The following is a 60,948-nucleotide window of genomic DNA, read 5'->3' as shown; positions in this document are numbered from 1 at the left end:
AATCACATACTTAGTAAATCAAATTTATTCCTTACCGTTAGACGTTTCAATTGGAAAATTATTCTTCACTGTTGTTTAGAAGGCTCTTTAATCCTATATTTGCTATACTTAAAATCATAGCATTAAGATTGAATATCTTTACTCAACAATATTCTTATATAAATAACATTATGAAAATACTGTTCAACCATAAAAATTAGTTTAATTTCAGTTTATTACATAATTTTCTCGTAATATTTTTTATTAGAAGACAAAAAAGTATGTGCTATATTTTATTTTCGGTTAGAACTTGATCAAATGTAAAATAAATAATCCATGTATCTTATAAAAAAAAGTATTGAATTTAGGTTGACATTCATTTTTCACTTAATTTAATTATTCAGATATAATGTTTAAAATGTATTCATGGAGATTGAACTAGTTGAGATATTTTGAAATTAATTTTAAATATACGGATCACAATTCAAACATATAATACTATTATCAATGTTTTACTAATTATATTAGAAAAAACATATTTTAGGAAAGGTTAATATTATCAACTGGGCTTAATCTTACAGTTCTTTATCTGAAACAATATAAATGTAAGTTACAATGGTATAACCATCCATATACATATTTAACTGGAATTATACCTACTTAATATACAAGTAAAGACGGACAATTTCAGAAAGATATTCATAATATTTAATGTTTCATGCCTTAGTGATACAAAAAAAAAATATATATAATATAAAGAGTTTTCGAATTGTTTTCGTCAGTTTCATATTTTTCACTATAATATTGTATGATTTATGATATAACGATATTATTTTATTATTGCAATAATTTATCAAAATATAAACTATCTTTGATTTGGAATTTTCATATTACATAAAAATATCATCTACAGTTTGTAGTAAATGGTTTGTGCGGGTCATAAATGTTTACATAATATACATTCAAACATAATAATAAATTTAAGTCTAAAAACTAACAATACAACTATTTTGACGAATATTTAATAACTTTCAATTTGCATTAAGTATTCTCATTTCTCATGAAATTGTACTTCAATACTATTTTCTTTAAATGTCTTCACAGCCAATAAAAAAGAAATAGGACTTGTAAGGGCAAACATTTGCGAGACAACTGACGATAAGTTACGTAGAGGAAATTTTCTGAAAATATTGATATTGTGCTTTGAAGCGCAATGTAAATATATTATACATGCGTACAAAAGAATTGGTTCGACTTCTTTTATCAGACGTAAAAATGAAAATAAGAATAATTGAAAAACGCTGTTCATCTGCACAAATAATAAAAATAATGAATCTCTGTGTTTTAATTTTTATCATCTTTTTGAAATAAACCTTCATTTTCTACACTTTAATGATATAATTGAAACCTCTTCGATAGACACTTTTGTTGTTATCTGATCGAACTTTACTCTGCTATTTTAGTAATAATTTCCAGGTTAAAATTATATTTTTTAAGTTTTTAATAGAATTATTTTTAAACAACATTGACGAATGAAAATTGTTTGGAAACAGAACTTTTATAACTTACAGGCGTATCACGTTTAAAAAAAAAACATTTATAAACATACGAAAGCCAATTTAGACAAAATTATTAAAATTCTTATGAGAATCGAATACGAGTACGAGTGCTAAAAAAGTGAAATGCAACCTTGACCTAATTAATTGTTTAATGGTTTAGTGGCTGATGGTTTTCTTGTGTTTTGTACAATTTTCGGCCGTTACTATCGGATCATTAGTACAGGGAATCACGATATTTAAGATACCGAACAAAAATATTTACATACAGACTTCGATCAGGACTGTTATGTGTGATAAGACTTTCGGGGGAAAATCACATTATATTTTCCGGTGATTCATAAGGGTTTCTGAAAAACTATTGTTATTACACAATGTTATTACAAACAACAACAACGAAACGTGAACACCGTTTTACAGGGTTGACAAATATCAATAAATATGTATAATTGTTATTATAGTTTATTCATAATTTAAATTATTCTAACGATTACAAAATACACTTATTACACTGTACACGAGTTGGTATTAAGTTAACATGGCGTGCGTATCGACTCTCCGAACCGGTAACTCTACGAATGTATGTTTTCCAATAATGCGAAAACAACAGTAAAGCAACTGGCTTGTCGCTGCCGCGACGCCAATTTTTTCAACTACATATTAATTAACGTGGATTAATTAATATTAATTGTTCGATCGCGACTTGACTACAAATATGTGTATATAAATAAATAAAAAAAAAAATAACATACAGGTATATAAATGTAATAAAAAAATAAAACGTAAAACGATAAAAATAGAACATTCAGGGGTTATAAAAGAATACGTTAAAATAGAAATAGGAGAATAAAAAGCCGGTACCGACGATCGATATTTGTGACAGCATGCGACACAGTACACAGGCGTTTGAACGTTATAATACGTGCAACATCGTCCGGAGTCGAAATTATTGGCTAACGATTATTGGAAACGTATTAAGATAAAACCCTATTCGATCAGCAGTAGACGTGAAAACAATAGTAATTAACAATGAAACGGTTTCACGCGAAATACGATTTTTTTTTTTCTAGGAAAGGAATCCGTGTTTAGGAAATTGCAGTACAGCGATATATATAAGTAAGTACATATTTTTGAACAAGAAACATTTGGAAAAGTCGTTCCCGTTTTTTTTTTTTTTTTTTTAAAAAACACCGACATTTTTTTCACGTCGAGGGTCACGGAGGGGCACGGGTCTTCGCGCGCGTTCGTCTCTGAACACGAATCGATAACGCCGCTACACGTCCATGTCGAATCGAGAGCTCAACTGTCAAAACGTGGTGACTCGGCGCAGCTTCAGGCTGAGGTTCGACCGCCGCTTAGGCTTGTTCTTCTGCTGCAACAGGCTGTCCGTCGACTGGTAATCGTCAAGCGGGTAGTCGACGAACCCGCTCTCCGGCCGGAACAGTGGCAGCGCATCTGAGTCGGGCTGCAGCTCGAACCATCGGGAAAGCTTGGAACCGGGGCTCAGCTGCGCGACCGGTTGAAAATGCAAACAGACACACAACTATTAGTAATAGATCGTACAGCGATATCGTCGTTTATGTTGGGGCATCGTGGAGGGACGGTTAGGGGTGGGTGTTCAGACGTGTTGTGTGTGGGTGAGTGGGGTGGGGATATTAGAGGGTTGAAAAGTTTAAGTCGAGTCAAAAATTTATCGAGATAATATTTATCGATTAGTTACTTTTCCCGTGATATTATAGGATACTTTTGGGTCTTAATTTATATATATATATATACATATGAGTATGTTATAGCTTCGCTGTTATATTTTTCGTTATTCCTGTTTTCAAAATTAAAAATATACATTTGTACGAAATATTGTTTGAAATAAAAATAAATAATAATTGTTCACGTTTTAACTGGACTTGTATTTCTCTGGATCACCTTAACGAGTTAAAACTTAATGATTTAACCTTGCTGATAAACACTTATACTCGTATGATGATGTGGTATGATTCGTGCGACCTACCAGTACTCGTCTATCAACTGCTATAACGTTTACATTTATCGCAACAAAAAAAAAAAAAAATGATGTTCCCTCCTGACAGTATCGCGCGTCCATTTATCGGTGTACAGAAAAGGACGAGCATAATCACACTATTAAGGAATTTATATTACGACGGGGAAGGAGAGGATGAAATTATAATGTACGTAGAGACGTTAATGGATTAATCGATTGGGAATTTACTGAATCGATCGTTAAGGTTGAATATCGAATCCGAAAGTACTTAATTGCACTCTCGATTTAAAATTAAAAATTTAACGTTTACCCAATGGTTTATGTATTATGGTTACGAGTTTATTTTATCCGAACGAGAAAAATAAAAACGTTAAACTTTTACCAGAAGAACAACGTTGTAAAACATAGATAATGTTATCATGTTTACGGATTAGGCAATATATGAGTATAATGTCAATATTTATAACGCATATAACGTATTTTAACTGAAATAGAACTAAAATAAACTATACGGACAAACAAAGGAACGAGAATGGGATGTATACGGGTTGATCGAATAAAAAAAAAACAACGATATAAATATTCAATTTATTTATAAAATAATGTAACCCTACATTTCTTAGGATAATTAATATTCACAGTCATGTACATGGTTTTACAAAATAAGAACAATACAATTTCGTTAAGATTAAAATAGTATTAATAAAATAGTCAGTCTGTCGTAGAGTGTATTACTGTATTTGATAAGCCGTTAACTTTAACAAATATCCATAATATAAAAGCTCGAAGACTGTCGACGGATAAAGTAATTATTTGTTATAAATTTTATAATTTGGAAAACTTCGTAGTTGTCAAACTCGGTGCACTGCATTCCAAGCGTTATTTTCAATTCCCCGTACTATACAGTATTATGTATTTTATAAAACAGGAAAGAATGCCGTATATACGATTTTTATATTAAATGTATATTATATAACCGTCTCAAATTGGTATTTGTTGGGCTCTCACGAATAAAAATTATTATGGAAATAGACTCGATTAAAATTTAAGATTACTATAATTGTAATCAAATTGAAATATGAGAATTGTTAGCCTGTTTGGAGTTTTTTTTTTTAATTTTTCCCTACATAAAACGTGTAAAAAACGTAAAATATTTCTAAATACACATTATTATTTGGCAACTATAAATGGTCCCCAATAAATCGTAACCACTTTATTGGAATCCTGAACTTTGTAGTAATATTATTTTGTTGGTGTCTACATTTCACGTACCCATATCGCTTCGAAAACGTAATATAGACAAGATCTCAACGTTTTATAGTCTCACTATACGTAATCACAGATAATGTTCTCATATTTCGATTCGATAACGTTGTCGAGAAATCTCAAAAAGTTTCAAAATTAAAATTTCTATACATTACTTTGTCCCAACACGAACAAAAATAAAACCTAATAATAGATATTTGTTACTGCTTTTCTTTTTTTTATCAAAATATTTATACATTTATGTATATTAATATGTTCTCGGCTCCATCGCACTGAATCGATTTGTTCGAGGAGACAGTATACAATATATGGTCGTGCAGACGAAACGGGAGCGAAAAAAAAAAACATAAAAAAACCATGATTTTTTCGTCAAAGTTGCAGACACCGTGTACCGTGAACCGTGTACGTGAACGAGCAGCAGCAGTAACCGAGCTATGGGGAAACTGTTTTGGTGCGTGGCGCATAATACGAGGTACGCCATCGTAAACGGATGGATTGGATTCGATTGTTATTCGTCAACGATCTGGGATAGAGGGATGAGCCTAGGACCGTTGTGTCAGTAGGACGGAGGACATTTGGCGATTACCGACGGAGTGACGAAACGCCTTTCTAGGTATTTACGCCCGTGGAGAATATTGACTGAATGAGCGCGATATTGTGTTCTATGCACAAGATACACGTTTGTTACAAAATCTTGAGAACACGGTAATAGTTTTACTCTATCGATTTCGTTGGGTATTTTATTTTATTTTTTTTCCTCTCCGCTCTTTCAAATCTATTAATTTTTAACGGCACACCCTTTGTGATGACCACTGTCCGTGACTCGGTAACCGCTAGGTTAGGACTAAGCAGGACGACGTTATCGGACGAACGGCAGGCGAGTCGACGCGGGTTGGCCGGACTCGCGTGCATGTCACTTGGTAGTGTGTCGCGCCCAAGTGGTCCGATGCACTTGACTCATCAGGTTACTCTTGTTGGGCACCTTCTCGCTGGTCGACCTGGTTATTGGCCCGTTGCCCACCACGGCCGTAGTCTTTTTGCCGCCGCCGCCGCCGGCACTGCCGGCTCTACTCGACACCTTCAGCAGCGATTTCTGCTTGCCGGGCGGCGGCGGCGACAGCACCGGTGGCGTGGGCTCCGGCGGCGGCAGCGGTTCCTCGGCCGTCCTGTCCACCACCACGGTCACCTGGTGGTCGTCCGACAGCGGTTTGATGATGCCGTCGTTGGTCACGCTGTCGCCGGACGTCGACCGGTTGGTGACGGGCGACGCGGAATACGACGACGACGGCTGCGATACCCGGCAGTTGATGGCCGTCGGCGACACGGAAGGCTGCTGCTGGTGCACCGTCGGCGATGGAGCGAACAGATGTGGTTGGTACTGCTGCGGCGGCTGCCTTGTTTGGTATTGGCCGGCGGGCGTGTTGGCGATGGTGCCGGTCAGCGACTGGAGCCGTTGGAGCAGTTGCGCTTGGAACTGCTGGTCGGCCGTTTGCGCGGGCTGGTTGAAACTGAAGTCGAAATTCATGGGCATGTGGTACGCAGCCGCCCTGTGACGTGGCGAAGGCGGTGGCAAGTCCGGCATGTATGAGGCCGGCGCCGAAGACGGCGTGGGAAGATCGCACATCATAGAGTGCTGTGTAAACCGATATAAAAAAATAAAATAAAATAAATAGTATCTAATATAATCTCGCTTCGGTGACGCGTGTAAATAATTTTTTTTCTACGATTAACTAAAAATACATAATACATAGATGTACAGTGTAATAGCGATTAAATGCGTTACAATACAAAACTCAACGTACCCGTAGGTGTCCAGGATATCCTGGGTAGGTCAATTTATGGTAAATCGGTTAAACACATCAAACAATGGATGATCGTTAGATTAAAAAAAAACATTGAACCATGTCAACGAAAAAAAAACACACGTTGCACATTTTATAGACACGTTTAAAACTATTTAACTACACAGTTGATTAATGTTGATTAGTTTAAAGATGCACCTAATAACTGCATGTGTTTGTATTATCTTATCAGCACAAATCATACACACATCGAAATTAGTAGTTTCTAACTGCGAAAAATACAACAACAAAAAAAAGGGATAAAGCGAGTTCAACATGGAACGGCACTTACCGGAGGAAGTGAATGATGTTGCAGTTCACTCCTGATCCTTTCCTGGTCGTGCAACAACGAAACCAACGAAGCAATGTGATCCAGTAGTTCTTTATTGTGCACTAAAAGCTGGTGTGTCCTTGCCTGCGGAAAAATACACACACAAAGAAATTTATATAAGGGTTTTAATATTGAATCGTAGAGTCGACCACGTTGGCCACGTCTAGTCGATTTAATTATAGCACACGGTGCACGCATTCATAATGCATTATTAGCCGGTCTCGACGAGAACGCAACGGAACTACACAATTAATGTAATATATTTTCAACTCCTTCGACAGCTACTAACGGTTTTCCACGCGTGAATAGCTATATTTCCACAAGCGCATATTTACGATCATCGTTCATCTCGGAAAATAATATATATATAATCTGACACAGATGTCCGCTGTAAAATATATCAAACGTGTGCACCAGTGAAATTGACCAGGCCAATCAAAACGATAAATGCTGTTAATATTTGTCATATTTGTGCTTATTTTTTTTTTTTTACGCGTGTTGTGTTTAATATTACAATAGTATGCATACGAAATGTATACCATCTCCGGACACAGCATATTGTTTATAACGTAAGGCATGATTTGTTTTGACTTTGGCACGGGTTCAGAGAATAAAGAAATTTCGCAAAATTTATTGCGACCGCTTGAAACAAGTGCCAAAATATCAGCGATACGTTCAACAACTATTTATGGTGCGAAGACATCGTGTTTCGGTAGACATCTATAAACAACAGTGTACGTGATGAGTACCTGAGCTTCCATTCTGGCCGTGGATTCAGCCGCCAACTGATCCCTGAGCATATGAACTTGAGCTACTGCAGCCTGGGTCTGATGCGTTTGTTGATCTAGCTGTTGGCGCAATAATTGCATTTCGTGTTGTACGCTCAAAGATGACAACAGGACCCCATCGCCTTTTGATGTTTCAGTCATCGGGGAGCTGTATACTTCACTGCCGTTCTGCAAGATTTCGGGTGGGGGGCAAAAAAAAAAACAATAATCATAAGCTACCGAAAGTGTATTGAACGGGGGCGTGTATACCATTGGCGAAGAACGTCTGTGGTTGACTGATGAAACCGGTGGAGGTGGAATGATATCTAGTCGTAAAGGTCGTTGTATGTCGCCGGGGCCTCCGTCTTTTCTGGCTCCGTCCAACGATGAGACAGAATCGTTTCCGACGGATGTTTCCAGTCTACCTTGATTTTCAAATGTGTCTGAAAACAATAAAAATAATTATTTCATAACGAAAATTCTTTCGTTAAAACTTTTCATCTACACTATACGTAAAAAACAATTATTTAATATTCGTATAGGCACACATGGTGCATTTTGCGAAGACATTTTTGTTTATTTGTGTACGATATATGGACTAATTAAAAATCTCCGGTTAATCGGAAGTCGATTAGTTTTTAAATCTTATCCCGACAGTCTATACCTTAAGAATTTTTAAATTGATAAAACTATCGAAAATAATGTATATCGCCAATATATGTATGATTAATTCGACTACAGCAGTAAAAATTAAAAAAAAAAAAAATAACAACAACCTTTTCCATTCCACGGCTTGTCGAACACGCGGTAAAGCAGTAGTAATATTTAGTCTGGACGGCATAAATTTAAAACATTGCACAACCGAAGTAGATTTTGTCACAACGGTGACGTCGAGTCATATGTGCGGGGCACGAAGCCAATTAGTTTGACGTCAAATAGCGAGGGACTAGAATAGAACATTTCACTGCCCACGCATCGTTTGGATGGTGGGAAAAAGACAGAAAAAAATGAAATCCGCGTACAGCTGGCACAGGGCTAAAGGAGAGAAGAAGATGAAAAAGAAAAAAAAACACATTTATACGCGTTCGTGTAGTAAATCTCGAGTGGTACACAGAGCTAACCCTATATATTGCTGTTGTGCGGACGCTCGTTGTGTGGCCGACGAACGTGCGCCGGTGACGGGATAATTCTCATCTATGCAAACGTCTTTTCCGGTTTTTTAGTTGGCTCAGCCAGCGAAACAACGGCATTATGGTTCAAACGCAACCACTACATGTGGGGTAGAATTGGTGCAATTAGTGCTCGACTTGAGGAGGGACGCAGGAGGATGGAATACCTCTTCTAATTTTTAGAAATTTCAGCGTCCACCTTCTATTATTACATTATAATTATAACACTTAACAAGTTTTGGCGACGCGATTTTTTTTTTTAGCCCCTTTTTTTTTGCCAATTCGAGCACTGGGTACAATGAGGGCGCGTCGTGGCCGATAAGGAAACAGTCGCAATAACGCACTGCATTACAGGAGAAAAAATAAACCAGTTTTTAAAAACCAAATCCGTCCGATAACGTTCATTGAAGTTTTTAAGAACGATTCCATTCCGCGTGCTCAGTGAAGTATATTTCTGAACACGTTTCCGACATAACGATAAGTTATCTATGGTGCTTATCGCCCGACCACACCTGCACGCGCACGAGCCGTTTCCTGTGGGTTCACTGTCGACAATGATAAAATAACGTTAACGAAAAAAAAAAATAGTGAAAAATCCGTTCGAATGGCCGACGATAAAATGCACGCTGTATTTATTATTATGACGTTTAACGAAAAAAATATGGATATCCGCGCACGGACAACGGCAAACGCTTTTGTAAGACACCCCGGAACGGAATTTAAAGTAGTCAACGAGCGTAGGACGGTAAGAACCAACGCGAGATTCACGCTCTACTGTACCACACAATGGATACGTGAAAACTATTAATATTTTTACGCGGTTGCGATTTGCAGGGCCGTAGCAAGGGAGTGGCGAGAGGTGCCTACGCCCCGGGCGAAATTCCTGGGAGAGCGCAAAAATTAAAATCTTGCATTTAATGTTAAAAACTACAACGGTCAATGTTGTATATTTTGTTTAAAAAATCTTTAACATCCTTCATATTAATTAAAGCGATCATTTAAAATAATATTTTTATAATGCATGTATAATACATAAGGGCGCATTTAGAGGTTTCGCCCCGGGTGCAATGTTTGGTTGCTACGGCACTGGTGATTTGCAAGAAGAGAAAAATGCAACAACGCACTGATGTGTAGCGTACACAATAACGGGTATGAATATTGATTCTTATGCGGTCAGTGGCAGGTTGAAAGGTTCAAATAAGCCGGCAAACCCATAAGATGGTACGAAACGTATCAATCGCGTAAACTTAATCCTATCTAACAACATTCCTACTACTTCGGTTACTATCGATAATTACTATGCTTCAATAATTAAAAGTAATTATTACTTTGTGATTAAAACAATGGCAAACGATATTACAGTCAGCAGCACGGATTTGTGGTCTTAGTAGCTAAAATATTTAAAACATCAACAATATGTAATTTAACAGGACTTCGGTGCACGATTAAGGAAAGCCTTGTTGACATTTTACGACAAAACGACCGTTTGATCGAGTGCTCTATGAACTAAGATGCCCACCAAACACAGTCGGACCGTGATCCAAAACTGTGGTGGTCGGGGTTAAAGGCCACGTTATTACACACCGAGCTGAAGTACTAAATTTTGGACCGGGGTGGCCTAGGTCCGGTGAATTCAGTGGGTAGGCTCAACGGGCGTACGTAACAAATGCGTTCGCAAATAATACACATACAAGTTCGAAATCGTGTTTTGCACCGTCGAGCCACGTCTTCCAAAAAGATCGTCTCCAATTGACCAAACCACACGCGGTCGCAATCAAATACCACCATACGGTACCACACGTTACCGAGATATGAAAATGCAGTTTCACGAAATCGATTTCGTCCAACCATCGAAACGTTACCGATTTCGATAATAAGTAAAACGGCTCAAAACAGATGCACAGCGAGCAAGACGTGGAAGTTCGTGGTACGCAAGAGGGAGGGGGGAGTATCGCACGTGGCCGAAAAACCACACGGTGCGGCGAAACACTCGTGCCGGTGAACTCGGCCTCGATGCGCGCTCGGGGCGAGGAGGAGCGTCCGCACGTGACGGTGCCGGTGTCGGGACGGACGGGCGTGCAGTTCGTTATTCGGAATTCCCGAGTGAGGCCCGCGGTCACGGGCGACGATGGTGCACGTTTCCTGTGCGCACACGATGACGTTCGCGACCGTCCGGAAGAGCGAACAAAGACGGACACGCGTGGTATTGCGCGTTCGCGTTGCACCGTGCGTGCACGACCCCGACCGGTTCCGGTTTTCCTTCGTGAGAAGTGGGTGGAGGACAACCGTCCGGCACGCCAGGCCCCTGCGGTACATACGTGCACGATGCACTGCCGCGATGGGACGGAACGATGACCGCGCCCGCGGTACTGGTGCGTCCTGTACGTGTTCGTCGACCGGTGGGAGGTTGATGCGACGAACCGTTAAAAACTCGTTTTGCACTCAACGCTGCAACGGTACAGGCGCGTAGGACGTGCTAGCGCGTGCCGACGCTTTCAAAGGAGCAACACGTGCTTTCAACGGAGCGCAGAACTGCGGCACATCGGTTCAGTGATTCAGATCTGCCGTCTTGGCCGTGTACTCACGAAACCAAACGGAAATAGGTCTCGGCCGCGATCCAAAGCGTTCCCGTCCCCGGACGCATTGTTGTCCGTCCACATTTTCCTACGGGAACGTAAAGCGAATAGTGTCCGAACAGACGTATTGTACGCATATACGGAATAAAAAATAAAAAGACATTTAACAATGCGATTTGAGAAATACCAATGGTGGTCAGGCGTGCAGACGCGGCAATATGAATTACGTTGTCGGAACGCTAACCTAATTGGCGCGGTAATTACGTACGTAATTCAGTTTCTCACCGATGCTTTGCTCGCGATCATTCAACAGGTTCGAGTTCAACGAGTCGAACGACAACTCGTCGGCACGGATCGTTATCGTGTGATACGGGAAGCATTACCGGTCGCTCTATTCGCAGGTGTAATGATTGTGCACGCTAAACGAGTGTTGTACGACGTACGCTAGTTGTAACAAGTACTTACAACGCGCGTGCGGTCACAAAAGATGTGTGCGTACATTAAGTACACATTTCCCGCTTTTCACCGTGCCGGGATGCTCAAGGATTGCGTCACGGAAAGATCAGCGAATCGCGCTACTGCTCCGGAACGTAACAGAACCAAACACGGGAATATCCAAAGGGTAGGCAAGCATTGAGGGCAAGTGCTATCGCCGTTGGCAAAAACGATATTAAAAATAAAGTGTATTCGGAAGAACTGAATACTGGATAGTAAAAATAAGTGTTAACAGTTTTAGTATAAAATTGTCACATTATTTTGAGGAGCAAGTCCAAATCCTCTCCCCGAGACATCGCTGCATACACCGATGATCAGCTACTGCACTATATCTTTTTTCCTTTAAAGTGTCTCGACCGTAAATAGATGTTGGATCCACCATTGGAGCCACAACGATAAAAATAACATCATAACAATACATGCTACGGTACCGCACTACAGCTGCTATTATAAATTATGTACTCGCGTTTTTGCTCTAAACGATTGTTTTTGTCAACCGGAGTGCTATAACGAACGACCGGTGCATTACGATGGACAGTAGAACGGATCTTCGTGCGCAAAAGTCGCCATTGTACATCGTGCCGCGGTCGGATGACCCCTGTTTACGGTGTCGCGAGCGTGGCGGAGAGAGGCTATCGCGTTACGTGACCGCTGTAGTCGCCACCGAGCACCGTGTCACGATCGCGATCCACCATTACCTTCGTCGTCGTTATTGTTAAAAAACGAGAAAAAAATTGTCAGCGCTCCGCGCCGGCGGTGAACGCGATACGAGAAAACACGCTATACGTGCGTGATGTGGTGTCGGAAAACGCATGCGTTTGGCACCCGTTACGAGAACGCGATTCTTCTACCTGTGTGACAGGCGTCAACGTTTATAAAAGGGATGTACGAGTGCGTGTGAGTTCTCGAGTCCGGCCGATCTGGTGCCCGGCCAAAATACACCCGACTTTTCCCGTAAACTATCTGCAGCGTATTTTTTTTTTTTTTTTTTTTTTTTTTTTTATGATTCTGAAGACGAACGGTAGAAGTGTATCGTGTACGATCGACGTGCTATCGGTTTTGTCTAAAAAAAAAAAAAACCAACAGTTACCGTTGATGCGTACACGCGTGGTATGCGTACGTTTCGTGCGTTCGTACGTTGCAGCTGCCACACGATTAATGTTTCTTCATAATGATAGAGCAATGACGATGAGTACGTATGTACGAGAATCGTTTTTATATTTCTACTTCTCAGCCTACAGCGGTCATTTTAAAACGAAGTTTTTTTCTTCGTAATTGTTATCAAGCAATTCTCGATAAGAGCAGAAAATTACGTCTCGTTCGCGCATAAAACAGATTTTCGCTCGTTAAGAACTGCCTGTAGGGGAATGACAGGAATTTATTTTACTTTTAGGAAATAATCTTCAACAGCCGTTAATTTGTAAAAGAAAAAACTAGATAGAATTTCTTCTACTTTTTCTTTGAGTGTTAAACATTTGTTAACATTTTAATACAAACGTTATAAATATTGAATAAATAGTTTTTGGTTATTGTTATTCACTTGAATTCTCTTCTACTTATGCCATCAAAAATGTGTACACAAGAACAATCAGTATAATAAATTAATTTCTATGACTGTTCTGAAATATATGTATATGTAAATGTATTTTTAGTATCTATTTTTCATATTGATAAAATAAACATTTTGCCCGTTTGTCCAAATATTTGAAACTATTCAAACAAGACAATTTTATACTCCTAATTCATTTTACGATTGATTGCACGCACTAAATTATCATAAAATTGTACAATCTCGACCAGAAGAAAGTATTTTATTGTATCTAAGAACTAGCAATGTTTGATACTTGAATTGGTTAGTTACATGAAATAGTAATTTATCATTTAAGCTTAGTGAAAAATATTTTATTAAACCTCGTAGTCAATGGTTATAATATTACTCTAATATAAAAATAAAATACTCGCTGGATACGTATAAAAGATGAGTAGTTATGTAATTATCGAGGGATATAATGTAATATGAGTTGTGGAATACTATTCATGATTTCCTATGAGAATAAACGCTCATACAATTTATTATATAATTTAATTAAAATTAGCTTTTGATAATTATTTATTGCGAGGCGACATACACACACGTCTATACTTTACTATAAAAAAAATATATATTCACGACTAATTCAAGTATAATAAGCTTTAAATTATAGAAAATTCGAAACTATTTTATTTAAAAGATTAAATTAATTTAGTTATAAGACTTTTCTATATACAAGTATGTATAAGTTAAAGACTACGCAAAATCTTTCCGTATCTCATCTTTTTGAAAGCGACGTACAGCATTCTATATAAATTGCATAGTATACTATTTTATTACGATCATACACACACACACCCAACTATATATTGCACTATAAATATATATCAATTGCATATATATATAGGTACTTGCTAAGATAAACCATTTAACAAATTTGCTGAAAAAGAGCCTTTAAAAGAATTTTTCAGAAATATAAAGAACGTTTTATTTAAAGACATATTTCAATCCGTTCACTTAACCGTCAATTTTAATGTGGAATATCAAAGTCATACGAGTACAAATCATACGATCATTTTTGATATTTATACTTTATGTATAAATAAATGTATACACAGCAGTCAGCCATGAATAAATTAGGTCGGAAATGAAACTAAAACAAAGAAAAAGAAAAATCCTACTGGAATTGTTTAGGTAATAAATTAACGTATTTCAAGCGCATAGGTCACGTTAAAAATATGTTAAAGGGTAACCATTGCGGTGCCAAGTGTTTGCTGCAACGAACAGCAACAAATTATATTTGTTAAAGGTGTGTGTACATTGTAAACGCAGCTAGGTGATAAGTCGCTCGATTTACAATTATTTCGAACAGTATATCGTTAAAAACGGTTGTGGAATAAAATCGGATTTAAAAATGAACATTCGGCCGTCGGGTGTGATAAGGGGTGGGGGGAAGTGGAAACAGACACGGTAAACATTTGGATGTGATCCCAAAACGGAGATCTGGGCGTCTATATTTAACGTGGTGACAATGACAATTTTCTTGCAAAACACCGAAAAATCCGTCTCTGCGTTTTTCCCCGTCTTAACAATTTTTATACATTTTTATTTATTATTATTTATATGTATAATTCACCTCGTTTCGACATCGAACCGTCGTCCAACTCGTCGTCTTCATCACCCGAATCATCTCCTCGGTGATCCTCATCATCGTCGTCGTCGTTGTCTTCGTCCTCGTCGTCGTGTCTACACGAAACGTCCTCGTTGTCTCTATCGCCGCCGTCCTCGGACGGGTTTACTCTGTGGCACACTTCAAATGCTTGGCCTACCGTTCGCACCACTCGCATTGCTTGGCTCTGAAACACGGACAAGCACGGCGTATAATGAATTTTCTAAAAAACAAAAAAAAACAAAAACGTGGAAAGAAACCAATTAAAACGATTCGCTGGGGATACGTGACGAATTCGGGTGAAAAGATGGGGGCGGGCAAAAAAAACAACAGCATCGCCTCGACGGTTTACTGTTGGGTGTTGGTGGTGAGAGGAGAAGAGCAGTTGATTGTTACCTGTAGCTCTTCGTCCAAATCGAATTCGTCGGCCCTGTCTAGGACTACCCGAGGTCTGCCCCGGGGCACCACCTCGGGTTCCCTGAACGACAGTTTTTTCCGAGGCACTTGCGGTTGCGGTCCGCTCGGCGACGACGACGGCGACAACGACGATGACACGTTCGCGGTCTTCCTCATAACCATAGACGCGTATTGAGACAGGGGCGCATACACTCGAGACAAGAATAGATAAAAAGAGGTATGGAGAGAGCGAGAGAGATAGATAGTGAGAGAGAAAGAGAGAGAGAGAGCGAGAGAGAATACGCATGCGCGTGCAGGCTGACGGCAGGAAAACCTGATGTCACGGAATCACGGGAACGAATAATCTCCTGAGCGGTTCTTCGTCGTTCCTTCCTCCCGTCGTCGTCGCCTCGAACGCGTGGGTAGGCAGCGTGCGCGTGTGTGCCGCGTGAGCACGTGTGCGCGAGTGCGTGCGTGCTCGTGTACGTGTGTACGCGGCGTGCAAGCGCGTACGTCGGTCGTCAGGCGCGTCCCGTCGGTATCTGCTGACGACGACGACCCAGAAGGACGGGGGCCAGACGGAGTCCTCCCCCGCCGACGTCCTCCCACCTGTTGTATGGGCCCTGGCATTTCGCCTGATCGCGTTCCCCGTCCCCAACACACGAGTGCGCGCGCGTCACGTCTGTTTTTGTCAATGTCCATATATCACCGGATCCCCGAGTGCAGCGGTGTTACGACGGATGGCTATGGTGGGCACTAGCGTAGCAGTCGACAGCCCGACATCGGCCTGTAGTCAGTTTGCACGACGATATCGAGGCCGCCCGATGGAGCCCTGCACGGTCTTTAATTTCATACAGACCACAACCTAATCCGACCTAGCCAGGTTACATTAAGTCCCTTAACTAAACCAGGATCGGTCCAGTAACGCAAGAAATAAGGCCGGGAACTCAACATTAAACCTCGGTGATTTTTTTATTAATTTCACAGAGCAACGACATGTAAATCGTACTCATCGGACCGGACCGTACACACCACGATCAGCGCTATACCAGACCAATTTTATACTGTGGACGGACAGTTTTTTTATCGATACAGCCTAAAAAATGACTGTATAAACTCTATGAACCGGGACCGACTTGTTAAATATTATTTTAATGTAAGAATACCGGATCGTGCAGAGTTCCGAGTCGAACGGTTCTTTCCTAAGACTAAACGATTACTCCGGTGCATAGTACACGGTCGTCATATCGAGTACGTTTTCCTCTTGATCTCGCGCTACCGCGCAAACACGTTGTGTGTACGATGCGCACGCGAACATTTGGAAACGTTCGGCAACGTGAAAACGTCTGGCCGACTTTGTGCGCGGTATTCCGTGGTGTAAATTCTATGGAAAAATCGACTGCATTCAATTTCTCCCTGCACGTTAATCCCACAATAATATGTTACATATTGTCGTTTCGATTTTTGTTTTCTTATATCTACATAGCTTACCGCGGTCGGCGTCGTAATGAATTTAAGAATATCAAAGTGTCTATTAGTCATATTTTATGCGTATTGTTTGATCTCAGGGATTGCCGCAGAACTGAAGCATGATGAATAATTTATTCAAGCGTGAAATACCGTTAAAATTATTTCTATCTGTACAATGCGAATAACATACATTCATACATTTCCACACGCGCTATCCATTTCATCTTATAACCGATTTAGGTAATTTATTTATCGTTCATGTGTATTCAAGTGTTTTCAAACAAATGCTACGCCGTCCGAGATTCCGATAGTAGGTACTAATGTCATTGAAATTTTATGGAAAAAAAAATTGAAATTCGAAAATGTTTAACAAAATCTTTTTGGAAAATATCTTATGCGCGTGTCGTGTATACAATTTATACATACATGCTACACAATAGGCTAAATAACTGCACAAGTTACGAAAAATATGTTTTTTGGTTGATTTTTCACAAAAATACTGTTAACTGTTAAGTGATTTTTGACATGCGTGGTAGAAAAAATGTGCATAACGATACATCAATCAGCGAATGTCATGAATTTTTCATATCCTTAGGGAAAAAGTGTATAAATGTATTACCAAACTATTTTTAATCATTTGTGTTTTGATTCAAAATATTACGTTATAATTTATTGTTGTATTATTAATTTAAATATTTAGCACTTTTATTCTTATTTTTATTGAAAATAAACATTTATAATATATTATTAGGAATTTATATAAAATAAATGTTTCAAAGTATTTTATATTTCCTTATGTGATACATATTATGATATTTTGTAGTGTAAATTAAGTATTTAAAGAAGATTGGAAAATGAAAAGCCTATTGACTTTAAATTATTCAAACTTGATATTATAATTTACTGTACGTATATATTATATAAATTTGTATATTTATATAAAAAAAACTGTTATTTCATTAAAATAACTTTACATTTAAAATCCAATATATTTTTGTATCAACAAAAAATAAGATATTAAGTAAAATGTATTTTAATAAAATGTTTTTTTGAGTGCAATTGCACTCTCCCTTGATTGGCTGAAATCTATGATCATACCTATTATTTTTTTGAGTAGGTCATCAAACTTGGTCGTCAATCACAACACTATCAGTTAATATGCTAGTATTAATAAGAATGTTTGGGAGTGCGCGCGCGCGCATAACTTGTGTATGTAAACAATAATTTAATAATTATGCACCAAAAACTTAATCCAACAAAGATTAAAAAAGGATTATTCTCAAAAATATCCTTGGTCGTCAATCACTTATATGAAGTGCACATTACCAAAATACCAACGCGTATTGAGAACGTTTTACCATGTTATGGTTTTTTATTTTCGAAAGGGATAAAAATGTGAATGCTAACAATCCACGATTAGAATTTCAGCACAAAAGTAAAGATGAAGAAATTATTCAATTCACATGAATAAGATAATATTTGAGAAAAGTTATAACCACAAATACCAAATATCAACAATCATATCATATTTTTTGATTTTTTTTTTTTGCTTTATCGCATTAATAATGACAAGCACATACAAGAACTGTCAAATTTTCACTTGAGGATCATCTCAGATTGAGAATAATAATAAAATGTCACTAAGGTAAAAATAACACACACTCAAACACATCAGCTACGTTAACTTCATCGGATTTTCTTACTAACGGGACAGTTGAAATGAATGGTTTGTATACTGCATAATAATACGATTTTTTCGTTTTTATTATAACATATGCCAGAAACAGATCTATATGACTACATTTAATCATTTTTATACGAATATATTTTGGTCCCAAAAATTATTATATTTATTTAAATTTCTACCGTGTATAATATAATATATTATATATATATATGTTATATTAAATATTCATAAAATCAATAGCCACGTACCTTTTTATTTGCCTTAAACACATTACACTTGAACACGTTAGTGGAACCATCTCTAGCTATGTAACTGAATATTTTCATATCTTGAGAATCGTGAGAAACGTAAAATATCCTTAAATTCAAAACAAAAATATTTTATTAGCACAACTTAACAGTAAACGGTTTGTTAAAAAAAAAAAATTGTTCAAATTAGCTGTTCAAAAGTGAACAAGCTGTTTTCATCTGAGGCTATTAGACCCACCACATACACGGCAGACTTAACAGCTTACCTATAAATAGGATGTTGCATAAGTAGCAGGTTATTCTCGTCCATCCATTGTTTTTTCTGTAAAAACATGACAAAAACAATGTTTAATTATTGGAATTCGTTAAATATAGTAAAGTGATTGATATGACTACATAATTAAATATTTTCATAAACGTTTTAAATCTAATTTGTTTCCGCTTTGTTTTCAAAACTTTTATGGACCATTGCAAACCGTTATGAAATATGTAAAAATAATTTATTAAATTAAATTGATTTTATCCAAACCATTTAAATAAATTTGTTGTTATTTTAAATTCAATACTAGTGAGATCGTTGTTCGCAAATAAGTTTAAATAATTTATTTTTAATTTAATCGAATATCGCAGAAACAATTTAAATTGCACTCCTCTTTCTGCAGCAACAATATACCCTAGAGTTGTACTACCATCAAAAACAAACAGATAGGTTTACATAGGTTATTTGCCTGTTGTACGCACGAAATTGTAAGTTCAGTAAGATGATTATAAACCGAGATAGGCTATAATTTAAATTAGATTGTATGTAAATATTAACTAATTCTTACTGGAAAACCGAGAATTAATTAATTTTTCAATATCATAATTTTTTTTTACATATCCATATTTTTTTAAACGTATTTCAAGTAACTGGAAATATTCTATAATTTTAATAGACAGTATTTTAATGCTTATTAGATTTTCATACGAATCTGAATTAAAGTTTGGTTAATTGTTTTTGGTGTTAAAATAATGCCGCGGTCTACGTTAATTGTATAATTTTGATAATAGAATTTAAAGAATCATTTTCTGCATACCATGATTTATAACTAAAAATTGATACATTGAGCTTCGACGAGTCAAACATTTTGATAAGTATAAATAAATGTAATTTTCTAAAATTACTTAACTTACTATAACTTACTAAAATCTCGAATACTCAAAAAAAAAAACTAATTTTTCCGATTACAATTAAAAAGTTTTTAAAAGTTTTACATATTATTTTATTAGTGTTATTTATTCACATACATTAAAATTAAACTATTCCTAGTTGTTTGACTTCTCTAAATTGAATTAAATACTGGTTTTCGAAATGATTAATTACATCTTTGCATGATAAAATCTTAATCTTGCTTTTAAATCATATTGTTATGAGTTCTATTATACAAATATAAAATGTTTCGAATTATCTTGTTCAACCAAACTCACAGGTGTTACATAACAATTTATGTATAGGAATTATAAAGTATCTCTTTTAAAAAAATGTACAGTATTTTTAAAATATACTTTTTTATCTAATGTTAATAATTACAGAATAATATATATATATATATGTAAAAAAATCACAATATATGTTTTCCAGAACAATCAATTATTTAAAAAAAAAAAATGTATTTGATAAATATAATGCAAACAACTGTTGAGTATATTTTACTTAGTGTTAAATTATTTCAATAATTATCTCTTCTTTCTTGGTTTAGGCTTTTAAGACCATACCACTAAATACAAAACTTGCCACTAATCCAATGCTTCTCTCCAATTGATATCTGATTCTATTTTTTTTAATGTCCTTCTTTAGTCTTTCTATCTTAATTTTGGTCCAACAGACTTTTTTCCATAGATATTTTTTCTATCACCCTCTTTATTTATGCCATGCATGGCCTGCCCACAACAATTTTCTTTTAACAATCTCTTTAACTATATTGGACGTCTGAAACTGTTTTTGAATTTCATAATTATATAGTTTTCTCTATTTTTTTGTTTCACTATCGAAGCCTGGGCCATATATTCCTCGTAGAACTTTTCTTTCAAATATTGCTAGGTAGTCTTAACTCTTCTGTTTTTCTCAAAACCCACATTATAGCACCGTATTAGATAATCGGTCTTCGTAAAGCCATGTACATTCTTATTTTTAAATTTTTCGATTTCAGAACTCTTTCTAATCCATAATATCCTTTATTTTTTTATTATGTTCTGGACGTCACCTCTGTCTTCACATCATTATTCTCCGTTATGAGGGTATTTAAATTGTGAAACCCTTTTGAATCTATATTCTACTATTTTAAAATGTTGTTCTTGTTCACAATTTTTACTTCTTCAACTAAACATTAAGTATTCAGTTTTATCATTCTTAAAGGTTTATTATATCAATACTAATGATCTTAATTTTATATGAACTGTATAACCACCAAAAATCACTAGCAAATAAAACGCGGTAAGACTGAGTATAATATTTTTGTAGGAAGTTAAAAAATAATTTTGAGGTTTAACTCAATTAAAATTTTAGATTAATTTTTTCAGATCAGAGATAAACAAAAATTTTGAATCAGGTTTTATTTACTTATAAGTTATTTGTATATTGAAGTAATATTTCCTTGTTTTAGATGAAATGTAGATTACACTATTATCCATCTATACCTATATTAAAATGTTTGATATGTTGAAATATTGAATTTTGTAACTAATCAGCTTCAATACAATTCAGTTGTTCAATAACTTGATGTTTTTTCATTTTAATAAAAACAAAAATTTATCAAAAACTTAATTTAAAGAACAAGTATAAACATGTATAATTTAACCTTTTAAATCATAAAATATATCGATTGAAGTTATGATTATGGATACATTAATCTAATTATTTTGATAATCAGTTTCATTGATAAGAATAAAAGTTCATTATTAAAAATAGTATTGAGGCTTGAAAAATAAATAAGCCAAAATGTAATATTACTGTCATATGAAGTGTAAAGAAACTTTGAAAATATTTGGTATGTAAACTGTAGATCCTATTTATCATCTCATAAATAAGAAAATGAATTGGAAACGTCAATCCTCTTTCTAAATAATATTTCCTTGTAATAATAAATAATATTGTTTTATTTTTTAGCTAAAAGATTTAATTTCAAATTTTCCAAAATATATGTCAATATCTAAAAAGCTTTTTATAACAAAAGTAAATATATGTAACTAACCTTTAAGAATAAAAATCAACAAAGTTCAACCTTCACTATAATTTATAACTGAATTATTTTGCATAAGTGCATAAATCAATTTATAATATATTAATTAGTAAACTAAACGTATTTTATTATAACAAATATCACTCGTAGAATTTTGTAAGAAATATATTATTTACTAAGTAAGCTATTCTAATACTTGATTAAAATTATTTATTGTATGTCCTTATTTAATAACCAAAAATAAAACAATATACTAAGAAACAAATAACTAAAAAATAATATGATCTAAAATTTAATTGTACTCAAATAATTATAAATAACAAACTCAGATAGGAAATGTAATTTGAACACACAATTATGCATAATTTATATAGGAATAAAAATAAATATTTGGAATACACTTTATATTTACCTTTTTCTTTTTTCTTAGAGTAATACGGACTCCTTCGACGGACACTTCTATGGACACTTTTTTCTTTTTTATACCCTTGGCTTTGAACTCGTACTACAAATTAAAATAAATGCAAAATAATAAAATAGAGTTTTTTTTTTTTCTAAATATCTTTATCGAAAAATCTAAAAATAGTAATAACTTATAATTTCAGTTTAAATGATATTGTTTATTAAAAAAAAAAAAAAAAAACAACTAGTTACAAAATGAAAAATCTGATAAATTTCACTGACAAATTTGAGAATTCTATAAGTGGCTTAATTTTATATGAAAAAAAGTCTAGAAAATACTTACTCTAATCCGTCTCATAGCAGCCACTATTTCGACTCGATTCACTGGCCTGGGGACATCTAAAGATCCAATGAACTGTAATATAAAAAAAAAAAACCACTTCATTAAGATTTGAAAAAAACAGATAAGAAATTGACGAATTTCATGTTATTTAAACACACAAATTAGGTAGGTACTGCATATATCGTGTTAATGCTTTTAGAACATACCCTACTAAAATAAAAAATATATCGTAAACCAATCACAATAAACTATGTGATCTGTAAATTTTGAAAAATAATGTAAATGTTGTAGACTATTTTTTTATTTAAATGTAGGAATTTAATAATTAAACAAAAATATTTAACATACTTTATTGTTTGTCAATATAACTTTTAACGCTAAAATATTTATTGCTTCATGAAGCTACAAAATAAAATATATTATTTGATGATTTTTATTCCATTCATAAGTTCACAAAAAAATTATTCCTAAGTTTGGACGAGTCTCATCAAAATATAATTACAAGACAAGTTACAGCATCCATGTGACCATGTGTGTATAATATACATATATTTATAATGCACTATAATTTAAAATAAGCCATATTAAGTTATCATATTTCTATATTTGTAGCAAAGTAATTTATACTAGAAATCTTAATTATAATTATACATACAAATATATTTCATAAAATAAAATACACTACAATTTAAATTAAGCCATATTTCTCTATTTGTAGCTTAACAATTCATGATAGGTTTGTTTTTTATAATTCCTAACACAATCTAGTAGTAGTATTTATTTTCTGTATGATTTTCCCTTAATAGTACAAAGTACGTCGCTTTTCTGTTTACTGCCATTCTAAACTTTAATACTAACACTAAAGAATATAATACGTGTGTATTAGATTTACAGAATATAAAATCATCCTCACAATTTACATTATTTTTGAATATAAATATGATAAACCGAAATGGCTGTTAATATTATTTGTTTACATAAATTAAATTTAAGAATTAAATTTGATAATGACAAAACGAGTAAAAAAAAATCATCGTGCTTAAATATTATGTATTACAAATGATTTGTATTCAAACAATTCTAAGACGTAGTATACTCAAATAAAATGTATTGTACTATAATAATAATATAATAATTACAGGGTTTAATAAACCTATGATTAAATTGAACAATGAGTTAACTATGTAAAAATATGATTACAATTTTTTTTAATATTAAAAATTGATCTGAATAATGGTTTTTAAAGAGATTTAAGAATCGAATAGATGTCTTTAAATCTGAAAGCAATAATAAATCATCATTGCTGCAATAAAGATTAATTGAAAGTACATTTTACTATGGAGTAATTGTACATAAAAAGGAAGTGCTCGTAAAAATATTGTTTTCAATGTTATAACTTTTGAGATACATAGCTATTGTAAATGTTGTTCAATTTATTTTGAAATAAAACTCAAATCTTAAAACATTCAATTCTAAAAGGAATATAACAAGTAAAATTATACTTCCAAGTTGATTTTCCAAATAATTTTTTTTCTGCTTAAAATAAAAATTTGCTTTTTTCTTTACTGAATTCTTTTATATTTAATTTTAATATGTAAATGGAAATAAAAAATGTATTAAAATAAAATTTTAAAATAATCTCAACAGAATCAAATAATATTAGAACATTTTTAAACTCAATTACTTTACTCAAAATCAAAAACTAAAAATTATATAAAATATCAACTAAATACGTAAACAATATTAACTATCGATAATTAATTTTTACAATACACAATAACAAATAAAATATAGTATCGTCATAAGGCTAGGTTTTGAACTTTTTTCAATATTTTCTAATTCTATAGTAGTCCACCAAATACTTTTATATTTTATTTAATAATATTTAGGTTACATTACACAACATTTAAAAAAAAAAAAGATATTTAACACTAAGGTTGAATATGTTTTATTAAAATAATAATTAATAACACCAACCTCAACCTACATTGTTTTTCTAATACCATTATATTCATCTATTCAAATTTGATTTAAATGGGTAATTTAACATTACAATTTATATAGTACCTATTACTAATAGGTTACATAAAATATTACTATTAAGTAGGTATATGCGTATCTATTGTTTGTTCTAAAGCATTTAACTTTAAAATAATGTAATTTCTTCCGTAAAATGTATTACCCTTAAAAGTATTTGTATATAATGGTTTGATTTTATTTAAGTACGTTATGTAATAATGCAGATCAAACTTTTTATTTTCACATGTTTCATTCATACCGCTGGAGTCGAAACAATTACTTTGCATATAACTTGAATTTAAATAAACTATAACTAACACATAAAAACCATTAAATGTTTACCATAATATGAATTCTTTTTTCAGTATGTATAATAGTGAATGTATGGTTATTTAGAAAGTAAAACATAAAACTATATTGGATAAAAGTAAAATGTTTCACAAAAGTAAATATTGTATATACGAGTATATGGTCCTAAAATGCTGAAAAAACATTGGAATCATGATTTAGCCTTTGCCAATCATCATATTACTGGTATACATTTGTAAACAATAATAAATCTACATAAATTATGCAATCACCTATTGACTATCAATTATAATATAAATATTGCATAAGTTTCTATTATCATTACATTACTACTGTAAATGTTAAACGACGACATTAAATACTTATATGTTTTTTAAAAATAAATGCAAACAATAACATTTAAAAGAATAAAAATATCATAATATTTATCGTGAAAATAATTAGTTTTCTCATATTTCAAACTTTAAACATTCATGAAAAATTAACGGCTTTGTATTTTCATAATACAAGACAAAACAAAGTAGGTACCTACAATAAAATTTGTAGTAATACATATTTGTATTTATACTGTATGTCTAAACTTGCGTTAAAAGTGAAATAAAATTGTAATAATAGTAAGTAAATATATTTCAGTGAATTAACAATGATACACCCTTAATTAATTAAATCATAAGCTGAAGCTGAAACTTTAATCAATATTGTTGACAACTTCGTAGTCATTAAATCGTCCAAATTTAATAACGTACAACTATCCTACTCCAAAAGCTGCTGGATATATGTTCTTTCATATTCGATCTTTTTTCTTTACAAGATATTTTTAGTTATTTTTACTATCAAAAGTAAATTGTTTGTTTTAAGTTTATCCTTGATACTTGAGACTTTAATGATTTAAGACCGTAATGAAAGACGTGTTGGATATAGAGTAATATAGTTCGTTGACTCTTGTGGTTTTTGCCGCTTAAAACACAAGTGGTTATCCGTCTAGGAGCTACTGACATGTTGAACACAGTATCTATTAGCAGTTACATTGTATTTATTAATATGTTAATCTACAAATATACAATGACCTTAGGTTATAGCTGAATTAAATATTTAATTAATATAAGACTAGTTAATTCTTGCATTAGAGTAAATATAACAATGGTCGTTATTTTAATCATTTTTTTTTTTTTTAATTTAGAATAACTTATTTTATTCAGGTTACATGTAGTACTATATTCATTTACTCTTGACATAACATAAATGTCTTGTTTATTAACCTCTGTTGTGCTATTTTATTAAATTGAATAGGTTCACCAATAAGACTTAAACGATAATCCCTTTCAATGACCTAAGATGGGTAATTACAATATTTCATCATTTTAGTTGAAATGAATATAAGTATAATTAAAATAAGTATACTAGGCATAAATTAAGTCACAATTATAATGTAATACTACATAATGAAGAGTCTGAATTTTAATTTCTTCATTAATTTCTTTCGATGTATAATAAACTCGATACGTAAGCTAAATATCGTGCTTTTTCTTATATATCTGTATTTATTACATTCAAACTATGAATAGTTAATTTTTTGTGAAAATATCCTAAGATTCTAAATGAAGAAAGGAATATATTAACAATTTAATATGATAATATTTTTTTTCATTATGGCTGGAAGGATTTCTCCGAAATCAAAGTTGTTTAGTTAGTACATTTGGGTAATGATACTTTAAATTTCTCAAATATTTTACAAATAATAAAGAAAAAGTATTATAAACAGTAACATTTACAGGATACTGGGTTTTGGTAATGTCCATTATTTCTTCTTCATACCCCAAAATATGATCATCGCAGAAACTCACTAAAGATAGTGAAATAGGTATTCAAAAGTATCTTTGGTACCTACACTAAAAAATTTGAAAATTAAATACAACTTTCCTAATATGATTTTCTCTCTCGTGTAGAGAAATTTCAAATAACTAGCTAACTAACCTAACCATGAAATACATTTTATATATTTAATAATGTTAAATTAAGTTATTATGTAATATATACTAATTCTAAATATACAACAAAATAGAAATAGATAAAATTATAATATTCGTATAAATTATTTCATGAATAAATAATATTTCATGAATTATTTTATTATTATTTATTGTGTACGGTCACATTAACAGGTTGTTTTATTTCAATAACGATACAAATGTTCTTAACGAATTTAGTAAAATATTTTTCATTAATATTTTATCTCCAATTTTAAAGTAATATATTATATAATTCCTTTTATTTATGAGTTCATTTTTAATTAATTAATTGTTATTTTGTGTTAATTACTTTCATTGTTATAGTCCAGTTAATAAATCAGATACATAAATATCAAAATTGTATGTTTGCTGTTTCATGATTTAGTGAATGTAGTTTGAATAATGGCTAGTATTCTAAATACTATAATTCATTAAATACTCTTAAGTGAACCCACATCTGAAATATGACGGTTTAAGGTGTATTATAAATAAAAATCGAATAATTTATTTACATATAGTATACTTACACAGATTTTGTTTATTTTCATCATGAAAATAGAGTAAATACTATCTTTAGTATTTTATAAGATTTTTCTTACGTCTTATTGTTGTCGGTGAGTAAACTAAGGTCTTTATTTCTTCGTACCCATTAATTTGAACATGATTTTAAATTGTGTTAATAAGTAGGATTCGGAAGTTATAGGAGCCAAAAAAATTAAATTATGCACGAAAAAATGATAAAATACGCATAAAAAAATGTGAAATATGCAACAAATAAAATGTATTTATTTATTAAAAATTAATTAGTAATTTCTAAAAACCTAAATTTAAAAAAAATATGTTATTGAAAACTAAAGTATGGCGCATTACCGGTCAGCATTTGAGATTTTATTAAAAAAATAGTTAAACAAATATATTTTCATTAATTGTGAAATACGAAATAAATATATTTTGTATAATACCCGTTAAGTTTTTACGTTGAACCACCAATATTTTCGTTAAATTCATATTACGAGTAGACAACAAAAATAAATACGAGTAACTAAGAAAAATAATATTGAGTTTTATATGATACACGTTTTCCGCGTTATTAGCGTTGTGTTATGTAACATTATTTAAAATAAATTGGTTAAGAATGAAAAAATTAATTTTTAGAAAATATTAAATGTGCATAAAAATATGTGAAAATCAATGAAAATTGACAAAATATACACTTTTTTCTAAAATTAACGAAATATGCAAAATATGCGTTTTTAATTTTCAATTTTTAATCTCAACATTGTATAGCTTGGATTTCCAGCTTGGTCTGCTATAAATCGTGAGCAACAATATGCAACTCCTATAATTTCCGAACCCAGTTAATAAGAAATTGAACTATTATTCACTAAATATTAAGATTGGTACACCGAAATTAATAAAAAATTATTCTTTAAATATTTAAATACAGTAGCGTGTGAATAGAATTATTAGATTTTTTGATTGAAATTTCATTAAAATGTCTTGTAATGTTTATACTTAAATAAATCTTTTCCCATACCTTTCCATCTTAACCAAAGTTATCTTTTCCTTATTTTGAAACTCTTTTATGATTATTAAGATGAACTTAATATGTAACATGTAATATTGTTTATATTTATTATAAGTAATATTATACTACCTTTATCTTATTAGATATAACGGAATAACAAATATAATACATTAAGTAATATAATTATACATTATAGAAACAATATTGTACACTGGAATGTTAAATTGAAAAGGGAAACAGCATTAGAAATAAAATTGATGATGGTTGAGATGACTGTAGTAAAATAATAATTGAAGAGAAGGATTACGTCGGGAGAAAAGTAACTTTGAAAGAGGTTTTGGAAAGGAATGTAAAGAGCGGAGATGAGAGACTCTTTATTACTTATTTGATATCTTCCTTTGATTTATGTACATTTTAGACTGTTTAAAAATATAGCTAAATTGTATTTCTTATTAAATCAAAATGCTGGTTATGAATTTGAACTATCGACCCAATAAGATTGGTTTGCAATATTTAATTCCAAACACTATTTATTATGATTCTTTTAAATTGTTGAGTAATTAATTCCACTCGTATTAAAAATATAAGATGCATATGCAGCATGTCTATTAAATCAAACTTCACCTTGTAATAGTGCACAACCCAGAGAAAAATTACAGGCATACGTTGTTAATATAAAAAATTCAATAACATTTGAATAATGCAACAAAGGAACTAGAATTAATAAACCCCTTGATTTACCAATAGAATTTGTCTTGCATGATTCTGTATAAACCTTGAATAAATTTTAAGTAATTATATATATGATTTTGTAACCCTATATTATACTTCAAATTAATTACATTTATAAAAAAAAATATATAACTAATTTTAATAACAAACAAATGTATGTTAATTGCAAGAAATATTATACATAAAAAAGATTAAAACAAATTTATATTATATATCATTAAATGTATTATCATAGTTTATCTTATTTGCGGACAAATATAATACTATAATATGAATACATTAGAAAAAAATATTTATATATTATCATAATATTTTTAATACAATCAATTATATATATTTTTATAAAGTATAACTTAAAAAATAAAACCTAGATTCGAGCATTCAAAGTATTTAATATAAACTGACATGTTATATAATTCACATAATATTTAGGATATTAATTTAATCTGCATATTTATTTGAAAAAATACAATGTTTAAAAATAATATCAGTTTGTTATTAAGACTCACGGTATACTTTTTTTTTCATAATATAAAACATGTTTATCACAATCATGTAAATAATTATAATAATAGTTGTACCAGTAAGTATGAATCATAAATATGTGCATCTTTAGAGCACAGAACAAGATCATATAATTGCACTTCTAACAGAAAATGTTAAGCTTAATACATAGTTGCATCTGATGGTAGATTTAAAAGCAGTGCATGTCTATATTTTCGAAATGTAAAATCATTAAAATTAAATCCAATAATAGTCTGTAAACACGTTGTTCTTCTATAATAATTGATGAACAATACCTACAATTTCAATTATAACATGGACCGCGACCAAATGCCATCACTGTTGTGCTATAATTAATTGTTTCCTATCTGTACATTTATAGAGAATAATATTTCGCCTGGTGTGAGATTGTTAATTATTATAATCCCGACCATGAAATATGCATAATAATTGAAGTGCTACTATATTGATACTATAATCTAGAATCACACACCGATTTATTCGATTTTATTCGCATAAAATGTTCTCCGTGTGACCGTTAATGTAATTAAACAGAATTTTTTTTAATTACTAATATTTCAGCAGATCTTTGGAACTATTTTCAAGTAACAGACACATAAAACATTATAATGAAAATACAACTAAAAGCAATAACGAATAAACACGCACGAATTGTGTTTAATTCAAATTCAACTTCATTCAATAATTATTGGAAAGGGTTCATCGACTATCATAAGTTGACCAATAAACGAACCGGCGTTATGATAAACAATAGATGTGCATTTTATTAACTTCCGATTCATAATAACTTATAATATGTTTGTGTATTATATATTTTTTATTTTTTCTTTCATTAAAACTGGAACATATACATTTCCATCACCCATCTACTTCGTCTATGAATCAATTTTATGATTTTGAAATTTTAAAATCGTTTGATATATTGACATTAATTGCAGTGCCACGGGTTGCGAGTCAGAAAAAATTGTGTTTCACTAAATATTATTCGCTTGAAAAACGGTATGATGGAGGTGAACACCGACTTAATAGATGTAGGTAAAATAGGTGGAGATGGATTACTCAGGAACACGATAAGATCTGCTTTTGCAGAGTTCATGACACTCGTCCGCTACGACACACCATGGACGTGCTTTTTTTATTCAATACAATACTTTTTGCAGGAAAAAGAAAAAAATATTTCGTAGCACAAAGTGCGCGTGCAGGACGTCACAGAATTCGCGGTGGCTAGTAACTTAAAGGGCCAGTCATCTCTGATGTTATTATGTATTTACCGCACACGTCATGTCGCGTCGTACATAAATTAACGCGTGCGGGTTTTCATATTTTTTTTCCTGCTCAGTTTCGAAAACGAAAACGCATCGTAAACAACGTTAACAATAATAATAATAATAAAAAAAAAAAAAAAAAAAAAACAACGAATAATAATCGTATTAATGTGGGAATTAAAAAAAAATGAATAAATAATAAAGACAAAAAAAAAAAACCGACAACAACAAAACGACGTTTAAACGCACTCCGTACAATAAATTGTAATAATTCCATCGCGTCGCGGTGTCACGGACCCACGTGCAAGGAGTGTACCCGCCGTCGACGGGACGACGTCACTGCGAAGGTGGTGCGGTTCGGGGGAGACTGGGTTATATGACGCTGCGCGGGCGCGGTCGCTGTCGCGGCCGTCCCTCCCCCCCACGAAATAGCCACCGCCACCGACGCGTACAGTGCGCGCCGCCGCTATAATTAATCTAGCGTTGATGAGGCCCGATAGGCTATTTATGGGTCGGTGCACAGCTACTTCTGGTACGCGCAGCCGTCTCGCGACTCTCCGCCGATCTTCGGTCGCGGCCACGTCGACGACTGGCAACATTTTCGAAAAATAAAAAACCAAAAATTGTTTTCCCGTTTGATGCCGGGGTGCGCGCGTAAGGGACGCGAAACACGTAATCACCCAGAAAGTAGCAGCCCGTCGTCCAAAAAAGAAACGGACGGTTTTAGCGGATGGAAACGTGGTGTTCTGAAAAACACGCGAAATAATATACGACAAAGCGACGAGTGTATGCGCCGCGATGACAATAATAATAATAATAATAATCCATTTCACCGTAACGATGAGACTGCGTCTTGAGATCTCCGGTGGCTGCTCGCTCGTCAACCACCACCGAACCGACAGCTGTCTCACCGAAACGAGAAGGGGGGGTAGTAAGAGGAATGATTTTTTTCCGCTGCAAATTCAAAGTGCAATAAATGCGAAAAACGCGATTCGTTCGAAATCATTTCATTTTTTTTTCCTTATCTCTTTTTTTTTTTTTTTTGCTTTTGTTGTCGTCATCACGTGTTTTACGAGTTAGAGGTGTCTCGCGTCAACCATTGCAACGTCTGTTTTTTTGTATTTGATTTGATTTCTCCATCCCTTCCCCTTGCCTGGTTAGTACTTCACGATTTACTGAACACGTATATTATAATGTAGTAATACCCACGCGCAATATATTTTACACACGCCAGTAATCTCACACCAAATCCGTTCGACTTATGTCCATACGATGTTTACGTGCACTCATCGTAACCCTAAAATTCTTAACCGGAATATCGGTAACCGCAGAATCCTGCCACGATAACGATGTTATACTATTGTAATAATATCGCCGTCTGTTCACAATCCTTATTATTTACTCGCTAGCCGCTGAATCATGTCCGCGGGGTATTAACTATTTGCCACAGCTGCCGATTTCCCATTCACTGCAGTGGCACGCAATACATTTTGCTGCTCATTAAATTTGTGTTGTTTCACCAACAACAAAAATCTTTAGTGAACACAAAGGCAATGTAATATTTTCAGATCGCACTGGATAGTATCCCGTGGACACGCCTGATCGATAATTAAATATCATGTTAATGATTTTATTCCATTATTACACCATCAACATTTAACAACATTAAGATTTCCAAAAGATTCTGTATATTCTGTATTGTCCGTATTCGACGTATTATTATTACGCAAGTTTTGGTGTTCTTCAATCTGACTTGTAGAGTGCAAGACGGCTGCTACGTTAAATATTATCCATCGATCTACGAAAATTTAATTACCGAAAAAGTGGCATGTATAAATAAGAAAATCAACAGTGTTTTGTTTGGATACAATTAATTATAGTTACTCTACATACTTATCATCTTACTCTTTTTTGATATTAAATGAAATTATAAAAAACATCCACAGTTTATTTATAGAAGATTTTAATTATGAACGTTATAATGTACTTCAACTTGTTTCAGTTGCATATTTAATAAACTGTAAAGAACATATTTTTAAGAGATTAAATATAATGCAATTTAAACGACACTACTCATTTTTTTATTCTCGGACTTATACATTGAAGACATCGCGTAATCTGAACTGTATTAAAATAATATAAAATATTTTATTTCCAATATTATCTAATACATTATAAAACCCTGTATAATATATTATTCATAACATGTAACATAATTAAATTATATGCACATGCTTATGTGTATTTTTCTTAATTAAGAAAAATTTTAAGAACATAATAATAATAAATACGCAACCAACATCAAATAGAAACTATGAAAAACTTAGTCATATTGCTACAATGTGTAAATATGCTATGGTGAACATAATTCTATAGTAACTGATGAATTATTGTAATAGGTTCTATATTATTAAAATTTTACATAAGTTTTATACATAATTCACATGCATAATATCAAAATTGATAAGAAACGCATAACTAATATTAAATTAAACTATTCTAATTTGTAGATAAATTTTATAGCTATAGTTTACCTATAGGTAATACTATAAATTAATTATTGTGATTTTAAAAGTTTGTACATTATTAATGAACACTATTTTTTGTATTATTTTATTATTTTACGAATAATATTATGTTAATATTACATTTTCTATCAAATATTAGGTAAATCAATACGATAATATTAATTTTTTTCTACAAAATAGATAATGCAATGTCTGAATTTGTGCAAATATGTTTGTTTTGCATTGGGCCAAATATGGAACTGATTCATACTTTCCAAAAATACATGGCACTGCCAATTCTGTAGCCATTTTTTTTTTTTATACTTTGTCTAGGACAATTTTTAAAAATAGTTTGCTATTAGTCTAAAATGTCAATGAATGCATTTTCAACCGTAACTTGTTGTATTGTTATCTTCGTCCTCTAACATCAAAATACACTCTTAAAATATTATTAACTATTGTGTAAACAATATATTCATTGTTTTAGTCATGTATATTTTTAAAGTTATACTGTATATATAACATTAGTATATCACACTGTACATCAATTCCTATTAGAATTCCTATATTCCCACATAATTGATAAAAGTACAATAATTAGTTATGGTACGATTAATTTTAGACAACAATAGTCTCTAGGAATAATGTAAAACCATTTGCTACTAGTTATTATAAAATTAAAGAAAACTATAAGTTGTTGAAAATGAATTTGTTGGTGAAATAATGTATATTAGTTTAAGAATAAAGTAATAAACTACGAGTACTCATTATACGAGGTTTGAGAAATTAAATCTCGATTGTTTAATATAATCTATTAATAATAAATAATAATAATACAATTCAACTATATACTAAAAATAAAAAAATATATTGAAAAAATACTAAATGTATATTTACACTGGAATAAAAGAAACAAGTTATGAATTTTTAAATAATTTTATATAAATATATATTTTTTTTATTAATATTTATAACTATTAGTAATACTTTTATTAATGTATCGTTAAAAGTGTATCCAAGAAAAATTAAAAATAGTTCTTAGGTACTTTATACTTATCTTTTTTTTAAATTATTGTTTAAAATCTAAACGTATTTTATCTAATAATTAAATTAATTATAAATAACCACTTCTTATAAAATTCATTTGAACAACTCTTCACGTGAAAACGTTGTTTCTTTTTAAAAATAATAATTAATCATAAATTATTGCTCTGGAGCTTTTTACCCTTCATTCTGTACGTTTGGAAAAATATTTTCTCGTGTATAAGTTAAAATTTATGTTACCCATCTTGTGCAATTACTTAGACTTCAACTCACACAAAAATTAATGATATTTATGTTTTCAGTATAATTTAATGTAATTGTTTTTTTTTCAAGCTCTAATTCGTAGGTTTATAATATAAAAAAAGGTGATTTTAATTTTAAACCTACCATTACGCATGTTAAAATAAAAAATTGTACAGAAAATATTGTCTAATGCATAAATAAAAATTATGAAAATATTCATAGGTAACAACAATTTTTACAAAGTGCTTACCTCAAACATCCATATTCTTAGAACAGTCATTCTCAACCAGAGTGCCGTGAAATTATTTGATATATATAAATACTATAAGCAGTAAGACAGATTATAATATAAAACCTATTGTATTTCATATAATTTTTAAAAATACTGCGATCAATATATTTTAATTTTGATACCAGTTTGATTGCTATCGCTTCGATAGCTTTTAAGTTACAAAATTTAAATATAAATACATAATATATTACTATTGAGTATAGAGTTAATAGTATAAAATATAGATATAAGATGCCTCCGAATTTTTATAAAATAACTAAGGGTGCCATAGTTAAAAAAGGTTGAGAACGTCTGTCTCAAAAGAACACAACGTCGTATTATTTGTCATTTGTGTTTGATATACAGCCTAAATAGTAATATAAAATAAATTTCTGAGCTATAATATATATTTAAAATACGATTTTACAAAAAGTTAAAATATCGTACAACATTTACGTAATAGCTAATACGTATTAATTGCTCATGAGCTCAAAACTTTGACTTTAGTTTAAATTATAAGTTTAGTTGTTAAAGTTATACAATCGTGAAGAGTTTTCCAGAACTTCTATGCATATGTTGTTGAAAGCTGGGTCCTACTAATAACATAAACGAAGTTTTATATAAATATATAATAATACTCTTAATTTATTCAACTATTATACAAGTGTTTTAACAATTGAGTACTTGAAGTATACGAGAAGTAATAAACAATCGAATAAGCTATTTAAATCGAATTTACTTCTAACAAGAAACAAAACTATACGTGCACAATATGTCTTACACGATTACTTTTAAAGGTATGATCTTATTTAGAAAATTAATAATACATATTATAAGAGCAAATCTAAAATCCCTCTTAAACAATAATAGCTAAATTCAAATATGTATGATGTTCTTGTAACAACTGTTATAACTTCATCAATTTGAGTAAATAATTAATAATTTGTAAAATATGCACTGTATTAATTTCTTTCACACAATAGTATGTTTATCCTTTATATATAAGGATCACTCAAGGTCAATAAATATAAACAAAATGTCAGCATAATTCAGTATACATTCATAATCCTACTTTCATTTTAAACATCAAATGTTTAAATATGTTTATGTTTAATAAAGTTATAAACGTCGTTTGGTGTAATTTTAAAATCAAAATAACTAGCTGATAAATCAGTTATAATGACTTCGACTGGTTCTGAATAATAACAATTGTTAGGGAAAACATAAACATAGAATAGTGACATTGTGTAACGGAGACTTACAGGTGTATTTTATTTTTTTCTTCGAGACCGTACGTCGTGTGGCCATTGTATTATGCGCATAATGTAACGGAGGTATTTTCAATGTATTTATAAATATTTATCATAGAAATTTAAAACGTCATGAGTTTATATTATAAAATGTATTATAACCACACTAAAATAAAATTTGAAATTGAATCTACCATCATTAAATACAAAATAAATTATTTTCTAGTAAAACTATTCAATGCATAAATTTAAAAATGAAATATCCACTAATCGAAATTCCTATTTCAAACATTTACAATATCTAAAAAATATGATTTTATCTTATGAATAGTTAATATACTTTAGTAGCCATGCGTATTTTCTAAATTCGTATTACTTTAAAAATTTGATGGGATCTTAAAAACTTATCATCTTGTTAATGTAATTGTGGAAGCAAGAAATCTTTCAGACAGTCAACTTTATACAGCTACGTTACAAGTCGATTTTTCTCGACAGGTCAGAGACATTCACATACTAAATACAAATAAGATTTATCTGAGCATTTAATCTTATTCTATAAAAATATGATTCAAAATGATTTAAATTATTCAGATTTTTTTTAGGATTAGAAAAGTTGGATAGTTAATCAAATCAATGAAAATAAATTCCTAATATAATTAACATATTAAACTAATCATTGAAATGATGTCTAATCCAATTTTAACGTTTTAAGCATAAGAAAAAATTCTGACGTAATATTTAACTAAATTACTCTCTGAAAGCACAAACATTTTTAAATACGATTAAAAATTAAATCAATAATATAATATGAATATAGTAATTATAGTATTATAACGGATCATATATTCCTAAGTCTAGGTTTAAATTTTATTTTTGTCATGTATATTAATTTGTATTTGTTATCAACACTAAATTATAGCATTTAAAAAAATTGTGATCGATGGTCTAACTTAAATACAAAAAAAGTAAAAGTAATAATTAAATACGTTGAAATCTTAATTAATATTGGAATATTTACAAGTAGTCTCTATTGGTGAAAAAAAGGGTATACTAATTTCATATTAAGAACCTTTATTAAAAAATGTACTAAACCAAATTTTCTAGCATTTAAACACTAGGTTAAGTGGCTTAGTATAATTAGTTATAAATAGTGTTTTTGAACCATAAAACATGAAATTATCAATTTTAAAAAAAAAATATAAACGTTTACCGGATAAAATTTAATAATATTTTAAATTGTTGCCATTATTTCTTGCAGTTAATAAAATAACTAATGAGAAAATCGGAAAGTGACTTCAAGCAAAAATATATTTTGTCTCATTTCAATTGGAGATATTTTTTTTCTTTATCTATAATAAAAATGATACATTAAAATTTTGATACTAATTTATTATCCATAAAAATCATTGTGAAAGCAAAACAAGGTAATACAGATATTTAAATACTTTATTTTAATTTCAAAAAAATTTTTATCATTAATGAAGTTCAAAATGAAAATGTAAAATATTCTTTTAATTATTAAATACTAGGTAATAATCATGAAATACAAATATATTAAAAAGTTAACAGAATACATTTTTTTGTAAACAAATAACAATATACATAAATTATTCTAATCCAAAAATCTAAATCCTTTTTCAGTACACATTTAAACTACAGCATTAATGTAATGATTACAATACGTACCATAATCCAATACTCGTATATTTCAATTAACCAACACAAATATAAAGAAACTTTGACATATTTTAATCAATAAATTGATCTTTTACTCAATAAACAACATATATTTTAATATTTTCTCATACTATGATTCCCATAACATATTCAGTTTCTCTTTTAATGTCCATAAAATGCGATGAACATACATTACAAAATACATACACACAAAAAATGTTCTAATATTGAATAAATCAATGTCGTCAAATACTTAAACATTTAATAATCAATAACCATTATTTTATAGTATAATTTTTAGATGTGTACAGAGAGTTACGCCTTAAATTTTGGTCTAATTTTAACTAAATGCTATAAAAAAAATAATAAGTATAATTTAAAATCCGTTTGATCAATTTTTCATTATTTTTATATTAATAGTTTAAACAATGTTAACCATATTCATAAATATTTGATATGCAGATTATTATAATAATAATGGATAAATAACATCGTATATAATTTTCTATTTTAAATATCATTATTTATTTAGTTATAGTATTATTAATTTTAATACTTTTAAAATCGAACTAGAACCTACATAAACATTTTTCATTCGAAGAAATTAATTAATTTCATTTAGACACCACATTATATTTTATTATTTTCCACGACATATTTAAAAATATAAAAAAAAAAATAGTCAGTCTTTCAAATAGGTTCAATTCATATTGTTATCACAAAGTAAGCCCTTAGGTAAAAAATGAAATCGAAAAATTGCACTTAACATTTTGCTGTATTCAAAGCTGTATATATATGTTTAGGTTATATCGTATTGTTTAGAAAAAAAAAACAGTCAAAAGCAAAACTCAATTTTTGTATTTATTCGTTTCTCTTTTTTTTTACTCCCATTCGTCTTAAACGCAAAGCACGTTTGTGCACGGAAAAGGGTGTTTTTTACGACAACAATGGCATAAGTCGTGAACGATAGTTAATAACAATAAAAATATGACGATTTTACGGCCATGAATAATTCATTTCCACATGATGACTATTAACTGATTATTATGGGAAGGGCATAATGCAGAGTTGTGTGAAGGGAGGTACCGGACATTGCACTAAACGAATTTCCGGTCAACAGACCCTCCCCAATCTGCCCGATCTTCAGAGGGTCTCATTTCATAAACGAAATACGTGTTTACATGAATCGATAGCTGCCATAATACACAATGGATATATTTGTCGTGAAAAAAACGTATTTTTAATACTATTTTTTTTTTATAATAAGGTGTATCTGAATTGAGGCATGAGCAAAATTGGCATTGACATTCCAGGTCAATGCGATGTTTTGAAAATAATTTATGTAAAATATACATAACCATAACGACGGATTGAAATATTAATTTGATGTTACGAATATAATTATATTTCTAAATGTAACTATGCATATTCTCCGATAGTATAAATACATTTGAACAACTATAAACATAATATCGTCGGTACAGCAAAAGAAAAACGTGCAGGAAATGCAACGACAAAAAAAGAATGTCAACAAATCAGAATTTTAATGGGTTGAATATTATAAACACTTAAGAGTCAATAACATGGTACGCACAAAATATGTTCGTACATGGGAGGTCACATGTTTTTAAAATACAATTCTTATACATCTAATCTCTGCAAAACGTTTTATTTAAAATCAAATATTTGTATACGGGATACAGAGTAATTATTATAATTTTTATGTCAGTATTACATGCATTTTATAACATTGTTGTCTATTTTAAGGCTTGATATTATAGTAAACTATTTTAAATAACTCCAGGAAAATATTTAATACACATTACGAGTAACTGTACTTCAAATTAAATAGAATACAATTCTTGCGACTACACTTCGGTCAAGTGCACATTCCCCTCTCTCATCTGCGTCGTAAACAATTTAGATCTTCTACAGATATCAGCATAACCCTATACTCTTATAATACCTAGAACTTTTATAAATAGCTGGCTGACCACTTAGTATTGGCTGATTCGTGTGTATTTTTTCTATTAATTACTATATTGTATGCTATTGATCAATGCTAGAACACATGTATTTATTTTCATTGTATGTATAACATGTATTTTATTAAATACTGCTAGTAGTTTTTAACACTTATATTATTAATTTATAATTAACTTTTAGTTTCTAATTTATAATTAGGTATAGATTATTATATATAATTTAATTAATTAATGAAGTAAAATACACAAATATATAATTTTTACATAATAATTTTCAATAGCCAATGTCTCAGCTAACATTACAAATTAAAATATACAGCATTCCGAGTAAACAGTATAATAATGTGTCTCGTCACGGAAAATTAAGTAAAAAGTATTTAGTTACTGCAGTATAATTATTTAGTTGCAAAGCATAATACATTTTTTAAAATTTCAAATTACACATATAAAAATTTAATATATCATACAAATTTAAAATGAACTTAATATCCTACCACAAATGACTTGACTCAATTCTATTCTGTTAACCATGGTTTTTTTGTTAATTTGATGATATTTATAAATTATGACTATTTTAACTGAAAAGCTCCCATAAAATTATTTCCATATTAAAAAGAACAAATGTGTTTATTAGACAGCATTTCATTTTTCTGTTACAAAATAGTGTTATAAAAATTATAACTACCTTATATTATTATTTTAAAATTAAAAGTCTAGATAAATTATTGAATACAGTAATTGATTCTTAGCAAATCGTTTAGTTATATATTTCTTAATACTTATGGAACGTTATTAAAATTGTAAATACTCATAAAAATAATTTATGAGCAAAACTTCTATATTAAATAAAAAAAATAATAATAAATATAAATTTAAGTAATATTCAATATTTTAAAACCCAAAATCTAATATTACGTTTTTTACGAAAATAAATATTAAACAATAATTTATTTGAAATATATTTCATACAACCCATCAATTTTACCGTAATTCAAACTTTAAATACTTTTCAAAGTTTGATATCATATTTTTTTAAATGTTTGATTTATTATTGGAATACAATATAATATGGATGATTATTGATCATATTTTATGGTGAAATTTTTATAAGTTTAAACTACATGTATGAAAAAAAAAAATTAAAACCCAACTAATATTCAACATTTAAAAATTTCTTCAAAGAACACCGCAACATTTTTTGAATTATTTAAATTCTATATATCATATAAGTCTCATTGTAAAATTTAGTAATAAATTAAAACTAAAATTCTCCAACTATATTATTTTGAATTATATTTCAATAAAAATAACCTCTTTTTCCTAATAATAACAAGTATATATAAGAAAACATTTTTACATAATTAAATCAATACATAACGTTTTACGTAAAATCTAAAAACTACATAGAATATACTTGTACAATTCAAATAATATAAATAAATATACTTAAACATTTATATAATAATCATCGTACGATAAATCTTTATTAATATAAAGCAATTTTATAGTTTTATTAACATTGTTAATTATAAAAACAAAATATTCTATCATTTTGAATAAATATTACTACAAGTAAGAAGACATAAATCATAGTTTTTTCACAGTAGGTAGGTATAATAATTACATATTTTATTTTATCTGTCAAAAAAAGAACCCGTTGGTGTTAATCAACAACTATGTCAGTGTAAAGAATCATTCACGCGTAAACCAACAGGAAAGTTGATGTTTAGGACTTTAGAAGGCCATCGTGTCACAGAACTTCATATTATACATCACTATAATACGTGTAATTTTTAACAGCCAAACTTTAGACGATTTCATCGAGAACTCAGAAGTTGAAGACTAGAAAGTACCACACGAATTAATTGTTTTCTCCAACGTTTTGATCATTAGTGAACTTCCTTTAACAAATTGATCTATTAACTACAAGAACGTTAATGTATGTATGACTTTCTTAATGAATAATTCATTACATATTATTTTTTTTAAATATCATATATAAAACTATTTCATCATTAAATATTTAATTACATTTTATTTCTAGGATTTAAATGATTTTAATAATACAATACATATATATATATATATTTAGTACAAATAATGAACCAACTTTTTTTTTTTCTAATGTGTTAGTATGAAATTTTCCATCTCTACACAATATCGATAATTTAATTCACGTATTTATTCTACAAAAACATAACTTCCGATTGTTTTCATCATAAGAAAAAATCAATAAATAAACAGGAGGACGAAAGAAGTTTAACATTAAATCATTGGAGCTATCGAATAATTTATATAACAACAAATGTAGCTAACTTTTGTACGGTTATCCGGAGCATAACAAACATGTGCTCAACACGAAAAGCTACGAAACGGTCTTTTTTTTTAACAAATATTTTTTTTGTTAATTACAGAATATATGCATAATAATCAATTATAATTTAAAATAAGAAACTAATAGTTTTTTTTTATACATTTTCTGTGGTTCACATGCTCCTATGCATCATAGCACGAGCTGCCACTGTATGAATACCAATGACATGATTATTATCAATTTTATGTGTCGTTTAATAAATGATTTTACAGTTTGTTGTTACGTTAGTAAAAACAGGAAATGTAAAGCTGAATTTCGCAAATTAGCACGTACATACATATTACATTTATTTTGTATTTATTTATTTTTACTTTATTGCTACTACCGTATTCTAATGTTACACACTAACAGGTAATCCGGCCCAATAAGGATTCCCTAATGTTGAAGCTTAACGTAATAAGCATTATAGTATTATTAATATTAAGCATTATAATTTATTGTCAACTAGCTACATATTTTCCTTTTTGTGTGCACAAAGTCTAGAAATATCACTAAGGTTGACACGTGTGCATGTCTTGTTAGTGTTCATATTACACATTCACACCAATCGTGTATTTGTTAACTATTGACATAATATGATGTGTGCCGGTAATGATTTTTCTGTGCACAACGCACCCATGGTCGATGAAGGGGAATACATTTTTTAGATTTGCCATTATATAATATATAATAGTAATATATTATAGTACTTTGTCCCACTCTCGTTGAAATAATGATTGTGTACAATGAAACATTATTTTGTTATAAAAAACACCCGGTGAACAATTGAATAATTCTACGGAAGACGATGGCATTTGAGTAGAAAATGTTCTGGAGAAAATATAATACACATATAATATATATACATAACAATGAGGTAAGAAATACTATCACAGGCTTGGCATAGACGCTGACAGAAAAATAAAAATGAGAAAGACACGTGATGTTTGAATGCATATTATTATATATTTTATTTACTAATAATATTTCACTTCCCTTGCGTCCGATATTTCATTTGGAACATTATCAATCTACTGTTACTTATGACAAAAACGTATTGGAAAACTTCTTAAAACGTCTTTTTTCCTCTCATTTTTAATTTTTGAATAATCTAAAACAACTTTCTAATAAAATATAAATAAAGTATACCAAAAACCTGTGTAAATTAATCTGTTTTATATTGCCAATTTAAATACCTAAATAATTAACCATTAAAACCATAAAAAACCATTTTTTATTTAATAAAATTCGATTAAAATGAAACCTGAAAATACCATTTCTTTTTGACTTAAAATAAATTTGCTAATTTTTTTATAATTATTAATTAAAATTCTAAGAATTATACATTGAAAATGTTAAACATAGTCAAAAACAAAATTTGATTTTCAATGATAAACTGTATCATACATTTGTAAAATATAAATGATTTAATCAAATTATTTTAGGTACTATAACACATAAACTTTAAAGCACTAATATTTTAATTTCCAATGTTATACTTAAAGTTTAACAAAAACACTTGAATGATTATTAAACTAAGTTATTTAAAAAACATATTCAAAATGTTTATAGCTCTTATATATGCTTTCAATTTAATTTATAAAACCATGAAGTTTGAAATTTATATGAACTGTAAACTATATAGGTCGAAATAAACGGTTCTGATGATGCGATGATACGAGTTAACTGTTACAAAGCAGTTCAAATCGTAATTTTTAACTTTAACTTTATTCTGCCTCGGTTAGGTTGAGTACTGGAACGAATCATCCAAATAAAAATAGTCATGGACAACATGCACAATTTTGCTGTGTTTTTTTTTGTTTTTTTTGCTTCCATGAAATCCTTATGTCAAAATGTATATACAAACGTACTACAAACTTAATAACTAAATGCAATACTCAATATATTGAAATGGTTTATGATAAAAAAAATTTTAAAAAATAATAATAGAAATACACTACATATTTTAAATGTAGTGGAAATTTATAGGTATGTATATTTAATTTAGTATATATGTCTAAATTTACTTTTTTTATGTGATAAATTTTATAATTACAATATATTAGAAGAGTTTTTTTTTAAATCGAATGATTTGCATTAGAAAATGTTTAGCACTGAAATATATATATAATTCATTTTTTAAGTTGTATACTATTTTGTTTTGTGGGTTTCCTTTTTAATCAAAGTTAGCGCATAATTATAGTTTACCAAAACTAAGTATAAGAGTATAATTTTATATTATTTTATGAAATATAATTAATCAAATTATATACTTTATTATTTAATGTTTTATTTGGAGCCTTCATAAATTAGTGATAAATATCCAACTAACATTTTACTTATTCTATTTTGAAGAAAATTATGCGTAAAAATTGAAGGGAAATATTTGTAGATTCTTCAGTAACCCGCAAACGAAATGAAATAGAAAATAATTTTAAAACAAATATCGTATCAATAAATACATATACGATCGTATATTTACAACCATTCATGATACCAAACAAAATAACCATTCGGTAATAGATTTTGACCAGCTTTGTACAATTTACTTATTACTTTGTTGATAGTATCTGCCAAAAAAAAAAAATTTAATAAATATAATATTGTTTAGAGGTTTGCATAAAAACTTAGAGATGTTTACCATGGATCTTTGTAAACACAAATACATGATTTACATGTATTCTTAACTGATCGATAACTTTAATTTAATAAGTTGTTTTTAACTTCTAAAAAAAAAAATGTTAACACTATAAATACTATAAATAACATTTGAAGCTTTTTACTTCGTAAATTCAATTATTATGATGTCATAGTATAATCCAAAGGATACGAATAAAATTTTTTTAAATAAATCTTACTCGTATTGTACAAAGAGTAGTATAAAGAATAATATTTGTTGAAATAAAATCCATATGCGTGCAGTGATAAATTATAATAGGAAATTGTACTACCTTAAATTACTAAATTTAAACTTTTTATCTTGGAACTCATAAACAAAATTCAAATTCCTCATTCAAATAAGTAGAAAATCTTTTTTCTCTTATTTTCAACACTGTCTTCAAAAGTAACCTTCCTAGAATAATTTCGTTGAGTGTTCCAAACTCGTAAATCGTTTATTACGTCACAATGTATTTTATCGAAAACAGTTTCACCATGAAAAGACATAATATTTTATTTCAACGACGAAAAACTAAATAATTAAAGTTTAATCCTGAGTATTTTCAAACTAGACTTCATAAAAAAATGTTAATTACAAAAGCAAATTTTACATCGATATTATTATAGAAGGATAATTAAATTTCCAATAACCTGATTACTACCTCACAAAGTTTTGTACCGTATATATTTTAACACTCAACTGTACCAACAAAAATATCGAATTAATCTGCAATCCATCAATATCCATATCTGTAACAGTTTTACTTTTTATTTAATTAAATCGTACAACAAAACGACCAAAATGATCCCACTGTTTTTTGAACGCTTGCAACTACCATATTGATATTGGTATATCAATACATATATCTAAATTCTTAACTAGGTACTCGAAACAAAGAATAGTATATAAAGAACTTTTATATAACTTTTATATATTTATAAGTACTTTTATCAATACTATTCCAGCTTTCAGAATTTACTTCATAGAAGATACTTTATTTTCTGTCTTAACAAAAACATAATTATAACATTTTTGTTGCATATTGGTTACTATTATTATTAATTTTACCCCGACTTTACACACAAATATATATATATAATATATATTATTAACTTTTTGTCCCTGACATCGTTATTTATATTTTATATAAATTATATTTTAAAATGTCTTTATTATTTTTTTTTTTTTTTATTGTTTTATCATTCACAACAAGTATCGTATTCTTTTCAATAATTGTCACAGTGGAAACTAAATTGTTAAACTTAAATAATAATTCAACAAATAATTTCGAATAAATTATTTACAAGTTTGTTCATGAAAGTTATAATCACTTCTGTTTATTAAAAATATAGTTTTAAAGATTTTCATTATCTTACTGTTATACCTGGAAAACTATACTTTAAGCTCGTAATTATGGGTACCGCCAGAGAGATACAAGGGGGTGCACTTGCCCCCTGAATTTAAAAAAAATGAAAACGATCAATGTCAAATTTTCTAGTAGCCTACATTATGACTTTGTATTCATCGAAAAAAACGAAAATAATAATTTTCTATTGTCATACGATTTGAAAACTTACTTAACTTAAATAATTTAAGCATTATTTAGAAATCAGCGTATATACTATTCATGATGCACCACCATGTCGAAATTCCTGCCTATGCTCATAATACTTAATTCCTAGAAATTGTTTGAATTGAAACCGAGAAATTATAGTATATTTCGGCGATTAAATGCAAAATAATAAAATTTAATTGAATTTTACAAAATGTTATACCTAATATAAAACCAATTTCGTAATTTGATTCATGTGGGTTGTAATAAATAATTGTTTAATTCATTCTAAATATATATATATAGAAAACCCGTAATCATTGTTTGGATTAATGTATTATTATAATATCCTATTCTAACTACGCAAACAAGATCGATGACATAAACGGAACAGGGAGTGATTTAAACAAACGAATGTATAAATTATTGCTATTTGGCCTTTTTTAATTAAACATAGGAAAATAAGTTGATTTCTGTGATCGTTTCACGATTTTTTTTTTTAAACCGTCGAAAACGTTTAAATGCTAGAACGATGTGTAGCAGAACGACTTTACGGAAACGTAAATATGTACATGGAAATCCAGAATTTTCCCGAATGAAATAGGTTTATCGTCTACGCGTGTTCGTTATTGCTTCTCGTCGCCCACGAATAAGAACAATGAAACTTCCGTGTACTCGTGAGTTGTGCGGCGGCAGACAAATCGACGTTATTCGTTTCGACGCACAAAAATATTAGCGCTCGCACACGCACACTGCCGACACGTGTTCGCGATAGCTGTTATTATAAAGTATCGTGTGCGCACGTGAATCGTACCAGCGAGTCTCTCGACGCCCAGGACGTGCAATTGTACTGGTGCACACTGCACCAATGCAATTATGCAATAAGACCACGTGTGCGGTGACGGAAACAATAACGCGGTAGCGAAATGGCATTAGCTCAGTGCATTCGTAGTTTTCGTCCCCCCGTCACATTCGTTACGAGAAAAACGAAAATTTCAATTCATCTCGTATCGTAAGGCGATGCACCGTCACACCAAATAGTCGTTTTTGGCGGCGAACATCAAATATTCGGACGAAAAGGAGAAAAAATAAAAAATCACCGCCCGCCGACGTGAAAACAGCATAAAGTTCATGGTGGACGCGAATGGCGTTATCCAGATATTAAAGTGCAGGGAGGGGGAGGAACACAGAATATGCATTACGGAGTTCTATTATAATATATACCCGTACATGTAAGTACAAACGAAGACGGGTCTCGGTCGGCAGGTCGTTTGCATTAACAGAACAGCCGTGTACGGTGTAATATCATTATTATTTTTATACGAGTCGGGAAGGAACGCAGTAGAGGAAACGACAGAAGCAGTATGGCGGGTTGATGTTTATACATGAGCATACCGTGTTTTCCAGTTTTTCGATGCATTGCCACCGCTGCACAGCATAATATTATTATTATTTGTATTTTTATTTTTTTTCGTTATTATCACTATTGTTATAATAATTTTTATATCTTGCGCATAGAACGAACGGTAACGTGTCGGTTCTCTCTTCGTCGTCCACAACAGCCGAGAGGAGAATCGGTCGTACATAATACACTACGCACGGGTTTAGTAGCCGTCATGATATACACGAGGCGGCGACAACATTTACTACTACCTTCGCTCCGGGGAATGTGGAATGACCTTGAATCATCCACCACTTTCGACACGCGCACACTTGCACTCGAACACGCACACACTTGCGCTGTGATCGAACACTACATTACACTACTATTATATTAGAAGAGTATTATGTATTTAAGAATATATATATGTAAATTTATTCGTGTACGTACTCGTATACGAAATGTATGTTTATTTTTATTTATAATCATCCAAAAAAGTAAAAAGAAAAACAACAAACCCATTCATGCAGATGCAACCTAGTCGGGCTGCGCTCAGCATGGAGGACGACGCCAAGAAACGCGTGTGCATCACAATGACTTTAAACTATGTACAGTGTCCCGATCAACGCGGCGCACGCTCACAGCTTCTCTGCATCTCCTCCGATAGGGGAGAAATAAATAAAAAAAAAAAATTATAAGAAGTTCTACCATCACCCACCTCGGCGAGACTTTTTACAATTAATAACCGACCGTTGTTCGGATGGGCCGTCGGCGGCGTGTACGCAAGAAAACATATTATAATAATACATACGCACGCTTGTGTAGTCGTCGTTTTTCTCTTGTCCCGTATATGCTTAGCCTACCTACCCTCGTGCCGTTCACCGGCACCACCTATTTCTAGTTTCGTCGCCGCCACTCGAGCAATTCGTTTTCGTAACATTATTTATGTACCGTATAGGCGCAAGTGTATTTATGCGACACATACTATATTAGTAGGTACTTAGCTATGGTAGCGTAAAAGTACAGGTTTTTTTTTCCCCTCCGTTCTCGCCGTACATTTCATCGACGCATTTCGTTTGGTGAAAAAACTTTTTCCACGGAATTTATAGAAAAAAATAACATCGAACACACACTACGCCGGGTATAGAAACTTAAACGAAAACCCATTAATTTTATTCTCACGAAATACCGCGCGGTCGTCGTAGTTACGAGTACGACAACGTCCGTTCAAACGACGCACATCCATTTCCACGTGTAGGGCTCCCACCGTCGGTATATGCGATATAAAAGAGTTTGACCGACCCGCGAGCCCAATACACATTATATACTATATCCACACTTTTTCTCTCCCTCTCTCTCTTTATGTAGTGTTGTACTATGGTTTTCGATTACCTTAACAAACAATAATATTCTACGCGCTTCCAAAACGACGTCAAGAATTTCGACCGGAATCGTCTGATCACCTATATTATCATTATTAAACTTATTATTATTGTAATTATTTTCCACTAGAATTTTAATCGATGGCATTCGACCGAGTTGTAATGCCGCCTTAATGACCGCCGGCGTCAGAAGCATTACGCATACATGGCGACGATCAAGTGAATTACCTGTTTAAGACTAACGCATTACCGAATTTCACTGCTAACCGATATAATAACAGTCGAAACTCACGACGATGATAAAGACAAGTACAATAGTACATGCACTATTGTGTGAAACAACATGTACGACATAATGTTATTATGACAAAAGTTTCTTCGGTGAAACACTACATATTGCCGCGTATATGCTGTATAATAAATAACGCAAATACCAAAATAAACGTGAAAATTATGAATTTTTTCATATATTGAATATGAATTACTGCACCACCCTTAATTGGTCATGTTTTCAATAATAATGCTATTAAAACACAATATATATATATATATATACATATATAATTTCAATACAATTGCCACAACCGTTACAAAACACAATAAGTGTTTGTACTAATAAGATATTACTGACTAACAAGTAAAAAAAATATGGAAACAAAATATTCACAGGTTATAAAAAAGTGTAGTTTTAATACAATTTTGATTTTATCTATACTTATATTAGATATATATATATAAATATAAAATACACGTAGATGATAGTTTTTAATACATACATTTTTATTTTTCAAACTATAAAAACTAAATTATCAAAATACACAATTTTCTGACTTTTTTCGATTATTCAAAACAGTATATTAGCATTGTATAATATGTCTCCGGCTATATATAGAGATAGTTCACATACAATGATTTTTTAAGATTTGAGCTGAATTTAAGTTCTGCATTAATTTTTTTATAACTATATTAATCGTAGGTAACGCATTTTCTGTTGAAACCGAATGAATAATTAACATCTACATTATATTTAACTGCACATATACTGTCAAATAACGAACAATAGGTAATAACAGAATTTACAACTCACATACGAGAATTGTATAGTAAAAAATATTTCCTTGCGAAAATTTTGGATAATAAGATATTGGCTCAAGAAGATCAAACGATTCCCAGCGAGGGCTGGTCTGATTACCTTATTTTTTCTCTCGCACTGATATTGAGCAATTATACATATACTGGGTAACTCGAACATAACACCTGGCAATAAGAAATCATTGTCCCGTGTTATTGACCTTCAACAACCCCGTTCTGCGTGCGTACGGATGCAGTCACGTACGCTGATATGTACCGATAATAAAGGACTGGTAAAGAAGAGTGGAAAAAAAATATACTCAGTAATCACTAATCACATATACGGTACGGCATTCCGGTCAGTCATTTCGTAATTCTAAATTGAAAAACAACCACGTGGTTTCATCAAAATCAATGTCTTTGTCTCAGAAACTCGTACATTATTCATGCTATACGAGTACATCGTAGTTCAACGTCCCGGATAATTTTTTTCCCCTATAGAGTTTAATACAAACTTGATTCGCATCGGTACTTTTCGATTCAGCATCTTTATGTTCGATGCCACGGTTTTCTGACGATTTTTACAAATGCGTGAAAAAAAAATCGGAAGTCACACATGTCCGAGAGTAGTGGATAGAAGAAAAAAAACCGATGCTTGCGGTCGAAAATAGGCGATACGTAACAGGGTTGAGTCATTACCGATACTAAACAAGCTTGAAGAAGGTCAATCACTGCACAGTCGACAAAATTGATTCACATTTATGACTCAACCAATCGGTTTCAATTATGTTCCTTGCGTGTCTACGTATGCAATATGTACAACGGCAAAGTGCATTTCTTTAAGTGACACGGTTTTAATAATAATAATTATAACAATGGAATAATTAAAATCTATAAGCGGTAGAAAGCTTTTATCGATATATCTTATCACGATGTTTTCGTTTATAGTAAATATTCATTTAATTTTTCTACAAATCGGCTTTTTGAGAACACGATTTATTAAAATATCATTAAAAATATTTTATAAATTGCTTTTATAATATTCATTACTATAGTATTACGAAATAGATAATTATTACATTTATTTAATAGTTAATAAACCGCAAATAAAATACATTTGATTAGTGTTTTGCTTAGATGAAAACCAATTAAATTTCCCTGAGCAAAAAAATATCATAAAATGTAATATATGAATTGAGCATCTAGAATTTTTATACGGAGGACTTTTTTTCTCGCATTGGTAATTATATAAAATTAAATAAAAATCATAATAACATGCCTTTGATGTGTAATAAGTATCATTGGTTATGCAAATGATAGCCATGACTAAGTATTAATGTACTCACGCTCATACACTCTACGACATCATCGATGGTATGATTCATACTAAAGCGAGGAAATTGTTGACGTTATGAAATAAATAATCAGATGAAAAGTTGCAAAATGGATACACGTGATTTACCTTGAAAACCAAACGTCCAAACCAGTTATTCAGATATCCGACCAATTCTGTTGGATATTTTTTTCTTTTCTTCAATTCCCGTTTTTTCAAATAACAATATATTTTTAAAAATATTTCAGATCTTACATTTTGCGATTAAAAGTACACACAATTCAGCGCGCTTTCTCTCGTCAGTGACTGAAGTAGATATTTTCATCCTGTTTCGTGGTTCCTTTGGCGGCGAATCATGAATGGTGAAAATTTTCACTTGGAAAAATCCGTATCTAATTGTGGAAAAATACTTTGTTTGATTTTGATATTTTTTATCATCTCATTTTTAATGGAATCTTTCATTCTAACCATATCTAATTTCCTCGTTCCAATTTTCTTGTAGAATAATTGTAAAAAAACTCGCTAAAAATATACGTCGTGATTGATTTTTTTCTAATTCTTAACTGTTATAAATACATTTTTCCATATTTTTATTAAAATAAGATAAAACACGATCGCGTAACAAAACTTTCAAGCTATTTATAAAAATGTTCAACATAAACTATATTGAATACTATACATGGTACTTGAAATAATTGACAGATTTGTCTTACAGTGATAATATATGAATATTATATGATGTATTTATATTTTTTTTTTTTAGATGAATGCTTTATTAAATCACAAGATAAACATAAGTTTGTACTTTGGAGAGGTCATATTTCTCGGTAGCTTATTTGAAATGAAAAAAACTTGGAAACAACGTAACATGTCATCTACCAGGTTTATTTATGTTTAAAATTTTTTTTATTTTATTTTGTGGCTTCAAAAAGATTGACAATGACCTATTATTAAGTAATTTAAAGATTTGAACCGTCCAAATTTTTTAAATAATTTTTTTAAGTATATAGCTGTTTATTTTCAAAAATATTACTGATTATGAGATATTGAATATCTATTTCGCACCAACATGGTATTTTCATTCAAAATAATTTTCTAATGATTTATTTAATAATTGCTTTTGAATTTATACGAATTTTATTATAATAAAGGTTTCACATTCTAACACACTTCATCTTACTTCGATAAAAATTAATATTTCAAAAATAAAATAAATTAATTTGAAAACACAATAATAGATAATAGTTTTAAAGTTCAATCCACTTGAACTAAAAGATATTATGAACACTTTTATTAGCAAAAATAAAATTTAATTTAATTTAATTTTTAATTTTTAATTTCTATTCGGTATAATTTAAATATAAGTATAGTGTTGTATTTATAAAAAAAGTAATTTTGAATCTATAGCCCTTAATTTTATACCAATTATTTTGTGTAAAGTACAAACTCCCAAAGATTATCTTAAAGGTATAATAATTATGTTCATTATTTTTTCCCGAAGAATAATTTCACTTAAGATTCCATAACTTAGTTTTGTTTAATTTCTGTTGGTTTATAAGCTGATGATGCGATTGGTACCAAAAATTCAGTGTTAATGGAGTTTTAATTAATGTAAAGTGTCCAAGTTTCCATTTATTGTATAAAATACTTATAAATGTCATGTTGTTTAGTACTTTCATATTTACACTATTTAAACCATTATTTTTAAAATTATAATTTTATTTTCTAATCGTAATTTGCAATTAACAAACACAAACATTTATGTTTAACATGATTTCTATTCATAAATTATTGTATTTCAACAGTAAATTTTTATAAATTCCAAATTATTTATCCCATTGGTATCGAAGAATTAAAGATTAATAAGAGTTTAACTATAATCCATCATATATTTGATAAATATGCAAGTCTAATATTTAAAGAATCGTATGGTAATAAAAAAAAATATTAAATTATTATTGGTATCTACCTGAAATGTATTATGCATACAGTACAATTTATACCTGTACTACAAAATGTATTAAATTAATTGGAATTGCTTAAATATATATTGTTGATTTTTTCAACAATTCTGCAAATATTAGTTGTGTTGAAATAACCATTTTAAATAAAATATTAACAGGATTAAAATTCACATAAAATATACGTAATGAATACATAATAGTACACTGATTAATGTCAGATCAACCGCAAAATCGTACCATAAAATATGTAATGTATAAGCAATATACTAATGAAAAAAAAACTTATACTCAAATTTTACTTAAATATATATAAATTATACTCAATATTTTTATCAATTTACATAATATCACGTATATTTTTATAAATATATTTTTTAAAAATTTGTATATAAGTCAAATGCATTTTATTGATAGATAAGTTTATTATAGTTAAACTAAAAACCACTTTCCCGCTGTATGCACTTCATATGGATAAAACAATTATGATGGAATTTGAATGTACGACCTATTTCAATTATTGGAAATATTCAAATATAATGAATCATAATCTTATTAATAAAAGTATGTGCTATAATTTATATTAGTTAGTTACAATTATTATTAAGAAAAAAATACTTGTAATTAAGATTTTGGAAATATATTTTATATTTACTTGGAATTTTTTTTAAACTGATATTATTTATAATTCGATTTACCTACCACAAATGGTGGCGTTAATAACTAATGTATACATTAATTTACACACAAGATAAGTAGAAAATACTCAAAAAACAAAAGCAACAAGGTCCAATTACATTATTAGTAAGACATATAACATATAATAATTTGGAATGAGAATTATGGTACATTGTATGAAAAATATGTCATTAACCAATGACTATAGTATAGTTTATCAAATGCATGATATAGTTAGTTGGTAATTTAAAAATTACGTACTTCTTTGTAGTGCCGTACAACTTTTGAACTATTCAACAGTAAATGGTAAGTAGAAACAATAGCCGAATAATAATTAGACATTTACTAAAATTCAAGAATTATAAACAACATTTTTTTTCCGAAATTACTACGGCATAACAGAAGATTTTGTTGGAACGGAATACTGATAGAGGTATAGGTACAAATCTGTAGTGTGTCAAAGTATATTTATATGACGTTGAATAAAAGCTTTGTGATCTATAGTACAACCCGTGTGATTATTAGAATAACCTCGGAATAAAATTGATCATCACTGTACACAATACCTGTGGTGGTATGAGATGGTAGGTACTGCTGATGCAAGTGTTCGAAGCCTGAACTCGTTCCAAACACCCGAGAACAATGGTGCTATCATAATATTATTTTCTCATGTTAATAACCATAAATAAGCACTACGATCGGACGTATTATCAAATTTAGGTACCATCTATAGTTCATACTAGCGGCTCACCGGTTATCCGGAAGGTTTGGCGATCGTTTCCCCATGCTAAATAGGTATGGTCCCGGGCGCGACCATGGTAGAATAACAAGTGAACATGCATGGACAGACAGAAATAAAAATAAAACTAATAAACGTCTTACCTTGGCGTGGAATGTAATGCCGTGCTCGAACGCTTCTTCCGGATGCATAGGTATTCTCGTGTCGTACTCGTCGTTGGGCACGAGGTTGTACTGTTTTTTGGACGGCATGTTTCTGGTCAACGTATCCATGCATCAGATTCGCCGGATTGCCGTGCACGACGAACGGCCACTAGTAGCAGTGAGGTTACCGTGTAGGATGATGGCACGATGCTGTTTTGATATGAATATATTATGTATTGTGTAGAGAGCTGATAAGATATTTTAATTTTCAATTTTTTTTTTTTTTTTAACGGACAAGACAATCACTGTACGGCGCGAATTCGCAGGCACGGGTTTATAGGTGTACGTGATTTTCACGTAGGTACCTACCACGAATTTCACGCGACGATAATTCGTAAATTATTCGAAAGAAGAAAAAATGAAATTTTAAACAAAAATCTAGATATTATGTTATGATAAATACGAAAACAACGGTGTCGGCTTCACGTTGGAGCTGTGCCCAAGGGACATTCTCGGCCTATTATTAATACGAAACACTGGGACCAGACGACCATGTCATTTAACCGTATTTTCTTCTATTTTTTCTAATATTTTATTATACTCGTACGTGTATTCGTTCATAAAGGATTATATATTTATTTATTTCTGCACAAAGTTCACGGAACACAAAAACAAAATAAGAAAAAAATTTTACACGTATATTTATTTTTCTAAAACAATATAGGTTTGAAAATATTAATGCGACGGCGTGTATAACGTACTCAAGCGGTGGTAAACGAAACGGTAGGAACCAGCGAAACGATTCGAGCGCTGGTCTGCACTGACTGACGGTTTCTCGTCGCCCATGGACGACCACATGACTAATGCACTACAATCGCCATCTGTACGACGAGACCGGTATTTTACTGGTTTGATTGTTCCGTATGTTTTTACTTTTACATACATACGTTGTGTGTGTGTGTGATTGTGTGTATTATGTAAACTCTGAAGAACAATAATTATATCATGATTATAACCCATTTATTCATCTTATGAATGTTTTTTTTCAACGCTTTGTGATTTTTTTTTATGACCATTATTGTTATCTTACGATGGTTTCTAGTTTATCAAAAACAATATTTACATGTATCTTTGAAATATTCATCAAAACGATGAATATATTATTAACACTATAATTATCATCCACCTTATAGAAATATAATATAATATCATATAGTTAAATATTTATGGTACCGTCGACATTTATAAGTTATGAAATATGAAATTTACTATATTAGTTGAAAGTAAGCTATACTTTTAACTATGTATTACAAAATACTGCTATGGTGCATATTAGTGAACTCTATAACAAAAACACTCTTTACTTGAAATACTTGAGGAAACTAAAATATTTTTTTTAAACAATGATGTATCAAATAAAATATTATCAAATAGATTTTAGTATAACGGCTGATAGAATTTTATAAAAAGGTGTATTTACTTAAAAAAAAATACTGACCTTCATTTTTATGGTTTTACTAATTAAACAAAATATGAGTTGATATAACAATAGTATTCGTATATGTGGAAATTTGTGCTAAATTTGATGAATTTTTCGTCAAAAGTGATATAATACTTAATTCGTTTGTGTGTAATAATATATTCTAGGGGTCGATCAAAACATTTTGTTTTTTTTATTGATAAGCAATTATGTTGATAAATAAATTTTTATTTTATTTTTTTGGTTATAACAGTTTATAGAAGTTATTGTTCAAAAAAAAAAAAAAATATATTTTCTTTAACTACAAGAAAACAAGTCAATAGTCTATATTTAGTTTTCCGATGCACATCAATTTTATACCGTTATTAAACGTTGGTTATAGTTAAGTTTAAGTATAGTAAAGTTTACTGAAAAAATCACTGATTCAACGTCTAGTTATTATGAATAATAGTATAATCATTTTGTTATTATTTTCAAAAAAAAAATTACAAAATGCGTAAGTTTATTTCAAAAATATAAGCCAAATAAATATCAGACAATTAATGGGGAAAATTGTGTACCAACACAATATTCGCTCATATTTTCGATGAAGTTACAAATAACAATCTAGGACACTTTATTAAAAAGAATCCTTTCTCGCCATAATTTTAGCAACTGAAATATAATTACAGCAGAGAGATTTAAGAAAATATGTTTTAAAACCGTTTTCATTTTCCATAGAAAATCAAGAAAGGACTTTATGCTAATTAATTTATGATACTATTATAAATAATATTATGCGTCAAGTTAAAAATAAAATGAAATTAATTTGTTTTATCTAAAAAAATTTTAGAAAAATTATTCGTGTATAAATTAAAAACTTTTGAACAGTATAATAATTAATTTGTAACAATTGTTACTAAAATAAAAAACACTAGTGACATTTACACATTGCAGTGCAAATCGATTTTATATCAATTTAATCTTTTACTGCAAATCAATGTTTATTTTTAGAAGCTATTAAACGTATCGTTAAAAATGATAACGTAATAATTGTTGAAACTTTTACGTTTAATTCGCCGTGACGTAGTTGGAATTAAACCGAAATTAATTAATAGGTTACTACTATGACTTTGGAAACGAATCCAAAATGTAATAACACATTTTAATTTACTATAATTTAAATAGCATTAATAAATACAATTTTAAACAGATGTATTTTTATACATTTTTACGCATTTATCTAATCCACCTATTTTTATATATTTTGTTTATTCCACGTTCACTCAAAGTGTTTGTACAAAGCTATATCAAAAAGTTCAAAGATTGTATTGTAAACAATTACGCATAATTTATCAACAACTTCCAGTTGTTTTGAATACTTCCATTTTTAAACTAGTTTTCTTTGGATACAATTCGTAATTAGTCAATATTCTCATGAATGTATGAATCACTTTCTTCATTATTTTGGCCTTGTTGTCGCTATGGCAAATTTATAATAATCAATATAAAATAATTAACAATTAATGAAATCAATATGCCTTGTACTTGTGAGGCTTTTATAACTTAGTAAAAATACTGTACTCGATTAAAAAATTCTTAGAAATATTAAATCGAAAATAAACTTAAAGATAGATATTTTTTTTAACAAATCAAAGCGCTTTTATATTTTATAATATAATATATTGACATATTTTTGATAGTATTCTCATCAAAGCAATATCAATTCTTACGACTTAAATTAATACACATTTTATTTTTCTGTTTTTTTTTTTTTATTACTAAAGAATATTACTTTAAATATATAAATGTACATTAAAGATTAATACAGAGTGTTGCACGATAAATGTATCAAACTTCAAGAGGTACTTATACACCTCAGATGCAACAAAAAAGTCCTTATCGAGTTCTCAATAATAAGGGAGATATTTCGATTTTTTGTGTTTTTTGATTGAACGCATGTTTCATTCATAATAATGTTCATATCTGCTGAACCGTTAGGTCTAAAATCAATTTGAATACACCATTGAAAAGCTCATAAAACTAGAATTAAGAAAACATACACTTCAAGATTCCCACCTAATTTTTTGGGTTAAAGAAATAATATAAATCTTTTAAAATTTCAAATTGTCGAAATATTAATAAATTTCAATGTTATTTAACAACAATTAATTTCTAAGACAGGGAGGTGCAAATTTCACAAAAACTTTAAAATTTTATAAGCTTTGGAGCGGTAAACTCTATTTTTTTATTAAACAATTTGAAAGGACCGCTATTCCACCTTTTGTGTGAAAAAACGAAAACTAATTCTAATTGATAAATACAAAACCACTAAAACATGGTAAACTGATGTAAATTTTATTTCATGAGATTTAAAATTATTTTGTTCATATAAGTTTATTACAAAAGCTGTTGAAAATGTCCACCGTTTTGCTTTAAACAAGCATGTCCTCTCTCACGTACTTTATTCCCAGTTACTCCTACTGGCATTATTCTTCGCATTTCAATAGCAGCTTGAAGAATTATCTGCCTTAGTTCTACTTCAGAATCGACTTCCAAATGGTAGACTAGTTCTTTGAGGTATCCCCAAATAAAAAAATTCAAAGAAATTAAATCTGGAGACCTCGGAAGCCATGGAATTGTGCCTCCTATGCCGATCCAAGAAGTAAATGTTTCATTTAAGTGCTGTCTCACTGCTCTTGAGAAATGTGGTCGCAAAATTATGAACTTATGAACTTCAAAATAATTGACAATTGAAACTATTTTTTTTTTAACTTGTATTAATTAATCCAAAAATATTTAGCATTGTGGTCTATGTCTCGAGATTCCATAAAATATTGTTCTACCATAAATCTTAACCGCAGAGTTGTCATTGCCTTAGCAGTCCTGCGTTTTTACATTTACTCGGAACTATCGATGACCAACAAACATTATACGGTTTGATAGACATGCATTGGTCTTACGCATGAGGGTTTTTTATGAAAACCACGTAAATAAAGAGTTTACTTTGATTCCAATATTTTTTCCTAGTCCAGCCAAATGTTATTTTTTCCCAAGGTATTTTCAAGTGGCAAAAAATAAATAAGGTTTTTTTAAATTTTTTAAATCATTTTTTGACATTTATTACCTACACAAAATAAAAAAAGTTATTTTAGCAATGTATTATTTAATTTTCTGAATTTGCAAAGTGATGAAAGTCTAATTTGATTTCCAAAGAACTTATGGGATATAAATATTATAAAGTATATTATATTTTTATATTTAAATTATAATTACATGATTTTGATAGGTTTTTGAGATTTATTTCTTTATTAGTTATGACTATAGATTTTATGTTCATGTTAAAATACACAAGAAAATTCCGTATAGAACTAACCTAAAATAAATAAATAAATTTTTGTCTTGCGTGAATTTTTAAAATACATTATGGATGTAAATAGAAGAAAAAAAACAAATTATTAGGTACTCTATGTTTGAATATAAATGTATTATTCGTATACATTTGAAAACCGCAACGAATAATTATTGCATTTGAAATAAACAATTCTTAGGAATATTTGGCTATATTTGAGTATTAATTATGAGGAGAACTATGCATGTAATGTTCAAAACATATTTTAAAATGTATGTACTTAAGCATAAAAAGTAAGCTCAATATACTAAAATGCATTTTAAATTCTTAGAACGCAAAAAGTCGATTTTCTAATTAGTATTTCTTCGATCAAAATAAATTTAATATATTTTTTTTTAATTAATATTTTAATAAATACAAATTTTAAAAACATATATTTGAAATTACAGTAACTCTGTGAAATGATATACTAAATAAATGTTGGTAAAAGTAATAAACTAACCTTTACTGAGAATATAAAGAATATTATGAAACTTTTGTCTAATTACCGAGAAAATAATTCTGTCTCTTAATTTTCT

The 60,948-nt window shown here is 30.1% G+C and overlaps 1 protein-coding gene across 3 annotated transcripts; it reads right to left on the bottom strand.

Annotated features, from left to right (window-relative positions):
* Positions 1–4,106: 4,106 nt before the first annotated feature.
* Positions 4,107–56,204, bottom strand: LOC112681702 (carboxyl-terminal PDZ ligand of neuronal nitric oxide synthase protein). 3 transcript variants are annotated; one of them, XM_025551989.1, is made up of 10 exons: positions 55,560–56,204; positions 22,944–23,015; positions 22,611–22,703; positions 19,247–19,302; positions 18,981–19,089; positions 15,147–15,366; positions 8,010–8,182; positions 7,722–7,928; positions 6,934–7,056; positions 4,107–6,433 (listed from the first exon to the last, which is right to left on the bottom strand). In XM_025551989.1, exons 1-10 carry the CDS (start codon positions 55,686–55,688, stop codon positions 5,714–5,716), a joined length of 1,902 nt encoding a protein of 633 aa, XP_025407774.1. In that variant the 5' UTR covers positions 55,689–56,204; the 3' UTR covers positions 4,107–5,713. The 3 variants fall into 3 exon arrangements, with proteins under 3 accessions (XP_025407774.1, XP_025407775.1, XP_025407776.1); XM_025551990.1 differs by lacking the exons at positions 18,981–19,089; positions 19,247–19,302; positions 22,611–22,703; positions 22,944–23,015; positions 55,560–56,204 and adding an exon at positions 15,576–16,116 and having other exon boundaries at positions 15,147–15,402; XM_025551991.1 differs by lacking the exons at positions 18,981–19,089; positions 19,247–19,302; positions 22,611–22,703; positions 22,944–23,015; positions 55,560–56,204 and adding an exon at positions 15,576–16,115.
* Positions 56,205–60,948: the final 4,744 nt, after the last annotated feature.

The sequence above is a fragment of the Sipha flava genome, unplaced genomic scaffold, assembly GCF_003268045.1.
Source record: "Sipha flava isolate LNK unplaced genomic scaffold, YSA_version1 194_pilon_pilon, whole genome shotgun sequence".
In the NCBI taxonomy this organism is placed as follows: domain Eukaryota; kingdom Metazoa; phylum Arthropoda; class Insecta; order Hemiptera; family Aphididae; genus Sipha; species Sipha flava.
This window is presented reverse-complemented; position numbering and strand designations above follow the sequence as displayed.

Coding starts and splice junctions, on each gene's coding strand:
- LOC112681702 (XM_025551989.1), bottom strand. CDS start 55,688: ATGGATACGTTGACCAGAAACATGCCGTCCAAAAAACAGTACAACCTC. Junction 19,090..19,246: donor ATGCAACATCCTATTTATAG/GTAAGCTGTTAA, acceptor TTTGAATTTAAG/GATATTTTACGTTTCTCACG. Junction 8,183..15,146: donor CGGTTCGATGTCGAAACGAG/GTGAATTATACA, acceptor TATTGTTTTCAG/ACACATTTGAAAATCAAGGT.